General features: G+C 37.6%; 1 protein-coding gene across 1 annotated transcript; it reads left to right on the plus strand.

Moving 5' to 3' along the window:
- The first annotated feature begins 2,948 nt into the window (after positions 1-2,948).
- On the plus strand, positions 2,949-55,775 carry NSUN3 (NOP2/Sun RNA methyltransferase 3). The gene is made up of 6 exons (XM_081234997.1): positions 2,949-3,105; positions 3,917-4,026; positions 12,515-12,858; positions 20,959-21,113; positions 21,854-21,975; positions 53,860-55,775. The coding sequence occupies exons 1-6, from the start codon at positions 3,091-3,093 to the stop codon at positions 54,128-54,130; spliced, it is 1,017 nt and encodes a 338-aa protein (XP_081091123.1). The 5' UTR covers positions 2,949-3,090; the 3' UTR covers positions 54,131-55,775.
- The last annotated feature ends 16,314 nt before the right edge of the window (positions 55,776-72,089 follow it).

The following is a 72,089-nucleotide window of genomic DNA, read 5'->3' on the forward strand; positions in this document are numbered from 1 at the left end:
CACTGTTGTGGCCTCTCCCATTGCAGAGCACAGGCTCCGGATGCACAGGCTCAGCAGGCATGGCTCATGGGCCTAACTGCTCCGCGGCATGTGGGATCTTCCTGGACCGGGGCACGAACCCGTGTCCCCTGCATCGGCAGGCGGACTCTCAACCACTGCACCACCAGGGAAGCCCCTGTAGATTTTTTGATGATGGCCATTCTGACCGGTGTGAGGTGATACCTCATTGTAGCTTTGATTTGCATTTCTCTAATAATTAGTGATGTTGAGCAGCTTTTCATGTGCCTTTTGGCCATCTGTATGTCTTCTTTGGAGAATTGTCTATTTAGGTCTTCTGCCCATTTTTTGATTGGGTTGTTTATTTTTTTGATATTGAGCTATATGAGCTGCGTGTAAAGCAGTTCCATAAAACTCAGTGTGGAGCTTTGTTTATTCTTCAGTAGCTATTTGGTGTCAGGGGAAATCCATTAATATTCTCATGATACACTGATATTGATTTTAGATAGATTAGCAGGTGAAATGAGAAAGATCAAACTAAAGAAAAAAGGGAGAAAGAAACAGAAGTATCTCCCCTCTGTGGGAAGAAATTTCCAAGCAATGGAATCACAAACTCAAACAATTGATTGCATAAAAATTTAAAATATTTTCACATTTAAAAAAAATTTATTGATTTTATTTATTTATTTTTGGCTGCGTTGGGTCTTTGTTGCTGTGCGTGGGCTTTCTCTAGTTGCAGCGAGTGGCAGCTACTCTTCGTTGAGGTGCGTGGGCTTCTCATTACAGTGGCTTCTCATTGTGGAGCACAGGCTCTAGGTGCGCGTGCTTCAGCAATTGTGGCACTCAGGCTTCAGTAGTTGTGGCTTTCAGGCTCTAGAGTACAGGCTCAGTAGTTGTGGTGCATGGGCTTAGTTGCTCTGCAGCATGTGGGATCTTCCTGGACCAGGGCTCGAACCCATGTCCCCTGCATTGGCAGGCAGATTCTTAACCAGTGTGCCACCAGGGAAGCCCTATTTTCACATTTAAAATCAAATGTTTGTAAGAAAAGTTGGCAAAGTAGTTGAAAATGTGATATGGTTAACATCTCAAATATAAATATAAATATAAATAGCACTAAGACAGCTCTAGATAAGTGGATATGAGCAGGTAGTTTACAACAGAAATAAAATAATAAGATTTGAAAACCTACCCAGACTAAGGACATAATTAAAAGATTATCAGACATGCAAAGATTCATGAGCAAAAATGTCTATCAATAATAGGATAGCTAGTAAGTATGTTAACCTCCATACCTTCAAATACTATGCAACTTCTAGAAATTATGTACTGTATATGAAGAATTTTTAATAAAGAAAATGCTTATAAAAACAAAGAGGAGGGCTTCCCTGGTGGGGCAGCAGTTGAGAGTCCGCCAGCCGATGCAGGGGACACGGGTTCGTGCCCCAGTCCGGGAAGATCCCACATGGTGCGGAGCGGTTGGGCCTGTGAGCCATGGCCGCTGAGCCTGTGCGTCCGGAGCCTGTGCTCCGCAACGGGAGAGGCCACAACAGTGAGAGGCCCACGTACCGCAAAAACAAAAACAAAACAAAGAGGATACGTTATACATAGTCTTATCAAACTTGAAAATGCATAAAATTAGAGAAACACACCAAAATGTTAATAGTGATTATCTCTAGTGGCATTATGCATGATTTTCATTCTCATAGGCTTAAAAAATTTTTTTTCTTCAATGAGCATTAGTTTATTTAAAATTCAGAAAACAGAAATGTGCTAAAGAAGTCACAAAACAATATAATAGAACAAATATGACCGCTTTCCAAGCATAACATATCCCCTTTCCCTAATAGAAAAATAGTAAATATGATTTCTACTACCTCCTTTAAAGATTTTTATGTCTACATTGCAAATATACTACCACATTGATTCACTAAATGCAGCAATCTAATGAGTACAGAAAAAAATAAAGTAAATAAAATCTCTGAGGCTAAAAGGTAGACTAATGACTTTTCCTTAAACTTTCAACAACATAGTGCATTTAATCATCTCACTCCTTAGTACTATATTTTCTTTTGCACCAAATCTAAATTCATTTTTAGATTATTGGGTAACCTGTTTAAATAAATAAATATATTAAGCTTCAAATCACATTTGGGGTAATGAAATTTATCTTTTTACATGGTCCTAAGATTTGCACCTATATTATACACTATACTGATATTTGGAGCATCAAGGGTCTCAAAATGATGATGGTCATTAAATATTAGGGACTACTTTCCTGAGAACCAGTAACACTTCCCCTAGTAAAGGTGGGTGAGGAGGGTCATTTTTTAGGGTGTAGGGTGTAGGGTGTAAGGTCATTTTGGTCGTCAGGCATTTGGTATCAGAACTTGATGATAATCATGGAGATCAAGATAGTGAAAATAATACACAGTAGCAGCTAACATTTGGGCATTTACTATTCCCTAGTCTCTATGCTAGACGCTTTACTTGTGTATTTCAATCAATTTAATCCTTTAACCCTCCCCATTAAAAGAGAGATATTATCCCAATGGGCCATCTCTAGGAAATGCGTGACAATATCTTTTTCATCATATCCATTCTTTTATCTTGAGTCCTGAATATCTGGGATAACGGGCGTCTTCGGATTTGGTAGATTAACAGTAACTAGCTTCGCTTCTGAGAACATCTTAGAACAAAGATCATACAATGTACCTAATGGTGACAAACACTTCCATCCTTTTACTGAGCCTCAAGCACACAGCAGTGAGAGACTGTTAGCGTGAGGCACGACTTTCTGAGGACAGGCTGCCCAAGGCTCCGCCCACGGGCCCCAGCCACGCCCCCGGAGCAGGTAGGCACCGCCTCCTTCAGCCACCGGCAGAAGTAACTTTGCGCTTGCCTCTCGCGGGACCTAGGGTTTTTGGCGAGATTTCGATAACTCAGGCAAAGCAGAATCTCGCGAGAAGTTGAACCGGAAAAGTGAGGGATGGGAGAGAATTCCGGCGAAACTCGGAAGACGAGCTGAGTTTTTGGTTCCCTGCAAGCTTAAGATGCCCGGTGGTTTTGACTTCTTGTTTGACCTCTCCTGACGGAATGATGTTGACCCGGGTGAGGGCTGGGATCCAGCCGGGTGCCTGTGATTGAACCAGAAACTTTATCGACCGACGGCGTGGCGAGGGAGGGGGCTGGGATGTGGGAACTTTGTAATCTCTGGGTTTCTCTGTCTTCAGTCCAAAGCTCGAGAATAATGCCGAGAGTTTTGACGCTTGTTCGTGAGCGTTCTCTGTCGTTTTCTCCCAAGACTCACATCCGCTTCAAATAACCTGTCTGCAGTCCCGCCTGCAGACTTTAATATCCACTCCTTTCAGCTTTGAGCACAATGCAAGCTCTTGGAGGGCTGAGACTCTGTACTGTCCTGGAAGCTTAAAGGATATCTGTTACATAGGTAAACTTTTCTTGGTTTAGTAAATGAAATAGAACTGCAAGGACGTTTCCACAGGAAACTAGAGTGACTTTTCTTCTAAATACATTTCATTTTGGAATAATTTTACATTTCCAAAAAAAATTGCAAAGATAATAAAGACTTCCTGTGCCCATTTCACCCAGTTCCCCTAATGTTAACATCTAGAGTGGTTTATTTAAGTTAATTTTGTTCCTTTGACACACATTCCTGTGTTAACAGCGCAATTCTGCTTTACCCTTTGCTTTACATTTGAGCAATAATCATTTGGAGAAACCTTTTTTTCATAAGTAGATAGTCAATACAGTTTTGTTATGTGTGAGGTACAACTCCTGTTGTAAGAACTAGTAATTATCGGGAAAAAAAGTGTTGTTAAGAAAAAAGACTGTGCTGATAATGTTGAAGTTCAGTAAATTGGTAACATCAGAGTGTGTCAGCAACCTTTTCTTATCATCATAGCTGAAAGCAAAATCAGAGAGGAAGGTTGCAAAACAGATTTGCAAAGTTGTATTGGATCATTTTGAAAAGGAATATTCCAGAGAACTTGGAGATGCCTGGCATACAGTAAGGTTAGTATAATTCATCTCTTGATGCTTTATGATAGAACAAGAAATAAACCCATCTGGGGGAGGGGTGCTGTGAAGATAAAAGATAAAGGAATCTAAACCCGGTTTCCATTTCCTACTGAGGCTTCAGAAGGGAGAAGGAGGAGGAAATAGATGGGCTCATGGGAAAATGGAAAGGGTAGAAAGAAAACTTTGTAGTGATAATTTTGTTATAAGCAAAAGTTGTTATGCCCTTGCCTTAAGAAATTGCTTTGATCTTTGAAACAGGACTGCCCACCAGTTTGACAAAATTAATTATACTGTAACAAAAATCTGAAAGAAAAATTTTGAGTATATTTGACTAGTTCTGAAATTCAGGAGATAATGCAACAAGTCTTTAAAGCCAACACTGCTTTATCTTAGCTGAAGTCACTTTATTTGCTAATCATATTTCTTCCCCATATCTATAGCTGACTGTGTTTTGAACACACATGCCTGTGACCCCCCAACACACACACACACAAATTATTTAAATGTATTATAGAAAACAGAAATGAGAAATATTTAATGCCTAGATGTGAGAGAAGTTCGATTTGTATGTTTAGTGAGTTTTGTGTTTGGTCAGTATGTTGCTCTATGGTTTCTTTACATTGAGTGCCTGATACAGTATACCATACACTGTGAAATACAAAGAGCAAGACAATCCCCAGGACCAGTTTTCAGACAGTCTGTTCATGGAGGAGGAGGCGCATGATTAAAACTATACAAACTTCTAATTCCATAAATATACCAATAGAAATAGGCAGGAGTACCTAGTCTTATCTAACAAATCCTGATGGTGCCAGCAGAGACCTGAGGGAAAGCCAGGTCTTGGTGATTTAATGAAGTATGAAGTGGTTCTGAAATAATTTTAGACAAACTGTTTTAGAAACTTGTAAATACTGTAACGTGAAAATGTAGTTTATAGTTGTAGTTTTATTTCAAAACTAGATTTTTAAATGGGTGTCTTCTATCACAGAGAAGAAAGAGGAATGAATAGTGAAGTGTATAATTAATTCATGAGGTTTTCAGTATGCAGAGTTACTCAAATAGAATAGCCAAATAACCAAACACCTATGGCATTCTTATTATGTGCCAGGCAATATTGACTTTTTTTGACCCTTAGGACAAACCTCTGAAGTTTGTTTCCCACTTTTCACCTGAGGGAACTGCACAGACTTTTAAGTAATTTGCCCAAGTTCATTCAGCTAGTAAGTGGCAGAACTGGGATTTGTGCCCAGGCTCTCTGGTTCATGAACTCCCACGGCTAACCCCTATTCTATATGCCTCTCATACCTGTGATGTAATTAGGCATAAATGGATGATTTAAAAAATAAAAAAATTTCAAGAGCTGTATTGTCTTCAGACTTTATCTGGCTGCTCAGACCCTGTAATGAGTTATTTTTCTATTTACTGTGCTCAGACAGATTTATAAATTATTATTTGACCCTAACCAAAATGAGCAGTCCATTTAATAAGCCATGCCTTCTGCTTCATCTACCTTTTTGTTGAGTTTTCATGGTAATTTAAGTTTTGCATAAACATGCTCTAAATTTGCCATAGGCAGAATAAAGGCTTTCTCAGCTTAGAAAGTAGTCTGAGCATGGAGGATGGCATGGAGAAATAAGGACAGAAATACTTTTGTTTTTTAACTATTTATTTGCAAGACGTAGTCTTGTGCTTGCAGAGTCTATGTACTTCCAGGGAAAGGTGAGTGCATTTTTGTGCTATCTAGAAAGCTAATAATTTACTCAGTACTTCTAGTTTTCTGTAGTAGTGGGGTAGGGTTAGTGTTTATTTTAATTTTATCGTTTTGTAAAAACTCTTCTTGCCATCACACTCTTAGCAGTCCTTTGAAGTTGAGAGTTTACCCAGATTCAACTTTTGCCCTACTTGTTACCTACATGTTCTCCTTAAGGTGAGCCCATTTCATGGCATGACTCTAAACTTCCCTCAGTGTGCTCTCATCTCAAGTGATGCAGCCCTTGCCAAGCTTAAGTGTTTCCTGATAATTTACTTAGTTTCGTACCAGGCAAACTCAAAAGCAGATTATTATTTTCCCTTACCAAACCTATGTTGCCATTTGCTGCTTGCATATTCTATCTCGGTTGAAGGCATCACTATCCATTCAGTTTCCTTTTTCCTCCTCCACACTTTTACTACCTTTTAGCGAAGAAAGAACCTTATTCAGAGGTAGGTCTGACATTTGCCCTCAGCTCCTTGGAGGTGATCTCTAAGCCCTTGGAACGCTCTGCCTAAAAGTCTTTGTTTGCCTGAGGGCTTGGGCAACATGGGGGAGTGTAACAACGTGATGTGAGGTGCGGGCTCTGGGCCGCCGTATCAGCTAGGGCTCCTGCCTCCAACCTCCGGAGGGGCTGGAGACTGAAGGTCAGCTGAGTGGGTAGTCAGTCATGTTTGTGTGACTGAGCCCCAGTAAAATCTAGACACCAGGACTCCCTGGTTGGCAGTACTCCTGTGCATATTGTCACACATGGTTACAGGGAAAGGTTATCCTTGTCCATGATTCTACTGAAGAAGACAACTGGAAGCTTCATGCTTTGAACTGTCCTACACTCTGCATCCTGCATCTCTTACCTTGCGTGATTTTAACTGTAATAAGCTGTAACCATAACCATGAGTGTAACCGTGAGTTATAGCTTATAATATAGCTAATAAAATAGCTTTTAGCTAATAATTAACCTGAGAGTGGTCTTGGGGAACCTGAACTTAATAGTCGGTGTCAGAAGTAAGGGTGGTCTTGGGGTCTCCCTAACTCTGTACTACCACCACACACCACTGCCCTGCCCCCATCAAAATCTAACTGCCCACCAAGTGCTTTTGCTTTTACCTGAGAAGTTTCTTAATTTGGATCTCCTTTTTATCATCACTGTTACTATTTAGTTAGGCCTTCATTGTTTCTTACCTGACATATCGCAACAGCCCTTTTCCATAGTCTCTCCCCTTTAGTATTTGTTTGTTTGCTTAGTTTAGCATCCACTTTTATGACACTATATGCCAGACAGTGTTCTAATCACTTTACATTTGATAACATAATCCGGTACAACCCTTCGAGGTAGTTATTATTATTTCCATTTTGTAGATAGGAAAGCTGAGGCATGCAGAGGTTAAGTAACTTGCCCAGTGATACGCAGCTCACATTTGGAAAAGCCCTGGGAGTTTGCCTTACCCACTCTGTCATGCTGCTTCTCAACGCTGCCGTATTGCAACGTGTCACTCCTGGAATACTAGCTTCCTCTGCTCCCCCACTGTCTGCAGTATTACATTTGGACTAAATGTCTTATCATGACTAGACAGGCTCCATCATCTTTTCGGGCCAGGAATGACGCTCTCCTTTTTCCCTCTGTGCAGTGGTTAAAGTGGGGGTTCAGATCCCACTTGTGCATCTTGTAGCTTGTGACCTAGGAGAGTTCTTTAACATGTCTGTGCCTCACTACCCTTGTCTGTAAAGTGGGAAAAATAGTATCTATTTCATATAATTATTTGGAAAGAGAAAATGAATTTACATATAAAAACGAAGTGTTTAGAATATTGTTTGACGTACAGTAAGCCCTCAGTACATGTGAGAATGATTTTTATTACTATTACTGTTATTCTTCATCAAGCTGTCCCATATGCACTTGGCAAAATTAGTTCTGCCCTTTGTGTTTCCATTGCATTTTGATGATACAGCTGTTGTAATTCGTTCAAGGTTGTATTGTCATAATTTACTGACCTGTCTCTTCCCTGTCAAGGGAGGGCCTTGAAGAACCAGTATCTTAAGACTTGTGCAAGTGGTCTACATATGTATTCACAACTTAGGCAGTGTTTATATACCAGGCATTGTGCTAAGCATTGGGAATACAAAGATGTATTATATATAGTCTGCCCTCAAATATATATGAGGGGAGGATTAATTGGAAATCTTTATGAATTTTGGAAATTTTGTGTGCACTTTGTGGAAGGCAAAAAAAAAAAAAGCCATAGTTAAGTCTGGCCTGTCTGTAAATATATATATATATATATATATTTTAACATTCTCCTCATTAACCCAGAGGTCACATAGTTCACATGTAGCAGTAAAAAATATTGTATAACCAGATTGCATTACCACAATCTGTGAAGGGGGGGGTGGGGGTGGAGTGGGCTGGTTGAGGAAAACAAAAATGAACTAGTATCTAGATTTCTATTTTGACCCTTATTTGGCTTTACACACATTTTCAACCTAAATCTGTGCACACCCTGTGTAGTAGTAACTTTTAGCCCCTTTTAGAGTCAGAGGTTAGAAAAATTTCCAGGTGTCTCAGTTTATGGCCAGTCCAAGCCTGTGACTTGAAAGTCTGTGCCTTTTCCTCTACCAAGTGTGCTGCTGTGAAGGGTCTGGAGTCCCAGTCTTGGGAGTGTGTGGACACGTCTCCTGATATAAGGGACATAAAGGACTCCTTGTGTGCAGTCTTTTCAGCCTTTTGTTGTCTCCACCAAACACAAACCTCCACTCGGGACTTCCAATCTGAGGTACTGTGGCTAACAAATATGAACATAGATTGCCCTTCCATGAGAAACAAGGAGGAAACAATGTCAAGAAAGAGTAGGAGGCAATCAGCTCATTATTAGACTCTCTGAAGAATAGAAATTAAATGGCACGAAAACATACCTTGATGCACGCACTTCCATGAGCTGATTTAGTCTTGATTTCTAAACCAGACTTTCAAAATGATTGAATGAGCGCCCTCTAGTGGGTAATAATAGCAATAAAACAAAAGGGATTTCTGTATTTTAACCATGAACGTTTAGTGGGTTCTGTAATCTGTGCATTTACACAGAACTAAGCAGTTGTGCTTAGTGATGTGTAGGTAAGATAATATTTCATCCTCATCATTCGTTAGGAAGGTAGAATAGAGAATAGAATAGTAAGAGAAAAGAAAATCACAGAAAAGTTGAAAATCATGTTATCATATAACAAACATTGTCCAAATAATATATTATGCAATTTTCAAGGGATATGTGAGCACAGGCAAGTTATAGCAATCAACTTCCAGATCCTTGGCTTTCATGTATGCTTTTTCAGGAGATTACTCTGCTCCCCTGTTGCCTAAGGGGGTACTTATTCCCCTTTACCAACCTGCCCTTCTACATTGTCTTTGTCCCACTTTACAAGAAGAGTCACACTTTCACCATCCTGACATAGTTTTTTTCAAAATGGTATCAGTGGAAGTACTAGCAAAATATTTGCAGGTCACCGATCTTCTAGGTCCCCGTTCTGCTGACTGCTGGTGTGCTTCCACTTCTGGCCTTGGAGTTTATTAAGTGACGCAGCTTCAGACTCGTCCTCTTGAGAGGAGACCTGGAGTGTGGCGCCTGGCCAGTGTCTTCTTGAGTCTTCTAATATGTGCTTCCTCCACTGTCTGCTGGGCTACTTGCCCATCCATCAGAGCTTTTGAAGTGAGTAGCCACCAGCATCAGGGCATCATCCCACCAATGCAAGTGCTGGAGGGTGTGTGTGTGTGTTGGGAGAAGACGAGGTTACTGGCAGGTGGGTGCTGAGACCCACGTTGATACACAGCTTTGCTTTCTCAGGGCTGGGAAGTACCAGCCTGAGCAGCCTTAGCAGTCACTTCATTGAATTGATCTGTTGCAGATGGTTCCCAAGGGCTGCGTATGTCAGGCTTCAGGGAGAACGGGGCCACTGGCACTAGGTGAGGGTTGGAGTAGAAATTCTCTTCTCCTTCCTGTCATATACCACTTGTGCTACAGTACCAGGGCCTCACGCTCCTATTAGGCTTTAAAGCCAGCGGATTTTGAATCAGGGACTTCTCTTTAAACAGTGATGTGACCTTGGGTAAGTTGCCAAATCTCTGACAGCCTCAGTTAGCTTGACCTCTAAAATGAGCATAATAGCTGCCCCTCATGGTTGTTGTGATGGTGAAATGAGGTAAGCATGCAAAAAGCACATAGTAAGCATCTGATCAGTAAGTTTTATTATTATTAATATTATCAGGGTGAGATGGAATGGGTGGATTGGGTGGTAGATAGAGAGGCTTCTCTGGGGAGATAAAGCCTAAACTGCCCCATGAATAGCAAGTAGGAGAGTTAAGTCAGGCTGAAGGGAGTGAGAGAGGAAAGGTCATTCTAGGCAGAGGGAACAGTCTATGCTGAGACTGGTAAAGGCTAAAGAAAACTTGCTCCAGGAAATTCAGGCAGTTCAGTAGGCTGGCTGGGTGTAGGTTAAGAGGGATCAGAAAGTTTATTTGTACTGAGCAAGGGCTTATTTTATCTAGTTGTTGAAGAATGAGATAGAATAATTTCTGAAGATTCCTGCCTCACTCTGCCATAAGTACATGTTTTTAAATCGAATGAGGCTCTCCCCCCAGAGTCTTTCAATGACTTCTCATTTATAAGAATTTTAAATTTATACGGTAATATTTTAAAACTTTATCTTATACTTGACCCATATAATCTTCTGCCACATTAGACTACTTTTAATTCCCCAAATGCACTGTCCGTCATACCTTTGTGCCTGTACACGTGCTATGGCCGCTATGGCCTTTGCCCTGGAATTTGTATTTTCATTTCATCCTGTGGCTAATTCCTCCTTATCCTTCAAGATTTAACATATTGGATAATGTACAAGAATCAGTAGTGTTCCTAAACTAACAATCCTTTTATACAGTAAGGTTAAGTGAAATATGCAAGATTAATAATCTTTACTAAGGGATATGAAAGAAAATGTGAATAAATGGAGAAACATATTGTGGTGAAAGTTGGAAAGAGTGAATACAATAAAATGTTAATTCTCCCCAAATTTAGTGCATTTAATATAATCCTAGTCAAAGTTATTATCTATTTATCTATACAAATATTTTATAAAATATTTTTAACTGACCAGTTGATTCTCATGTTCATCTGAAACAATAAACATTCTAAGATAGCTTTGGAAATTGAGAAGAAAAAAAGAAAAAAGGATGGAGATTTGCCCTGCCAGATATTAACCAATTGAAAGTGTATAAAGCCAGTTGAAAGTGTCTAGCCCTTGTTAGCTAAGGGATGGACACATGATTTAAAGCCAAGACACTTTAGTCTGTATTAATAAAATTATGTTTCTGAGCATTATTTCCCTGTTAGTACATGACTCAAAACTCTGGATAGATATTCATCCAGTTTAGAGGGTAAGATTAGGATGGACTGACATAAGGTTTACAACCGTGGCCTTTATAGATTTCCTTTTAGGGTCCAGTGTAATGCATTGGTTCCCAAAGTGTGGTCCTGGGGATCAGCGCATCAGTATCACCCGAGAACTTGCTAGAAATGCAAATTCTCAGGCTCTACCTCAGACCTATAGAAAGCCCCGGGTGGGGCCCAGCAGTCTCTTACAGGCACTTGATGCACGCTAAAGTTTGTGAAGCATGTTTTTAAAGAGACTGTCATCCTCTGGTATAGCTGAAACACTGGGCTTCTGTGATGCACCATCATAGTAAGAGGCAGTGAAAAGAGAAAGCAATTTCACATGTTAGCCTCAACTGAAATTCACATGGCACACATCCAGAGTCGCAGGTGTTACATTTCAATCCAGCCATTCCTCACATAGGCCACATCAGGGTGAGTAGCAGCTGGAATTTACTTAATTGAGCGTGGTTAATGAGGCTCCCAAAGAACTCCCCTAGAAAGGTCAGCTCGTAAATAAATATTTCCTGCTGTATCATTTGTCAGTTGATGTGAGCTTGTGATTGTCAACAGATCTAACTGTTGGCCCAAGTAAAAAATTAGGAAGGTAAATCTGTTGGAGAGGTGGGGGCAGGGAAAGCCTGCACCATCAATCCATGAGTGATTTTTAAACCATCCTTGGTTTTGTATCATCTGAGCCACTGATTGCCTTATTAACTCTGTTACTGTAGTGTTCACTGTAGTTAGCTTTCCATACATTATCTTCATCGGAGCAAAACTTGAACACTCATTCCTTTAAACACCCTTTAATGATAGTACTTTTCCCTTTAATATTAATAGACTCAGGTTTTAAATTTTGTCTCTAAGAAAAATGCTTCCTTGCGCAAAGAGTGATAGACTAAAATCTATTTTGATGGATTTCGAGGTATGTTAAAGACAGGCCATGTTTTTTTGGCAAGATAATCTGCAGGGAGGGACTAGACTGAGGCAAGTGAGGCATTCCTCTCTGGTGCAGAGCCCCTAAAGCTTGGTAACCAAGGTAAATACTATTTTAATGACCAAAACTGATACAAAAGAAAAAAACCCACGATGAACAAAATATCAAAAGTTTTAAATATAGACAGGAACATAACAGTACTGTGTTGAGCAATATGGGAGCCTGAGGCAAAAGAAAAAGTCTGTAATACTACTCCTGGCTCTGAAAATCACAGGTAAGTAAAGCGTAGAACTAGGACCACATTCCCTCACTTAGTCATATAAGATTGTATTGCTGTGTATAATATTAATATCCCTCTGTTTTTCTTTTTCTCTCTAGGGATATACTAACATCTCCATCATGTTGGCAATATGCTGTGCTTCTTAACCGATTCAATTATCCTTTTGAACTGGAAAAGGATTTACATTTGAAGGGCTATCACTCACTCTTTCAAGGATCTTTACCCTACTATCCTAAGTCACTGAAATGTTACCTTAGCAGAACTCCACACAGAATGCTTTCAGAAAGACACCAAATTGGAAACCTAAAAAAATACTATCTTCTGAATGCTGCCTCTCTTCTCCCAGTACTGGCTCTGGAATTGAGGGATGGGGAAAAGGTTCTGGATCTGTGTGCTGGCCCTGGAGGCAAATCGATAGCTCTGCTACAGTGTGCTTATCCAGGTAATGTACTTTTCTTTTCATAACTGACAACTTTTAAATATCCACATGTTACAAAATACTTTTAAAGTATGCGGGGAGAAATGTAAGACTGAGTTTGTGGACTTTGAAAGCCTAAAATCCAGGATAGTGTGGAAAAGAATGGAAATATTAGCTGAAGAAATAGTGTAAATAACATTTTTTTTCCAGCTACTTAATTGGCGGATAATTGGGAACAAAACTACAACATTTTGTGAACACAAATCTATCAGATAATGTCATTAGCTGATAAGCTAATGATAAAGATTTTTAAAATTTATTGTTACCTTTACATTTGAGAGTCTTGTACTGATATCCTTGTCATACTTCTGTGCAACAAAAACATATACATTAAAACAATATACATTTAAAAACATATACCTTTAAAATCAATTGTTGTATCATTGGACCATAAGGTTCTAAGAGAGTTCTGTCCAATAGAAATATAACATGAAGTACATATATAATTGAACATTTTTGAGCAATCTCATTAAAAATAGAAACAAATGAAATTAATTTTTTTTTTTTTTTTTTTGCTGTACGCGGGCCTCTCACTGTCGTGGCCTCTCCCGTTGCGGAGCACAGGCTCTGGACGCACAGGCTCAGCGGCCATGGCTCGGGCCCAGCCTCTCTGCGGCATGTGGGATCATCCTGGACCGGGGCACGAACCCGTGTCCCCTGCATCGGCAGGCGGACTCTCAACCACTGCACCACCAGGGAAGCCCGTGAAATTAATTTTAATAATACATTGTAACCCAATAAGTCCACAATATTATTTGAACATGTAATCAAAATAAAAATTATTAATGAGATGCTTTGCATTCTCATTTTCTTACAAAGTCTTTGAAATTGGTGTGCATTTTATACTTACAGCACATTTCAGTTTGGACTAGCCACGTTTCAAGTGCTCCTAGCCCCATGTGGCAAGTAGATGTAGTATTGGACAGTATAATTCTAAAGATTTTAAAAGTTCTTCTGAAATGACTTATCATTACTATTATTAGTAGTACAAAAATGATGAAATGTATGTAATATACATTTATATATGTATATTTGTTAAAAGTAATGCATTCATTATTTTTTCTTAATGAGACGATGGGACGTTTAAACTATTACTTTAGGTTTCCCTGAGTGAAAATTACTTATGATTAGATAAGACAGGGCTCAGCATCAATTCTGTCTGGTTTTTGTTTGTTTGACGGTTTTGTTTTTATAAGTGCAAATGCTGTTCACATAGACAAAAAGATGGTGGGAATTGTGTTATAGTAATCTCACTAGTTCTTTAAACTCCTGAATTATAACCCTAAATCACAAAGATATCTTTCACCAAGCATTATTTTAATCATTTACTATGTGAACACTCTTTAGGTCTGTTTTTGATTTTGAAGAAGGCAAAGGATTAGAAACCATCTCAATTTAAAAAGGCTGTGTTGCCTAATTAGGAGACACATGCACTTTCTCAGCCAAAGCACCAGTGTGCTGAACTGCCTTTGTTTGGAGGGCTATGAAGGTTTCTATGCCCTGGAACAACTTGTAATAAGATACTGGATGGATGGGAAGCTTGCTCCTCATTTGTAAAGTTGGTGAAGGGTCATTATCCTAGGAGAAGCCCTGACCAGAGGTGCTCTCCTTTTTTAAGAAGTTGATGATCTGAAAATTAATTCTTTTGAAACTATCTAAGCCTACTTATCCCTTAAAAAGTTGTTATGTATCCCCAGGGCATGCATATGCTAGTTTGAGGACTGCTACTTTATATCTTCCTTTGATAGCATTCCTATTGAAATAGATTACAAACATTTTTATGAGAACTGTGAATCCAGTTGTACCAGGCATTGGTACAGATATATCAGTTAACTGTATATTTAGGTGAAACCATACTGTGTGTTTTCAAATTGTGGTTAAAACTCTATTATTGAAGCTTGCTGTATTATTTTGTAAGAAATCACAATGAAAGAGATTATTTTGTAAGGTTATTTTATTATTTTTACAATTTGAGCTGAAAGTGAAATTTTATGGAATCGTGTTACAAGGAGTATTTGTTATTACTTTCACTGTGTGTTCTTTGACAGTACTCTTATTTTGTTTGTTGCATCAATTTTGAATATAGAATTTTTAGTATTGTGAACGATGGAAGAGAAATGCCAAATTTGGGTACCATTTTGAAAAGAAGACATTTTGATCCTAGATTATCCTCATTAGTAGGCTATAAATGTTTTACATGTTTATGGTAAGGAAATTCCAGATTAGGAATCCAAGGGCAAACAGATATATTCTAGGAGTTTGAAGTGCAGAAGAATCGTCCTGTTCTTACATCAAGGGCAATGAATTACAGGCAGTGTTCCAAGTAAAGTAGCTTTTCATCTATGAAGGGCTAATGATAATGATTTACTAAGAAGTACAGATGTCTTCATGCTGATGCTCAAAGCCCAAATTAGGTTAGCTACAGTGCTTGAATTTGGAATGCAGAAGCCATCTAAAAAAAGCTTTTATAAGCAAAGCTTAAAATGATGGCTGCACTAAGTGTGCATTTATCCACTGAATTTCTTTAGATCAGTACTGGCCTTTATTCTGGGCCAGGAGGCTCACAGCTTTGAATGATTAAAAAGCTCGTATTTTAGGATGATTAAAAAATTAGTCTACTTCTCTTCTGGTCCAGCTGCTCCCACCTAACAGCACAGTGAGGGATTGTCCACTGTTTTTTGTTGTTCCGCTTTTGTCAGCGTAGCCTTCATAATGTCCTGGTGTTGATAGAAAAAGAGAAAACAGTTCTAAGTAGGAAAGCATTAACATATTAAGAATGACCCAGCTTGATGGAGTGGCTTCATCAACTTTCTTACTGAGGGCTGGCATGAAATTCTCTTTGCTGTCAGTAATACTCTTTTTACATCTAGTTGGCCTTTGGTGGTAGAGAAGATTAGAAAGACTCCTTTCTCTACTGAAATTGCTTTTGCCCTCCTTCCTGCTCCCTCATCTCCTAGAACTCCCTGCATTAGGTGCACCTTCTTTTTGGAAATCATACTAGCAATGACGATTTTGGAACATGTAGTAAAAAAATAAAACATAAAGCCACGACTCCAAAATGCTATTCCTGAAAAACCACAATGACTTGTTCAAGAATTTTTTAAATTCACCCCCTTTTCTACTTAGCTGAAAAAAAAAAAAAGATTTGGTTTATTTTTGACAATTTAAGCATGAAATTCTGTCTCAATGTAGTGAGTCTTAGTATATATATGAATCTTGGATTGTGATGCCTTACGTTATATATTTTTAAAAGTTTAACCGGGCTTCCCTGGTGGCGCAGTGGTTGAGAGTCCACCTGCCGATGCAGGGGACACGGGTTCGTGCCCCGGTCTGGGAAGATCCCACATGCCGCAGAGCGGCTGGGCCCGTGAGCCATGGCCTCTGAGCCTGTGCGTCTGGAGCCTGTACTCCGCAACGGGAGAGGCCACAACAGTGAGAGGCCCGCGTACCAAAAAAAAAAAAAAAAAAAATGTAAGCCCAAATAAATCCCAAATCCCAAATACACAATGTCAGTAGCATCTTATTTAAGAGGAAGTGTTATAAGATTCTTATATCTTTTAGGAAAAATGGTGGCGATTGCCTTAATTTAGATTTTTCTTCTACATATGCATGTTAAAATCTTTAGGGTTACCACTAAAAGAATAGAAGTAGAATGTAAAATATCTAAATCAGAAAAAGAGAGAAATGGAATGAAATTAAGATGTGATTCTTTCCTTTGAGGCTCCTAGTATTGTTAGACAGGGTGGAGACAAGGTATGACTTCGGGGGTTGTCATGGCCCTGGTTTACACATCATCACAGATATGTTTGGCTTCACCTTTCCTGCTACCCTTCACCTTAAGGCTTGAGCTGCTTGAATTGTTTCCACACTGGAGAAACCCTAGCAAAGGCTTAGGCCATCCTGCAGTTTTCTGCTGCTATTGCTACTGCCACAGATTGAGGATGCCTTTGGATGGGTGCCAACTGACAAGTAGAGGTCACCACACCTGAGTGCTTGCTGCACCTGGGCTAGGGACTCTGTGGCTTCCTTAGTACTTGCCCGGAGGGGCCAGATAACACAAACCTGAAGTGTGTGGGAGTTATCAACTCTTGGAATGGACTTTAACCAATGAGAGGCTGGATACAGGAGGAAGCCAGTAGATTATTTGTTCTTCGTCTCTGCTTCACTAAACGCCAGTTTCTGACAAGGGTCAGTAATTTCAGACTATGGACATATCCTGAGAGACTGACCGAAGCTGTAGCTAGCATTATTACAAACGCTCTTATATTTGTGCTCCCTCCTTGCATCATTTACTTCCTTTTTTCTCTCACTCTTGTGTCCCTGGGACTGTACCCCTTCTATAATGTAAACTTTTGTCTTAGACTGTTTTCTAGGATTTCAGGCTAAGACAAGAGCTTTCAGACAACTATTCATAAGCTGCATTAGTGAATCCTCCAAAAAACCACCCCCCCAAAAAAAAACAGTGTAAACTAATGTACTACCTGTACAAATGCAGCTTTAAGGTGATTTTCTACTCTTTTCCCCACTAACAAAATTGATGCCATCTCTTGAGCTCCTTCCATATAGAAATTTGGAGCCCTGGTAGTGGCAAAGGTAAGCAATGCACATGGACTCTGCTATGACATAAACTATGTTAAGTACTATAGGAGAGGTACATAGTATGTTTGAGAAATAGGCGAGTCAGTCAAGTTTGGTGGAGCACAGAATATTTTGGTGAAATAATTGAGGTAGTGGTTAAAATTGAACAATTCCCTTGAGGTCTCACTATTACAGGCATTTAATTAAAGCTAGGTGTTTGAACTTTATTTAGTGGATGATGGGAAGCCATTACAAGTTTTTAAAAGTGGAGTGACAACCAGAAAAACAATATGTGTGTGTGTGTGTGTGTGTGTGTGTGTGTATACACACACACACACGTATACACACATTTTTGAGCAAAGAGTTTACAGAAAGTTTTCCTACTCTGCATTAGAATTTCACCTTCAGTTCTCTCGATTTGTTTCCCTGGTAACCTGACAGAAATTGTCACTTTGTTTCTAGGCTTTTGATAAAAATGACTCTGACTGGTAAAATGAATGTGCACTGGGAGAAAGAGTAAATAAACCCTAAAGACCTGATGGGGATGCCATGCTTTGGGCCTGAGTGCAGTGACTCTTGTAAATGGGCATGTCCCTTGTGGGGACCCTGGAAGCTGTGCCTGTGGAGTTGTTAGAAGAGGTATAGGCTCCTGTGGGATGTGAGGCTTTTAAACCAGGACAGCTCCTGCACCTGCCCAACATGAGGCTCATCTTCTTGCACCTGAATTACCACCTGTGTGGACTGCCACAAGGCCTTCTAAGAAAAAGCAATGTCTCACCTGCCCTTTTGGCAAAAGGCGTAGTTTCTGTCCTGTGTAGGATGATGCCCAGTGTGGCCTGTGTGAATGTTTAGTTGAATTAGACCTGAAAATCTAATGGTTGAAAATACCACCTTAAATAAGATAAAAAAACCTAGAAATTATAAAAGTGATATGATTGACTATTAAAAAAATTGTGAAACTTATGTACTTAAAAAGACACTACAAATAAATTCAGAAGACAATTTAGGAAACATTTGCAAATCAGATGGCAGATAAAGGGTTAATATTCAAAATATGAAAATACATCTTACCTGTTAGTAAGAAAAATATAAATAGTGCAATGGGAAAAAAAAAGGTCAAATGATAAGAATAGGCAGTTGACAGAAAAGCAAAACCAAATGATGAATAGACAAATGAAAAGAATTGTGTTAGACAGCAAGGATTATACTACAGCATAACAAGCCATATCAGACTAATAATAAAACTTACTTCTGTGAGAGTTTGGTGGTGGGACAGGGTAGTATTTACTAAAGCTAAACATTCCCCTACCCAAACCTATCTATGCCTCTGGTAATATCCTGTTAATAATAAAAGCACATTATGAAAGTACACTTTTATAAAGATGCTTATTGAATGTTATTATTAGTGACAATAGTGTGAATGCCCAACAATTAGCAATGGTTGAATAAAGGAGGACACATTTTTTTCTATGTACTATTTAGCAGCCTTTAAAAATGACTTATAAGGCTTCCCTGGTGGCGCAGTGGTTGAGAGTCCGCCTGCCGATGCAGGGGACGTGGGTTCGTGCCCCGGTCCGGGAAGATCCCGCATGCTGCAGAACGGCTGGGCCCGTGAGCCATGGCCGCTGAGCCTGCGTGTCGGGAGCCTGTGCTCCGCAACGGGAGAGGCCACAACAGTGAGAGACCCGTGTACCGCAAAGAAAAAGAAAGAAAAAAGGAAAGATTTATATATCTACTGATTGACTTGGTGGTATTGCCTTTGAAATATTGGCATATATGGAGAGTAATAGGATAGAGAAGTGTGTAAATATAATCCTGGGTATGTAGACAATTATATAAGCATATGTATATGGGGTAGTTGGGCAGTTGGTGGAGGGGGTAGATGAAGAGTAATGTGAAAAAAAGACACTACAAAAATATATAATTCCATTATATAAGTTTTATATGTGCATATAGGCATAAAGAAATATGGTATGATTATTTATCAACATGTTAGATGGTGCTTATCTGAAGACAATGGGTTTTAGATAATTTTTTATGTTCTTTATATTTTTATGCATTTAAAAATATGCTTGTCTTTAAATATATATTCTATGAAATTTATGTCACTACATAATAAATATATATTTAAATAAAGGAAGAACAAAACAACTATTTTATTAGGGAGAGAACCTAAATGCCTTGTATTACTGAGAAGCAGCATGGCATGGTGCTTAAAAGTAAGTAGGGCTTTGGAACCAAGTGTCTTGGTTTCCTGCTCTGTGAACCTGGGCAAATTACTTAACCTCTCTTGGCCTCAGTTTCCTTATCAGTAAAACAGAAACCATAAGAAAATTATCTCATAGGTTTGTGAGGATTAAATGTGTTACTACATGTAAAGTCTTAGAACAGTGCTTATCCTTTAATAGGGACTCAAGAATTGTTAGTAATTAGTAATTATTATAAACATTTGTTGTTACTACTTTTGCAGTCCTATGCTAGATATGTTACTAAAATATCACAGTTACTTTTTTAATTCCAGTTTCATTGAGATGTAATTGACATACAGTACTGTATAAGTTTAGGGTGTAGCATTTAATCTTAACAGCCACTTTGTAAGGTAGAGGTGGTAAAATTTCTCCTGTGTCCTCTTAGGGCTCCTGGCTGTGACCAACATAAGACAGAGTAACAGGAGTCAAGCATACAGATTTTTTTTCTCTTGGCCTTGACTCTGTGTTTCTGGTGATAAGAAAGTTTCTTTCCTCTTGGTATAGGCAGGGTATCTTTCACATAGGAGTACACCTCCTGCTTTCAGGAAGAAAAAGAAAGGTCAAAATGCCGTTCGTGCATCAGCTGTTATTCAAGTGCCTTTAACTCAAAATAATCAGTATGTCAAAGCAGCATACTTTGAAGTGGTGTGTTCTGAACCCCTTCACTAGGGACAGTCCCCATTTTCCAGATAAGAAACTGAGACTCTTGAGGAGAGCTAAGTAAGTTCCCCAAAGTCTCACAGCTCATAATTTGAGCCCATGTCTTTCTTATTATAAAGCCAATTACATTTTACATGCTTTTTTCCACATACCACATTTCATTTATTTAAAATGAAGGTGTTCTGTCCTAGAAGGAACTTTATATATCATGTACTCTTACGAATATATCATTTACTCTTAAGAGCTTTAGGAGAGAACTGTGTCTGAGGTATTGGTTGTATAGCATATCTTTAGGAATCCATAATTCTCTAAAGGTTTTCATCTTCAAAATGAAATTTGAATGAGTAAATGGTGAGAGCTTCTGAGAGGCTCTGTAGGCATGACTATGGTAAATGTTTTATGAAGTGTTTGTGAGTGTATTTCTGTTTTTAAACATAAGAGAATCATAATGTTTACCTCTGAGCCCTTCTGTGTAATTATGATGAACCAATTTCTTTCTGAAATTTATTTGATCAAAAGTGGAAATTTAACAATTCCGTTGTGTTCGTTTTAAAACTTTTTAATCCTTTACCTTTAGGTTATCTTCATTGTAATGAATACGATAGTCTGAGATTGAGGTGGCTGAGGCAGACGTTAGAATCTTTCATCCCACAGCCTTTGGTAAATGTAATTAAAGTATCTGAATTGGATGGCAGAGAAATGGGAGATGCCCAGCCTGAAACGTTTGACAAGGTACTTTTATTACATTGTGACAGACTGATAGACTCCCAGTGATACCACTGTTATGTTGCTTTGTTGTTGTTGTTTTCCATCTGCTTCCAGACATAGCCTCATACAATTTCTCAGTACCCTGGGAAACTTTGATAAAGTGAACATGGAAGCAGTTTTCATTTGATGGTCAGCATGTTCAAAGGAAGTGGAAACATTGAGATTGGGGATTATAGAATGCTTTTTATTTCCAGGTACATCAAAGATACTCAGGAAGAGATCAGATATTATTTGGGTCAGTACTCAAACATGTTCACAGTATTGCTTTAATTGGGTAACATTTCATATCAGAGTATGACAGTTGAAGGCAAAGAAAGCATTTCAGTAAACTGAAGTTGAATTATTCTTAAAAATAAATGCTGAGAATTCAGAAGTATAGTAACATCTGTTTAAAATGAGTAACTTTTGTAAAAGTTTTTGCTGTCATCAAAATATGAAATATTGGTAGAGATTAGTAGACTGTTAGTCCTCTCATTCCCCCTCCCCCCTAAAAAACCCAAACACTGAAATTGCACGGGAAATTTTTCTATCAAGTATTAGTGAAGAAATGTCATAAAGAACTTACCAAGGTGTATTTTCGGTTTTAAAATAAATTTATTTATTTGCTACTTTTTGTCATGATATACTTAGCTTCTCTATATACTTTGTGTCTGAGGATATATTTTCAGTTCATATTTGCATTACGTGTCCTTTTTTTTCTGTAGGTGTTAGTTGATGCTCCGTGTTCAAATGATCGAAGTTGGTTGTTCTCTTCTGATTCTCAGAATGCAGCCTGTAGGATAAACCAAAGGAGGAATTTGCCTCTTCTACAGATAGAACTCTTAAGGTGAGGGCTATTAATATAAAAGCTTACTTCGGTTTCTAATATAATTTAAGTAGGCATGAGAAAACATGACACAGGGCAGCTCCCAAATGGAGGGTTTCCTGTGTAGGTGTCAATAACTAATCCTCCAAAGTCTGCACCCAGAAAATTCTCAACCTCTTCCCTTTCAGCTCTTGTATTATAATGTCACCTCTGCCCCCTCTATACCCCCAGCCCCTCAATGAAATCTAGTGTTGCTGTGCATTGTCTTTTAAAGGACACAAATGATTTTACTGTGGTTTAAAGCTGTTTGCTTATCAGGACCATCCTGAGCGTAGGATTCATCACCATATTCTTTCACCAGAATATGAGCAGCCCCCGTAAGAGTAGCTTTGGACCAGGACACATTTTTTTTTAGTAATGAACACATTGTTCTGGGTGAGTAGGAAGTTGTAGTTTGTTGTTAGCACTTATCTCTCCTCTAAGAATTTTCCAGAAGTGCATGACCACGAGAGATACTTGGTTTCTTCAGAACAGAGCCATTTTGGGACATCCTATCCTGGTTTCAAAAGAAATTTTTACTTACACCCTAGTCCCAAGTAATTCCTACTGTTTAATGTGGAACAAAAATCCTTTGAACTATTTAAAATATAGTTAAGTGATAACTTATCACTCATTACTTCTTACATGTGGAATGATCTTACGTGTGGAATGAGAATGAGTGACAGTTTATATGCACTGCTGACAACATGCTTTACTTCCAACTTCTGATTGACTCACCACAGTGAACATATGCCATTACCAAAGTATTACAACCAGTACTAATACATGGTCTTGTTTTTGTACCAGATTATGTCTCAGCTCATTCTGGTGATTCCAGGTAGCACCAACCAGCGGGTTCTTAAACATTTTTCATCTGGCAGTTAGACTATTTGTTTGTATTCTTCCAAGGTCAGCCTTTCATTTACTGTAACCCTGAGATAGTTTGAGGATCCTATGCCACTTTTCCCTTCTACCTCTTGGGGTGTCACACTGATCCAGCTCTAAGTCTTTTTTTCTTACCTACACTGTCTTGATCTGGCTCTTTAGTTAATTATTCCTGTTACTTTGGGCTTTGCCATTGTGATGCCTTACACCAACAGACACTAAATCTTATGGTGGCTTATTAGCATTGTGACCTCTAATTTTTTTTTAAGCTGTAAGCAACCAGGCTTCCTGTGGATATCATTTTTCTTCCCTTCATGAAAACTATATATATAGAGAGAAATATGTTAAAAAAAAAAGCTAACTGCTGTTATTGTGTGAACATGTTCTGAAACTGGTTCCTTTTTGTTCTTAATATTTCTTGAAGTCTTTTCCTTGTAAACCTACTTTGTTCTCTTCACTCTCCACAGTAAGCCAAATCTGATCTGAAATGTAAATCTGATCATGTCATTCTCCTGTTTGAAGTCTGCAGTGGTTCCCCGTTACTGTTAAGATTTCAGATTCCTTAGTATGATATTCACATCTTCTTTGAATATGGTTCCTTATTCTGAGGCCAGTGCATTTCCTGTTTCTTATGCTTAAGAGTTCTTCTTCTAACTCATTCTCCCCGTTCTCTTGGCTATCTCTGCTGGTTCTTTGGGAATCAGCTCTGAGATCTCCTTATTGAAGCCGTACCTAACTCCCTAGGACTGGGATTGGTATTCCCCTCATGTCCTTACCTTCATTTAAAAATATATTGTTTGTCAGTTCCTCTGATGGACATCTACCTAGTACTTGTCTCTTTCTTCAACAAGACTGTAAGCCCCATGGGAGAAGGGATTGTCTTATTGTTTTTATTCCCAATATGCAATTTGGTGTCTGGCATGTAGAAGGGGGTTCAGTAAATAATTGTTTAAAAACACTAAGTTACAAGGGCTGAATGTTTAGAATTTACACATGTAATTAAATTTATAGCAAAGTTAATCTGACAAAAATAATGACATAATCATTCTTGTACTGCGTGATAATTAGGCATAAATGTAAAGCAATTCACATAATTTATTTAGATTAGTATTGCATTTACATAACCAAAGCATGGTTTTAGTTTCAGTTTAGTTTTTTCCTCCATTTAATACATATCCCTTAACATCGTATAGCATTTTGATCATCATCACAAAAATCATGTATCTGAGTAAACCTCACATCCACACCGTCTTGTGCCCTAACAAGTGAGGCTCTTCTTTAGTGTCTAACCCTCTCTCCCATCATCTTACTCCCCAAAAGAAATGGCTTTAGCATCACATCACTTTAGTAGCATATTAACAGGGTGAAAAATTGACATCTCAATCACAATGGGTGTAGGTTTTCATGTAATTATATGTGATTGGGAAAGACCTTCACACCAGCCTCCTCCCATTCTTTTCCTTGAGCAGCTACTCTGCATTCCCTGCCTCTGATGCCTGGTCTGTGTGAGAGGTTTAGGAGTCACTTGAGGCAGCTGAAACTCTGAGCCCCTTGGCTGTGTGATTATGATGATAAAGGGGAAAAAGCGTGATACACAAGCTATAGTCACAGATGGTGGTTCTAATTCCCTAACGTCTACAAATTTGGGGGTTAAAAAGATAAAGGAGGGCTTCCCTGGTGGCGCAGTGGTTGAGAGTCCGCCTGCCGATGCAGGGGACACGGGTTCGCGCCCCGATCCCGGAAGATCCCACGTGCCGCGGAGCGGCTGGGCCCGCGAGCCATGGCCGCGGAGCCTGTGTGTCCGGAGCCTGTGCTCCGCAACGGGAGAGGCCACAGCAGTGAGAGGCCCGCGTACAGCAAAAAAAAAAAAAAAAAGATAAAGGAAAAAGCGATAATGCCAGCCACAATCTCTTTTATCTCCTGCCCCTGACTCCAAAAAATGAAAAAAACAAAAAAAGACAATAGAGACTATAGTAATTTTCTCATCAGGTATAGCACTTTTACTATATCACATACAAAGAAATTTCCCTTATTTTCTTCCAAATCTTCCTCATATAGTTATTGCCTTGTCATCCTTTAATAAAAGGCAGTCCTTTTATTCCACAATAAGAAATAGGTTTTAAATGCAAGCATATGCAAGAGAATAAATACACTGATGTGTATGAGTTTTAGTCAAAAGTATAAAGGATTGATAGCAGATCCTTATTTGCATTTGCAAAGAACAATTAGAAAGCAAGCAAGCAAATATTGCCTAGCTTGATATTATAGACAGAAGATGGCACTCAGAAGGGAGAAGAGAAGTAAGAAGGATAGTTGAGTGGCAAATAAGGAAAGCTTTTTGTTTGTACTATTTTGTCGAAGACTCAATTTGTATGTTTCTGCATGTCTGCTGACAGATATGGTGCTCAAAGATATAAAATAGCTTCCATGGTTATTATCCATTCACTTTACCAGAAGTCACTCATATTTACATTAAATAGGCAACCTGCATAGTATTCAGAATTTTAGCTTCTGAAAAACCAATATTCTATTACCAAATATTCTACAGCCAAACATTAATCTTATACATGTTTTTATGAATGTGATACATAAGTGAAAATCAACACTTTAATAGAAGTTTCTCGATGTTAAACTTTTTAAAAGGAGTAATGTAGATATGTAATAGTTTTTTAGAAATTCTTTAAAAAAGGTAATGCATGTATATAATTATATATAACTGTGAAAATAGTAATCTGATTTTATTTTGGCATGAAAAGCCTATTGGAAGGCACACGATGACAGGAAATCCCAAACCATATGAGTTTATTGTACACTTATTGGGGACTCTTCAGTTTATCCATACAGAGATGGAAAAATTAGAATCTTCTATTAAATTTATACAACATGAACATATAAGTTATATACAACTCTCACATGCTTCACAAGATGAAAAAGTGGGACAAGGATATAAGGAATAATTAAGTGTAAGCCAGTTCTATTAATGAAGTGCCATTTGAAAGTACACCTTTATTATCTTTTCTCAAAATAATTTCTGAGACCAGTCATTTCTGTTACATACTATGTATGTGCACACTACATAATCAGATTCTCTTGCCTCATTTTTATTTAAATATATTAGGAAAAACAAAGTGGGATAATATGCTAAAAATGATATATACATAGTCTTTTTAGAAAGTGGCTAAGTTTGTGCAAGAGAAGTTTACATGATTTTTAGGTGAGAAAGCATGAACTGAAGAGTATGATTTATAACAAAAATATAAGTATTTTATTGCAGTAGTGTATCATGTCACCCATTTTCAAATCAATCACATTTAAAATACTGACCCTCTCTGGTTTTCTTTTCTCACTACTTGACAAGTAAAATCCAATTTGTGAACTCATTGAAAAAGGCAGCTTAGATTATTTGATAATGTTTTGAAAATTTGTAAAAATCATCCAGATAAGAGTCCTTAAAAAGTGTTACTCTTACAAGAGTTATGTTTTAAAAGAAACATTAAAAAATCAACAACATCTCTTCTGTCATGCTTTTGAGCTGAGGTATGGGATACTTTGTGCCTTTGGAGCATGGTCTTCATCATTCATCAACACAGTGACCAAAAAGTTTATATGTACGTATTGGAAAAGTAATCTTTGGACATAATGTTCTATCAGAATGGAAGATTTCCACCACTCTTTCAGCAATGTATATATTTTCTTTTTAAAGTTTAACTATTTCAGTTAACTTTGCATACTATCCCTCATATGCTTAGTCATATGTTTGGAATCCAGAAAACAAAAGCTAACCACTATTAATACTACTACTACTATTGCTACTACTACTAATTCTCTTTCACCTTCCCCTCTTCCTCCACCTTTTCTCCTCCTCCTCCTCTTCCTTCTTTTTTCTTTAAGTTAGGTGGCAGGAGTCAGATGTGCTGAGATTAAAAAGCTGTAATTTGTTTGGGCAAAGTACATGTTTCTTTTTATAAGAGTTGATAGATCAAAATATTCCACATTAAATGAAGTTGTAAAGGGTTGAGAAGACATCCATAGCTATAGTTTATAGCCATTATACTTTAAATCATAGAAATATGTTTCAAGGGTAGATTGACAGTGTAAAATACAGTGTTGAAAATAAGCTTTTATCAACATTTGTTAAATATCTACTTTGTGTCAGGAACTTTGTTAGGCACTGAAGATACTAAAGTATATATGAAGTGATTCTTATTCTCAAGGTCCTCAGGGCAATTATCATAAAATACGGTAAGAATTTGGTAATAGAAGGAATAGTTAGGGTGCAGAGGATGCAAAAGGAGGGACACCTAACTTTGCTCAGGTTAAAGATGGGGTGTGGGAATAAGAAGATATATTTTACAAAATAAGCAATAGATAAATATTTAAACTGAAGATATTTTTCTAATAATTTTTCCTAATCATGAAAGTAATCTAGTCTCATGAAGCATTTGGAATATATAAAGAAATATAAAGAAGAAAATAAGCCATCCGTTGAAAGAAGCTATTATTATTTGGACTTATTTCCTTTGAATATAGTATTTACAATAATGGAAATCATAGTGATAAATAATTTGATATATTTTTCCATTTAATTTATTAGGAACATTTTAATTATTAAATAGTCTCTGAAAACATACTTTTTAAATGGCTACATCATATTAAGTCACTTATTCATTCATTCATTTATTCAGGTAATTAAGAGTATCAAAGACTGCTCTTTCTAATGATGGCATCTCACTAATGCAAGAAATAGTTACAAAAACATATCCTAATGGGGATTAAAACATCAGCTTTTTTAATGATCCAGGCAAGAGCTTGATAACTCTTTGGGGAAGGAGTTAGCAGCTGGCCTGTGATCCATTTCTCTTTTGATTTCCAGGGAGACATTCCCACAGAAAGAAAGAAGGCAGGTGACCCAGTTAAACATGTTGACAACTGACCTCCTATTGGTAAATAGATTAATGAATTTTGCTAAGAGGAGAACACTTACTCGTGGCATACTTTCAGCAGAGTGTCCCTGGTTAGGATCGCCTGTGGTAAACACAGCCTAGAATCTGTAGATTTATGAGACATGTCTTCCTGGAGAATGGAGAATGTCTTCCAATATACCTCAGCTCCCTAAGGTATATTAGAGATGTGATATAACCTAAATGTTCCCCATTGTGTGAGGTGACCTGTCAACTTTGCTTATAGAAATCATCTGTTATTCTGAGCTAGAAAACATTCTGAGTTAGAAGCAACACTTCGGAAGCCACATTGGATGTTCCTGCTTCTTTTGTGCCAGTTGATTGCTTATATACTTGAAATTATTTTAGTAAAGCTAGATAGTAGGTAAGATCTCTGGTTCATGAGAATCTGATTTGACAGTCCAGTCCTTTGTGTAGGCTCATCCCTAAACCCCAGCCAGCCGTCTCTGATGAAACTAAATTGAGGAACATGATTTGGACCTGAGTACCAAGTGCAAGGCTCTTATTCCAGTCCCACATCTAAGTCTTGGAACTCAATCAACTCATCCAGCCAACTGTTAGAAAGTAATAGCTCTTCCCCTTTTAGACTCTGCATGGAAACATGATTAAGAGGATGAAGGGAAAGTATTAAGAATTTCTTAATGTGGGAAAATCCTGTATAAATAGAATAAAAATTCTTGGCTATAATCTTAAAAAAAAAAAAAAAGAAGAAGAAGAAGGGATAGGATCCAATGTGACAGAGCTCAGGCAGGTCCAAGAGAACAAAAGAGGTTGTGATGCTCACGAATAGTGAGTTTTTTCCATTTTGGCTCTATCCACTAGTAAAAATAATAATAATAAATGCCATTCATTGACTGCATTAGCTACTTCTTCTCTCCTTGTTTGAAGAGGCTCAAGTACATAGGCAGAGAGACTCTTGAATTGTTCACTCCAGCAAACTGCCTACCCGCTACCTTGTGGGTAGGGTAGGAGGAATCTCCTCCTTTATAGAAACTTGAAGCAAGGATGGTGATTGTTTTCCTTTAACCATTTATTCTTTCTGTAAGTATTTATTGAGTACCACCAGGCGCCAGTGGTAAACAGGGCAAATTCAAACCTTGTTTGACTTGGCTACAGTTATTGTTGTGAGTACTTAACTGTCCATCATTTCTGATTCAGTAGTCTCATGTCTTCTTTCAACATCCATGAAACTGGTGGGCTAACTAAAAAGCTTGCAAGCAAGATGAAATATCAGCCCCTTCACAGTTTCTGACATTATAGTACAAATACCTTCTCCCATATTGTGGCTTGCCCTTTTACTCTTTTTGGTGGTTTTTGTTTGTTTGTGTTTGTTTTTCACAAAGATAGGTTATTACTTTTTATGTAAGTTATTATACCTATATTTTTCTTTATGATTAATGCTGTCTTTGTGTCTTGTTTAAGAAGTCTGTCCTTTTTCTAGTACTCTGAGTGTGACCTCTGTCATAAATCAAATGTCCACATTAGCATGGGTCTGACTTCATTCTACTTAATTGCTTTATTGATCCTTGAGCCAGTGCTACATTAACTTAAATACCATAGTATTGGTTTGGGCAAAGAGTTCGTTCGGTTTTTTCTTAAGAAGGCTCTAGTGCTTAGTTGTCTTTAAGTTCATTCGAAACAATTTTTTTAGATTGTATTGTGACAGTTGTCATATCACAGTGCATTTAAAAATAACTTATAAAAATTGGTTAATTTTTTGTGTAGCCATTTTAATATTGAAGAAGAAAAACAACATTTTCAGCATATTATACTTTATTATTTCAAGAAAGGTAAAAACACAACTGAAATGCAAAAAAAAAGATTTGTGCAATGTATGGAGAAGGTGCTGTGACTGATCAAATGTATCAAAAGTGGTTTGTGAAGTTTCGTGCTGGAGATTTCTTGTTGGATGATGCTCCATGGTCTGGTAGACCAGTTGAAGTAGATAGTGATCAAATCGAGACATAATTGAGAACAATCACCATTATACCATGTGGGAGACAACCAACATACTCAAAATATCCAAATCAAGCATTGAAAAATCATTTATACCAGCTTGGTTATGTTAATCGCTTTGAGGTTTGGGTTCCATGTAAGTTAAGCGAAAAGAACCTTGACCGTATTTTCTCATGTGATTCTCTACTACTGAAACATAATGAAAACATTCCGTTTTTAAAACAAATTGTGATGGGCGATGAAAAGTGGATACTGTACAATGATGTGGAATGGAAGAGATTGTGGGGCTAGCAAAATGAACCACCACCAGCCACACCAAAGGCCAGTCTTCATCCAAAGAAGGTGATGTTGTGTATATGGTGGAATTGGAAGGGAGTCCTCTATTATGAGCTCCTTCCGGAAAGTGAGATGATTAATTCCAACAAGTGCTGCTCCCAATTAGGCCAACTGATAGCAGCACTTGATGAAAAGCATCTGGAATTAGTCAACAGAAAATGCATAATCTTCCATCAGCATAACGCAAGACTGCACGTTTCTTTGATGACCAGACAAAAACTGTTACAGCTTGACTGGGAAGTTCTGACTCGTCTGCCATATTCACCAGACATTGCACCTTTGGATCTCCATTTATTTAGGTCTTTACAAAATTCTCTTAATGGAAAAAATTTCAATTCCCTGGAAGACTGTAAAAGGTACCTGGAACAGTTCTTTGCCCAAAAAGATAAAAAGTTTGGGAAGGTGGAATTATGAAGTTGCCTGAAAAATGGCAGAAGGTAGTGGAACAAAATGGTGAATATGTTGTTCAATAAAGTTCTTGGTGAAAATGAAAGATGTGTCTTTTATTTTTACTTGAAAACCGAAGGAACTTTTTGGCCAACCCAATATTAGCATCATAATAAATAGGTACAAATCTTCCCTTGTTTTTTTTGTTTCATTCTGTTTTGTTAAGAGTATCTTGCCTATTTTTGACCCCTTTGCATTTCTATATATATTTTATTTATTTATTTACATATATCTATTTTTTTTTAGATTCTTTTCCCATATAGGCCATTACAGAGTATTGAGTAGACTTCCCTGTGCTATACAGCAGGTTCTTGTTAGTTATCTATTTTATATATAGTAGTGTGTATATGTCAATCCCAATCTCCCAATTTATCCCTCCCCACCTTATCCCCTAATAACCATAAATTTGTTTTCTACATCCGTGGCAGCTCTATTTCTGTTTTGTAAATAAATTCATTTGTACCCTTTTTTTTTTAGATTCCACATATGAGCGATATCATATATTTGTCTTTCTGTGTCTGACTTACTTTGTTCAGTATGACAACCTCTAGGTCCATACATGTTGCTGAAAATGGCATTATTTCATTGTTTTTTATGATTGAGTAATATTCCATTGTATATATGTATGACATCTTCTTTATCCATTCCTCTGATGATGGACATTTACATTGCTTCCATGTACTGGCTATTGTAAATGGTGCTGCAATGAACATTGGGGTGCGTGTATCTTTTCGAATTATGGTTTTCTCTGAGTATATGCCCAGGAGTGGGATTGCTGGGTCATATGGTAGTTCTATTTTTAGTTTTTTAAGGAACCTCCATACTATTCTCCATAGTGTCTGTGCCAATTTACATTCCCACCAACAGTGTAGGAGGGTTCCCTTTTCTTCACACCCTCTCCAGCATTTATTGTTTGTAGATTTTTTGATGATATGGCCATTCTGACTGGTGTGAGGTGATGCCTCATTATAGTTTTGATTTGCATTTCTCTAATAATTAGTGATGTTGAGCATGTTTTCATGTGCTTTTGGCCATTTGTATGTCTTCTTTGGAAAAATGTCTATTTAGATCTTCTGCCCATTTTTTGATTGGGTTATTTGTTTTTTTGACATTGAGGTGCATGAGCTGTTTGTATATTTTGGAGATTAATCCTTTTTTTGGTTGCTTCAGTTGCAAATATTTTCTCCATTCTGAGGGTTGTCTTTTTGTTTTATGGTTTCATTTGCCGTGCAAAATCTTTTAAGTTTAATTAGATCCTATTTGTTTATTTTTATTTTCATTACTCTAGGAGGTGGATCAAAAAAGATCTTGCTGTGATTTATGTCAAAGAGTGTTCTGCCTATGTTTTCCTCTAAGAGTTTTATAGTGTCTGGCCTTACATTTAGGTCTTTAATCCATTTTGAGTTTATTTTTGTGTATTGTGTTAGGGGGTGTTCTAATTTCATTCTTTTACATGTAGCTGTCCAGTTTTCCCAGCACGACTTATTGAAGAGACTGTCTTTTCTCCATTGTATATTCTTGCCTTCTTTGTCATAGATTAGGTGACCATAGGTGTGTGGGTTTATCTCTGGGCTTTCTATCCTGTTCCATTGATCTATATTTCTGTTTTTGTGCCAGTACCATACTGTTTTGATTACTGTAGCTTTGTAATATAGTCTGAGAAGTCAGGGAGCCTGATTCATCCAGCTCCATTCTTCTTTCTCAAGATTGCTTTGGCTGTTCGGGGTCTTTTTTGTTTCCATACAGATTCCATATATATTTTAGAATCAGCTTGTCAGGTTTCCTGAAAAACTTGTTGAAATTTTGATTGGAATTACATTAAGCCTATCAATTTGGAGAGTTTAGACATTTTCCATGATTTCATGATATTGGTAAATTTATTAAGTCTAAAAATTTGTCTATAGATTCTTATGGATTTTCAACAAAACTTTCATAATTATGTAATATATAGAAATAGATATATGTAATTTTTCAAGAATCTGTATGGTAATATTTTGCTTAGGATTTTTCCATTTGTGTTCGTAAGTAAGACTGGCCTATCATTTTTCATTCTTGAAATATTATTAGAGTTTAGAATCAAGGTTATACTAGCCTCATAAAATGAATTGAGAAGTGGGTTCTCCTTTATATACTCTGGAATAGTTTATGTAACATTGCAATTATTATTTTTTTTCCTTATATGTATGATAGAACTGCAGTTGAAGCCATGTAGTCCTGGAGTTTTCTTTGTGGGATGAATTTTGACCATTGATATGGTTTCTTTAATGGTTACAAGACTCTTAAGTTTTCTCTTTCCATGAGTTTGGAGGGATTTTGTTTGTTTATTTGTGTTTTTAGTAATTTTCCCCTTTCATCAAAGTCTACAAACTTGTTGCCATAGAGTTGTGCATAGTATCTCCTTGTTATCTTTTTAATATTTGTAGGATTTATAATGTCTTCTTTTTATTTTTGTTAATCAATCTTTCCTGAGGTTTGTCAACTTTTTCTCAAGATACAGTATTCAAAACATTGTTCATATTTTTTATTGTAAGTTTGTTTTCTATTTCTAAACATATGGGGATTTTCTGGTTATCTTTCTTATTATGTTCTTATTTTTATTATGATCAGGAAACATATGCTGTATCAACCTTCTGAAATTTATTTTGACTTGCTTTATAGCCACATATTAGGTCAGTGTTTGTACATATTTTATGTTGCTTTGAGAAAAATGTGAATTTTATATTTCTTTATTAGTACAGTGTTCTATAAACGTTCATTCAGGTCATTTGTTATTCAAATCCTCTATGATATTACTTATAAAAACCTGGTTCTTCAGTTAATTATTGAATGAGGTGTGTATGATTTGGATTTGTACTTTTTTCCTTGTAGTTCTGTCGAGTTTCATTTTATATATTTAAGGCCATGTTATTAGTAGCATGCAAATTTTGTTTTGTTAGTGGTTTTCCTACTAACTTTAGAACTCTGAGGGGCCACCCTATTTTGGCTATTAAAAAGTGGGGCTTGGGCTTCCCTGGTGGCACAGTGGTTGAGAGTCCGCCTGCCGATGCAGGGGACACGGGTTCGTGCCCTGGTCCGGGAAGATCCCACATGCCGCAGAGTGGCTGGGCCCGTGAGCCATGGCCGCTGAGCTTGCGCGTCCGGAGCCTGTGCTCCACAACAGGAGAGGTCACAACAGTGAGAGACCCGTGAACCGCAAAAGAAAAAGTGGGGCTCTATTCTCCCTACTTAGTCTTGAGCTAGACAGTACTGCTTCTATTTGTTTTAATTGTCTGTGCTTTTGAATAATGTTTAAGTTGAATAGCTTATTCTTTAACTTAACATAACTGTTAAGTATATAGTGGGGAGCTGCGTGGGGAGCTGCTAAAGTATTTTTAGTAAAGGAGTGACATGATTACATTTATATTAGGATTTCTTAATTCCGTATAGAGGTTGGATACAAGGGTGCAAACAGAGAAGGGAAAGCTAATTAGGAAGTTGTTGAAATTTTCAAGGTGAGTAATGATTATCAGTGGATAAATGTTAGGACACTAAGGTGTTCAAAATAAAGTGATACTTAAGCATTTCATTAACTTATCACAGTTTATTCAGTTTGTAAAATATCATTGTTAACAAGAATTTAAATTATTTTTTCTTGATAACTTGAAAAGCCTCTAATGGATGTCAAACAAAATGAAACTGAGCAGATAAGTTTAATAGTAAGTATATAATAAGTATTTGAAAAATGGGAGCACATAAATTTTTCTATTTTAAAAATGTTGAACTTTTTTTTCAAGATTTCTAAATAGTGACTGGGAAGTATGCCAGAGGGTGACCTGGCTATTTTTAACTCAGGAGGAAGTGCTTCATTGTCATTTGAGTATTCCTAATTGTCACTTGGTGATCTATGTTATTTTCGCCTCCCCTGAATCTTCTTTCTGCTGGGAACAATAATTTTTACCATCCAAAGGATTTGACCTAAGGCTAAAAAGCAAGATTAAACCAGCCTATCCATCAGGAGTCCCTGTGACTCTTTTTTCTCCCGTCAGAAGGGTTTTCCTGTCACTTGGCCTCATTCTGACAGTTGCTACAGGTATCTGAACTTGCCACACTATTGACCTAAATGGAGTCACTAAAATGCCTTTAGTAAACTTTATGGGCTTTTAATTCTTTTATAACCTGGCCACTGCAGGAGTCAAATGATATCATTCTTTAGTAGGAGATAGCTATTATTTTCCTGCAAAGAATCATTTAGAGGACAGTGGTTTTCAAACTCTAGTCTGTAAGTATATAGGGGTTCTGTAGCATTGTTTTTGGAGCCATCCTGCGGGAAGAGGGAGCCATGACCAGGAGAGCCTCTTAGTTCACCACAGCAAATCCAAGTAGAGCCATGATATTTCCATCTGGTTAAACCTGTAGGATTTTATTTGAAGAAGTTTCTTGTTACTAAAAAAAATTATTAAAATAAAATAAAAGTCTGAAAAACTCTTTTAAACCAGTGATAAACAATCTCTATTCATTCATAAACACATCTGCCGTGGGCCAAAATCAAGTCAATTCTGCTGGTTTTGTTGAAAGCTTTTTAATTCTTTTTCTTTGTATGAGTGAAGAGACTATATCTGATAGTAGATCAAAGACCCTATCTTAAAGTTTGGCAGACCTAAAGGCATCTATTGTCACTCTTCTCTAATTTAAGTAATTCCTCACGTTCAGTCTTAGCAGAGAGCTTTTAATTCCTAACCCACCCTCCCATAGCATCTAAATGAGGTAATTAACTGTTGGGAAGATGTGCTAAACTTGTACATCTTGTACAAGTAGAAACTGATATATGTTAAAACTTGTCATTTATAATCCATTTCAGGAGTGTCTAGTGTCATTACTCTACTCTACCAGTATTACATAAAAAATATCTCTTCTTCAAGGTAAAAACTTGCTGCCAGTAGGGAGAAGATAATTATCAGCATAGTTTTGTTTCATAGCCTGACAAAGGACTAGCTACTGGATATGGTGTTTCTGAAAATAGCAAGCTTGGTCATGTTTCTTTATCTTGAATTTACAGAACTTCTTTGATAATAAACAGTTTGATATCTAGAAATTTGATTACTTACTGTGAGCATAGTGAAGATTACCCTCAAGGGTTGCAAAATTATACTTTTAAAACTGATGATAGCACTGGGTAACTATTCACCTAGAAATATCTGTGTTTTAGATGCTTAAAGTACCTGAAACTTAATTTTGCATCTGCATTTATTTGATAAATTGTACATGAACTTCAACTTTTCACCTTAATGTTTTCTTTGGTTGTAGAACATAATAGTGGTAGGGTTTTTTTTTATTTGATTTCTTGCCTAGGCTGCTGTTTGCCAGCAGAAGTAGTAAACTGATACAAACAGTGATATGATGAGAAACAGGCAGTGGGAAAATGAAAGAAATGGGAATTGCTGAAAAGGAACAAAAATAGAAAATTGGGGCCTCCCTGGTGGCGCAGTGGTTGAGAGTCCGCCTGCCGATGCAGGGGATACGGGTTCGTGCCCTGGTCCGGGAGGATCCCATATGCCGCGGAGCGGCTGGGCCCGTGAGCCATGGCCGCTGAGCCTGCGCATCCGGAGCCTGTGCTCCGCAACGGGAGAGGCCACAACAGTGAGAGGCCCGCATACCGCAAAAAAAAAAAAAAAAAAAAAAAAAAAAAAAAATAGAAAATTGGAAAGGAATGCTAGAAGCCAGCAATGAAACATGGGAGAAAATATATGAAATGGTAAGAAAAAGTAAATGAAACAGAACTCCCCAAAATGGTTAAAGGAAGAAAAGATATGAAATGTTGTGGAATTAAACTTTTAGGGTTGGGGGCAGACAAAAAGGAAACAACTTAGAGAAAAAAGCTTTATGGAGCTCATAACAGTTGGTTAAAGTTATAGTTTTACCATTTGTTAAATTTTGTAGTAATCAAAATATTTCTATTGGTACATCAAATTAGGCTAATATATATATATATATATATATATATATATATATATATTAACATCTTTATTGGAGTATAATTGCTTTACAATGGTGTGTTAGTTTCTGCTTTATAACAAAGTGAATCAGTTGTACATACACATATGTTCCCATATCTCTTCCCTCTTGCATCTCCCTTTCCTTCCTTTTAAATCAGACTTCCTGTCCTCCCCCCCCCCCACCCGCCGCCTCCTTTGTTAATTTCCCTTATGTTACTAGAAAGGCAGTGTCAGGGATAATACTTGTTTTTAAATATGTCTTAACTGCATTTTTGGTACCACATATCTCAATTTTAAAATAGTGACCATGGTTTCTATAGAGTCAAGTTAACTTACTAAAAGTTACCAAACTTTTCCACTCAATGAGAAATGAGAGCACAATTGCTAAGCAGTAACCTTCATTAACAGATTACTTTCTGTAGGAGTTTATTGTTGGCAAGAGGAAAAATCTTTTTTTTCTCATTTTTATAAATTACTTATTGGCAAAAGCTTTATTATTATTCTTTTTCCTAAATGAAGCCTCTGGCCTCTATTATTTCTATCTGTTCTATATTGTAAGAGTCGTAGGTTGCTTGAGCTGTTCCCTACTCAGAAATTTTTGAGTGTTAGTTGCAATTCAGTATATTCCTTTGTTTTACACTGAAAAGTTCTCTTGTTGACCCACCTCTTGATTAAGGTAACATTTATTCATTCACTTATTTTAAAAAATATATTTTGAGAAGATACTTTCCAGTTGTGCTATATATAAAAAATACAAAATGAATATAGCATAAACCCTGTTTTCAAGGAGCTGGAAATTTACTGCTTGGGAAAAACAGAAGAGGGAGGAATTCCATGGGGAATCAGTGAAGGTTTCAGAGACTAAGTGAGCTTTGAAGTGGGCCTGGAAAGATGAATAAAAGTTCTCCTGGTCAAAAGGAAACTGAAAAATAATTTATGTAAACATTAGAACTTACTAAGCATCTAGAGAGATGGGACAGAGAATCATCAGGGATCCAGGCCCTGTCTGTCTTCTACCTTATGGTCCAGAGTGACAATTCCAACTCCTACTGTTTAATCTGCATCGCAAGTAGTAAGAAAGAGCAAAAGAGCACACCTCACATTACTTCGACTCACTGGTTATGGGTCAGACTTAGACATATGACTACCTTTAGTGAAAGGCAGTTTAGGAAATTAGCCTTAGCTGTACCCAGTTAAAAATTCCATTACTATAGAAGGAAGTGAGAACAGATATTGAACAATTAGAAGTGTCTGTCACAAGCTGGAAATCCCTTGATCAGATAACACTGGAGTATGCAAAGAAAATTAATAAGAAAATCCTTTAGCAAGAGAACCAATTTGAAAGATTTCACAGTAATCAAGAAGTAGATGACAAAGGCCTTAACTGAGTGAATGGGAGAGGAATACAGATATGTGCTCAGATTTGCAAGATATTTTCAGTGGAGAATTAATAGGATTTGGTGGTTGATTGGCTCTGGAGTGGGAAGAAAAGGAAGGTGTCAAGGAAAACTGTAGAACTCTACTGCACGGATTTGAATCCTGGTTTGGACACTTACTGAGTGGCCTCATACAAGTTGCTTAACCCTCTTGCCTTAGTTACCTCATCTGCAAAGTGAGAATAATAACTTAATTGAAAGATTGAATGAGACAACATATGTAAAACATCTAACTTTAGGAAAAAAGATAAACCAAGGATAAAATTATAGGGAAGACTGATATTTAAGGGATAGGAAGAAGAGGAAAGGTAGATAAGGAGGCTAAAGGGGGCCTCAGAGAAGTAGGAGATGAACAAAGAAAGAGGAGTGTCCAGGAAGACAAAGTGAGAGAAAGTTTCTCGAAGTTGAGGATGAATGACAGAATCAAATAGTATGGTGAGATGAATGCAAACATAAACCTCTTAACTTAGGCTAGCTTTGTACTCATTTTATCAGTAAGCTTCTGAGGAAAACAGATATTTTAATATATCATTTAGAGTTGTGGAAACAAACTTTGGTGAAAGGAATTTACCAGATTATTTGGAATTTGGAATAGCTACAAATTATTCCAAATTATTTGAAATTTTAATGAAGGAGTAACTGCCTTTGAGTTTCTAACCATTGAGTCTAATTTCTTAAAATTCTTTAAAACTATGATTTTGATGTCAGTCTGAGATGAAGAGTTTCAAATTATGTCTCAGCATGAGGTATTTGCTTTCATTTACCTCATCATAAATTCAGTGCAATAGCACTTTAATAGGTAAAGGTTGCATGCTCTATAAAATGAGCAGGTAGCCAAGATTCTAAAGTCATAGCTTCAGACCTACTAATTCTTAGTTCCTTTTTATTAAAAGTGCCTAAAGGTCTATAGTTATTCTTTACCTTCAATGAGTGTTTGGGGCAGTTGGGATGATAAAATGTATGCATGTAGCATCCTCTTTCTTATTGCCCCAGATTCCATACTTATTCTAGCAATAGTAATAATTTGCTTCAGGGTATACAGCAGTGGTAAAGCTTGCAGTCCTTTTCCTGGTATTAGATTAAGGTGCATTAATTAGCTGTGTAACTTCAGGCAAGTCACTGAGTCTTTGTGACTCTCTATTTGATAAATTGGGTCAGACTATTTACCTTGTATACCTCATAAGGTTTTATTAAGACTCCATCTGTGAAATGCTCTTTAAGTTAAGCACCAAATAAACATAAGGTAGCGTTATTAATTAGGCTGATGACTTGTTCCTCACTTGGTTAACATAGGAATCAGCATCTCATTTGATTTTTGGACCAAATCCACATTCCCATGAATTCAGGAATATTCTATCCTAAAGAAAGAGTAAGAATTTCCTCATGGAGAAATATGTGTGTGCAATGTCCTCTGGAAGCATTTCACCTTTTTCAGTTTTGGATTTAGTTTTTGTCATTCAGGCAGTAAGATACAAAGACCACAAGTAGTTTTCATATATTTTTCACATTATTAATTAGATAACTTTTTTATGTAAGTTGCAAGTAACCTTATAAAGTAGCCTTTTAGAGAATTTCTGAAACATTACTTGAATATTAAATGGCTACAAGGGACCAATTGCAGGATTGATGCTCCTATGCTCGTTTTAAGTTTTAAAAATTACTATATTCTTACTTGGTTTTAAAAAATGTTTAATGCTAGAGTTTCTAAGATGAAGGGTACAAACTTGCTAATATTATGTCAGTGAAGGGATTTTTAAGTCTATTTCACTTGATTACTTCCCCATATTTACATCTGAAAGAATGGTTGATGTTGCCTTGATGCTTTAATGGTGACACAGAAGGGTCATGAAGAAAGATGAGGAATAAGTAGATTAATCACAGTAGTGTTTACCTGTAATCTGAATTTTTCAAGAATACAGACATCTGTGATTGTTTTACTTCTGCACCAGAAGTTGTGGTAGAGGCTGTGCCTGTAACTTCAAACATGTCACCGGAAGACATAAAAAGACGATGCTTGTCCCTTAATGGTAAGTCGTAAGGAATTCATGTAAGGGGAGAAAATCACTTTTCTTGCTTTGGTCAAAAGATGGCAGTATTGCTGTGCTGATTGTTTTCTTCCTCAGTTTGGGCTCAGTTTTTTTTAATGCAGAAAACACTTAAATTTAGTGATCTAATTAACAATGACCCTTCCAACAGAATGCCAAATTTCTAATCGAAGACCAGAAGAATAGACCAGAAAATGGAATTTATCTCTTTAAAATGTATTAGGGTTGCTTTAGTAGCTATTTGTAAAAATAGCATTCTCTAAGACTCAGATTTGCCGGAGGAAAAGAGGACACCCTGCATCATGTTTTCAATTTTGGTTAGGTTTGAAATACCCTCCCTTTGGAACTTTGATGACTGTCAGGGTTCCAAGATGTTTTTGAGGGTTTTTTTTGTTTGTTTTTAGTTTTTAAAGGTCATTGAACTTCTTTTTTCATTAAGGCAATACTTATTTTTCTTCAAGGTGTTAAAATCAGGTAATTGTTTTTCTTTTTTTTCCTTGGTCATTATACTTTATTTGTTGGTAGCTGGAAGACTGTGTGAACTAGTCTGGAAATGTAAAGGTGGTTTCCCTTTTTTTGCTGGGAAAACAACATGTTCTCACCTTGTTTCTAAGCCAGTATTATAAATGGCTCTTGGGGCTTGATTCTCTGTTTTTCTCTAAGATCTTTAAAGGATAGAGAAATTCAATGAAAAGCACTGAAAAAAATGACAAAATGAACTTCTGAAAAAAGTTTCATTATTGATTGTATAAAGTGTTCTTTAAAAAATACAGACATACAAAACACTTTTGGGAGGGGGTAATGGGGAAGAACCCTTAGTGTATTGAAAGAATGCAAAACAGTCCAGCTGTTTTTCTTACTTTATATTAGAATAAGAAAATACTGATGGATTCTGCTCAGAATTCTGCTTTTTTTTAAGGTGATATAGTATGTATTTGTTATATCACATCACCCACTTCCCTCAGTAGGATCTGGGGCAGCACCCTGTAATCAAACTTTAATATGTTTTCAGCAAAACGTTCGAGTAGTTTTACCACGTGGGCTCAGTCTTGACCATAAATAGCCTTACATCAATTTGGGTCAAATGTTGAGGCCAGATGAATCTGACACAAACTTAAGAAAAAAGCTGTAGTTTGCAGAGCTTTTTGGATTTCACGATGGCGTGTAAAAGATAGTACATCTAAAGCGCCATTCAGGTCTACTCTGTGAACCGCCAAAAATCAATTAAGGTTTTCTATTTGTAAATGGGGAAAATTTAATTTAACGTTATATTCTGTTTAATGTTTTCTTTTTTAGAATATGTTTTGTTTTGAGCTGCTTCATTAACTAGGTGGTTTAAGTGCAAAATGCATTTCAGCCTATTCCATAATACTGAAAGACAAAGATGTGGAAAAATTTGTACAGCTAGTATCTGCTGTAAAGCAACAGGGTATCTGGTGTACATTCTGTGGCAAGAAGGCCATCATTCTTTTCCTGTTAGGGGTGCTGTGGTAAAAGCATTTCCCACTCTTATTTTATCCTATACTGTTAATCAAGATCAGCTTTACTTCCTGCAGTGCTATTGTGAGATAGAATCTTATTTCATACTTCAAGTAGGGTTAAGCCTGATGAGCTCTTAGGTGGGAGGCTTCTGAGGCGAATATATGTGTTTCAGGGAAATGTTAGGGGGATTGTATTATGTGGCAACTCTGCTTCCTTTAGAAGTACTTCCCCAGCTCTGCATTATAGCTGGACATTGTGTGTTGAATAATATATAAAACCCAAGATAATGTCTACTAGTTCCCATTTCAGTTTAAAGTATTAGGTTAGCCTTCCACCTAATCTGATAAAAACAATACTTTTCTTCATCTACTGTAGTTAGTCATAACATTTTTTTCTGCCTTCTACTGATGAGTATGATTAGAAATCGCTGCTGACCATCTCTCTACCATCAGTTATAATTCAGTAGTAAAGGATGCCCATCTTAATTCAACTTGTAATTTCATGCAATATAGTTAGTGTTATAACACAAGTGAAAAATATCCCATTATTCAGGATCTTGTTAAGCTGTGAAACATGTAATCCTTGAGAAGCCAAGGTACACAGCTCATTTGAAAAAGGTTAGCAGAGGATACCATTATGCCAGAATGGATGTTGCTTAGTTAGTTGTTTAGTTTTACCTCCTCTTATTAAAAAAAAAAAAAAAAACACTACATGGCACAGAAATTTACACAAGCATAGAGCAACCTTTTGCCTTCTACCAGATCCAAGATCCAGCACTTTTTATTTTCCTTCTCTAATCCTGACTTATGTTTTTATATGGTCATTAATTACCACAACTTTGCCAGTTTATTAGTATTATTCAAGTCTAACTTTTAAATGTTCTTCCCCCTCCAGAATTTAAAATTTCTTACTTGGCTTGTTAAGACCTACTAAACAGTATATTTCTTCTGTTCTAATTGTCATAATTTCTCTCCTGAAGTAACACAACCTTTCTCACACCCTACTGTCTACTGTCCTTTAAAAAAGGACAATTTTTAAAAAGCCTTTTAAAAATCCTTCTTTTCATGACTTGGATGAAACCTATCCAAATTAATTAATTAATATAATAATTACTTGGTTCTTATGGGCTATTTCAAAATATATATAACTGGTTATGGAAGCAAATGATTTATCCTAGACACTATGGAATAAAATAATTCTCAGTATAGAAAAGTCTTGGCTATATGAACTCTGGGAGTGAGTTTTTTTTTTCCGTATTACCTGTTTTCTTTGATCTTTGAATACAAAATTATGGTATTTTTGAAATCTGTAACTACTACAAGCAAAAGGGCAAAAATGGTATTTAAACAGCAATCATTAGCAGCAAAACAGCAACAACCATTTGACAGGAATCTCTTAACATTTTGCCCTAGGACGTTGAGATTAATCAACATCATTAATCATTAAAGAAATGCAAATCAGAACTACAATGGGATATCATCTCACACCAGTCAGAATGGCCATCACCAAAAAATCTAGAAACAACAAATGCTGGAGAGGGTGTGGAGAAAAGGGAACACTCTTGCACTGCTGGTGGGAATGTGAATTGGTACAGCCATTATGGAGAACAGTATGGAGGTTCCTTAAAAAACTACAAATAGAACTACCATATGACCCAGCAATCCCACTACTAGGCATATACCCTGAGAAAACCATAATTCAAAAAGAGACATGTACCAAACTGTTCATTGCAGCTCTATTCACAATAGCCCGGAGCTGGAAACAACCTAAGTGTCCATCATCGGATGAATGGATAAAGAAGATGTGGCACATATATACAATAGAATATTACTCAGCCATAAAAAGAAACGAAATTGAGCTATTTGTAATGAGGTGGATAGACCTAGAGTCTGTCATACAGAGTGAAGTAAGTCAGAAAGAGAAAGACAAATACCGTATGCTAACACATATATATGGAATTTAAGAAAAAAAAAATGTCATGAAGAACCTAGGGGTAAAACAGGAATAAAGACACAGACCTACTTGAGAATGGACTTGAGGATATGGGGAGGGGGAAGGGTAAGCTGTGACAAAGCGAGAGAGAGGCATGGACATATATACACTACCAAACGTAAGCTAGATAGATAGTGGGAAGCAGCCGCATAGCACAGGGAGATCAGCTCAGTGCTTTGTGACCACCTAGAGGGGTGGGATAGGGAGGGTGGGAGGGAGGGAGATGCAAGAGGGAAGGGATATGGGAACAGATGTATATGTATAACTGATTCACTTTGTTATAAAGCAGAAACTAATAAAAAAAAATTAATGTGGCCAGGTAAGTTATACCAACCTAATTTTAGAAAGATAAATTATGAGTATTGGGATGAAAACAGAGCAGAAGAATCAGCCAACGTTGGGAACATTATAGAAATTAATTTAAATTTGCATCCAGCCAGGAACATACTGTTTGTAAATGATGAGGCTTCTATGTACTTTTGTACAACTGTAATGAGAAAGAATCATACTTACTTGATTAGGCATTGGTTTTGCTAACTGTGGAACTAGGATCAAAATAAATCCTTTTAATGGGAATTTAAAGATATCCCCATTCAAATTGTATATATCCCTTGCACAATAATCTAACTTTTTTTTAAAGAAAAAAAATTATTCTCATTGCTATAGTCAGTAGAAAATGATCCAAAATGAGTGTAGTTGTAACTTGCACAGTTTTAGCAAAATCTACCGATGCCTCAGTATGTCACTGTAAAAAACAGTGAAAAGCCGTCACCAGGTGTTTGTTAGTTTCCTATTGCTGCTATTAATAACAAATTACCATAAATTTAGTGGCTTAAAATAACACAGATTTATTATCTTACACTTCTGGAGGTCATAGGTTCAAAATCAAGGTGTTTGCAGAGCTGCGATTTCTTCTGGAGGCTCTAGGGGAGTGCTGTAGACTGAAAATTCATATGTTGAAATCCTAATCCCAAAGATGAGTGTGTTAGGCCTTTGGGAGGTGATTAGGTTATGAGGGTGGAGCACTCATGATGGGATTAGTGCCCTTAGAGCCCTCAGAATGCTCCCAAGCTCCTTCTGCCATGGGAGGACACAGTGGCCATCTATGAACCAGGAGGCAGGTATCCTCAGCAGAGGCTGAACCCGCTGGTGCCTTAATCTTGGACTTCCCAGCTTCCTGAACTATGAGAAATAAATGTTTATCGTTTAAGCCACCTAGTCTATGGCATTTTTGTTATAGCAACCCAAACAGACTAAGACAGGGAGAATGATTTCCTTACCTTTTCCAGCTTCTAGACGCAGCCCACATTCCTTGGCTTGTGGCCTTTGGCTAGCATTCCTGTCACTCCAACCTTAGCTTGTCATCACCTTTCTTTCTCTGACTCTCCTGCTTCCCTTTTCTATTTATAAGAATCTTTGTAATTACATTGGGCCCACTCAGATAATCCAGTGTAATCTTCCCATTTTAAGACCCTTAATTTCATCACATCTGCAGATACCCTTTTGCCATGCAATATGCCATGTTTAAAGGTTCTGGGGATTAGGATATGGACATCTTTGTGGCCCATCAGTCTTCCTCCCATAGGCTGTTATCCCATTAACAGTTCACATCTCTGGTGTCTAGATCTGAGCCTTTTTAAAAAGTTTCTGTGGAGCATATTTAGGAGACAGTGACAAGTAAGAAGACAGGTTTAAAAACTTTTTTTAGAAATTAACAGTAAACACTGAAGGTTAAGTAGGCTTACAGTGGTAAGCTACTGTAAATTGGTAGTCACCTCCCAGTTTTTTTTTATATCAGTAAGTGGATATATGAGAAGACCAGAAATACTGGATACCATACAATTTTAGTTATCTGGACCTCAGGGAATGAGTTTTCTAGAGAGTTAATCCCTTAATAGTCAAATTAAAAGAACAAAAAACAACTGACCTCTATGGGAAATTTTCTAATATTTATACCACTGTCATAGCTACCCTTTAATTTGTATTATTGTAGAAATACATGACATGGGTAAAATATTAAAAATATAAATGAGTTTTTAGTTAAAAGTAATTTACCCCTACCACTCCCCCATCTTCCCCTAGCTTTACTCCTCAGAGCAACCACTTACAATTATTTATACTTTATTTATTCTTCAGGTCACTCCTAAACCTCTAAATAATATGTTTATCCTTTATTACTTCATTTATCAACTTTAGACATTGACTACAGGCACACCTTGTTTTATTGTGTTTCTCAGATACTATGTTTTTACAAATTGAAGGTTTGTGACAACCATGCGTCCAACAAGTCTGTTGGCACCATTTTTCCAACAGCCTTTGTTCACTTTGTGTCTCTGTGTCACTTTTAGGTAATTCTAACAATATTTCAAACTTTTCATTATTATTGTACTTATTATGGTGATCTGTGATCAGTGATCTTTGATGTTACTATTGCAAAAATATTACAACTTGCTGAAGGCTCAGATGATGGTTAGCATTTCTCAGCAATAAAGTGTTTTTTAATTAAGGTATGTACATTTTTTTAGACATAATGTTATTGCACACTTAATAGACTACAGTATAGTGTAAACATAACTTTTTTATGCACTGGGAAACCAAAAAATTTGTGACTCGCTTTATTGCGATTCACTTTATTTGCTTTATTGTGATCTGGAACCAAACCTGCCATATCTCCGAGGTGTGCCTGCCCTGACTTTTTGCTTGGACTTATCTCACTTATACCTCCCTTACCTCTTCACAGCACTCTACAACCTGTGTTCTCACCCTGTTACAGTTTCTCCCTCAGTCAGCTTGGAAACTTAGTACTTCACACTTAGATCTACATTTCTTGTTCTGTTAGTGGTAGAAAGTCTCTCTAAACACACTTCGAGCTTTATTCTTTTTTTCTTTTTTGAAACAGAGCAATAGCTCTTGGTTTCTCTTTTTGTAGTATAACAATATTTACATCCCCGCCCCATCTTACATTTCTCCCCTCTACTTCCCAGTGTCTTATACCTGCACCTTTATGTTTATGTTGTCAAGGTTGACAGTATTCTTTCTGAGATTTTATAATCTGTTCTGAAACATTACTAAGATAAGTTTATGGAATGATTCTGAACATTGAGGACCAATAATCAACATATGTTGTTTTATTGTTCACTGCAGAATGGACTAATACATTGAATTAAATTTCCTTCTCTGTTGGTTCAGTGTTGTGATCAGAATGATGCTGAGAGGAAAATTTTCTTATAATCAGATTAGATGGAACAGACTGTCTCTCTCTCTCTCTTTTCTTCTCCCCCCTACACACCCACCCCAGGCGCATGTATCAAATCTTCAAGGTTTTCTCAGTTTTCAGTCATTTTATCTCTTCTCTCCCTTCTCACTTCTCCCTGGAGTCTCCCTCTTCTTCTAATCTGGAGTAGTTACCCTCTAAGGGCTCCCATGCAATTATCATTCTGGGGCTTCACTCCCTTCATTTGTTCTCCTATGTGGCGTTCACTGTTTTCCTTGTCACAGTACTATTCTTTATTGATTTACCTCCTCATTCTGCTAGAGATAAAATTTCTGAGTCATCAGATATCTGAAAGTTTCTGTCTCCCTCCTATATATTTATTTGACAGTGTGGCAGTAAATAGCATCCACTTTTTTTTTTTTTTTTTTTGCGGTACACGGGCCTCTCACTGTTGTGGCCTCTCCCGTTGCGGAGCACAGGCTCCGGACGTGCAGGCTCAGCGGCCATGGCTCATGGGCCTAGCCGCTCGGCGGCATGTGGGATCTTCCCAGACCGGGGCACGAACCCGTGTCCCCTGCATCGGCAGGCGGACTCTCAACCACTGCGCCACCAGGGAAGCCCATAGCATCCACTTTAAATTGCCTTTTTCCCAGGATTTGGAGTACCCTACTCCACAGATGCCAGTCTGATTCCTGGACCCTTAGAGGCAACCAGTTCTTCTCTCTGGAGGCATTTAGCATTTTTCCTTTGTTCTCAAAGTTCTAAAATTTAACAATAATGCATCTAAATGTGGATGCTTTTCATTCACTATAAGGTTGGAGTTTTGACAGTGTTGTGTCAGACCCTCTGCACCCTCTCCTCTTAACTCCCTGATCTCATCTTATCCTACCACCACTTTCTTCCCTGTGCTACAGCCACACTGGCCTCCTCCTTCCTCAAACATGTCTGAGGGTCTTTGCACTGGCTACTCCTTTTGTGCAGAATGCTCTTTCCTCAAATATCTACATGGCCCACTTCCTTACCTTCTCTTCTCAGGTCTTTGTTCAGATGTCACTTCTTGAAGTGTCGTCCTATTCTAATTATCCTACTTAAAACTGCAATCCCTGTTACCATCCAGGCACTCCTAATCCTCTTACCTTGATTTAATTTTCTTTATAGAACCTATCACTAAATTAAAAAATAAGCAATCTGTGATATTGTGAATATATATTTCATCTTTGTTCCTGGTTCCAGGCCAGAGCTCCTAAAACCCTTGTAATTTCCGAAGTGATAAGAGTGATAGGAACGTCTTTTGTTATAATATCTGGCTGTGGTGAAAGGAGCAACTTTTATTATTCATAACAAGCCCTTTCAACCATACCTGAGTTTATGTTAATAAGGTGACTTTGGGGCAGCCCCTAAGGATGGGGGACTGGTTGCCAGGGAAACTGACTGTATAATTAGAGTGTTGGAACTTTCAGCTCCACCCCTCCCCCTCTTTAGGGATGGGAGAGGGGCTGGAGATGGAGTTCAATCACCAGTGGCCAATGATTTAATCAATTACACCTATTTAATGAAGCCTCTAAAAAAATGTCACTGAAGAGATCTGCATGGCTTTCAGGGTGGAGAGGAGGTGTTGGGAGGGTGGTGTGCCTGGAGAGGGCATACTTTGCCCTGTGCATCTCTTCCATCTGGCTGTTACTGCCTTGTATCTTGTAATAATAAATCAGTAACATAGTAAGTAAGAGAGCCATTCTAGAAAATTATTTAACCCAAGGAGGGGTTTGTGGGAACCCCATTTTATAACCAGTGTGTCAGAAGTGCCGAAGACTTGGACTTGCAGTTGGCATTCGAAGGACAGTCTTGTGGGACCAGGTGGTTAGTGTCAGAATTGAAATAAATTGTAGGACATGCAGTCAGTGTTTGCAGAAAATTGGAGGATTGCTTGGTGGGGGAAAACACACGTGCAAACATACACACATGCATACGTATATATGTGTGTGTATGTGTATATATTATGTGTGTGTATGTGTTTATATATGTATGTGCATACGTATAGTTTGCTAGGACTACCATAACACAGTACCACAGACTGAATGGCTTAAACAACAGATATTTCTCACAGTGCTGAAAGCTAGAAGTCTGAGATCAAGGTGTCTGCAGGGTTGATTTCTTCTGAGGCCTCTCTGCTTGGATAGCTGTCTTTGCCCTGTGTCTTCACTTGATCTTCCCTCTGTAATTGTGTCCAAATTTCCTCTTCTTATAAGGACATCAGACATACTGGATTAGGGCCCACCCTAATGACCTCATTTTAATAACTTAATTACCTCTTTAAAGATGTTATCTCCAAATACAGTCACATTCTGAGGTATTGGGGGTTAGGGCTTCAACATATGAATTTTGAGGGGAACACAGTTCAGTCCATGACAGACTTACTTATTTTTGTAGTCTTTCTCCCCCAGCTAGAATGTAAGCTTCATGAAACTGAGGGTTTTTTTTTTATCGTTATTGTTCTATTTCAGTGTATACCCAACATCTAGAACAATGCTTGTAATAGATGCTGAATAAATAATAATGGATATTCTAGCCTTTTGATGAGCTATTTTAATCTGAAAATTTCTTTTCATCTCTAGAAAATTCTTATTTCACTAATTCAAGTCCCCCTCCCCCAGTTCTCTGTACTATCTTTCCAGTACTCCTGTTAACTGAAATTTGGACCTGCTTGATTAATCTTCCCTGTGTCATTTTCAGTCAATCTATTGTTCTGCTTTTTTGGAAGATTTTTCAACCTTAACTTCCAAACACTTCTATAAAATATTATTTTGATAAACATGTATTTCATTTCGAAGAGCCCTCTTCTTGGTCCTGTTTCATGACATTCTCTTATTGTTTTGTAGGTCCTGTATTTTTGCTGATCTTTCTGCATTTATAAGGTCTTGTTATGTCTCTTTTGTTCCCTGAATTTTGTTTCTTCGTAGGCCATTTTTTGTTTGTTTCTTTTACTTTTGATCTCACATATTGCGTAAGCATTTCTCACCCTTAATAATCCTTCACTGTACATTTTTATTTAATAATGGGACAGTAAAGTACTAGGAGGTTTATTTTAGGGATGATAATTTTTGCCTGGTGATGTCATTTTATGATTTGCTGAATGTAGAGGTCTTTGGTTGGGGGGGGTGCCTTAGGTCTCCCTAAATAGTTTATTCAACTTTCTTAGATTAAAAAACTTCCAACTTTGGGCTTCCCTGGTGGCGCAGTAGTTGAGAGTCCGCCTGCCGATGCAGGGTACACGGGTTTGTGCCCCGGTCCGGGAAGATCCCACATGCTGCGGAGCTGCTGGGCCCGTGAGCCATGGCCGCTGAGCCTGCGCGTCCGGAGCCTGTGCTCCGCAACGGGAGAAGCCACAACAGTGAGAGGCCCGCGTATCGCCAAAAAAAAAAAAAAAAAAAAACTTCCAACTTTTAGGGAAGAGGTAAAATTGTCATTATATCAGATAACATGATACTATATATAGAAAATCCTAAAGATTCTGCACAGAAACTCCTAGAACTGATAAACGAAATCAGTAAGGTAGCAGGATACAAGTTTAACATACATAAATCAGTTGCATTTCTTTTTTTTTTTTTTTTTTCGGTATGCGGGCCTCTCACTGTTGTGGCCTCTCCCGTTGCGGAGCACAGGCTCTGGACGCACAGGCTCAGCAGCCATGGCTCATGGGCCCAGCCGCTCCACGGCATGTGGGATCTTCCCGGACCGGGGCATGAACCTGTGTCCCCTGCATCGGCAGGCGGACTCTCAACCACTGTGCCACCAGGGAAGCCCCGCATTTCTTTATAATAACAATGAAATATCAGAAAGGGAATGTAAAAAAACAATACCTTTTAATATCACAACCCCCCGCCAAAAAATACTTAGGAATAAACCTGACCAAGGAGGTAAAACACTTATATAATTAGAACTATAAAACTATAAAGGAAATTGAAGATGATTCAAAGAAATGGGAAGATATTCCATGCTCTTGGATTGTAAGAATTAATATTGTTAAATTGGCCATACTACCCATAACAATCTACAGTTTAAATCCAATCCCTATCAAATTACCCATGACATTTTTCACAGAACTAGAACAAGTAATCCAAAAACTTATATGGAACCATAGAAGACCCAGAATTGCCAAAGCTATCCTGAGGAACAAAAACAAAGCAGGAGGCATAACCCTCCAAGACTTCAGACAATACTATAAAGCAATAGTAATCAAAACAGCATGGTACTGGCACAAAAACAGACATGTGGATCAAGGGAACAGAATAGAGAGCCCAGAAATAAACCCACATACCTATGGTCAATTAATCTTCGACAAAGTAGGCAAGAATATACAACTGGAAGAAAGTCTCTTCAGCAAATGGTGTTGGGAAAGTTGGACAGCTGCATGTAAATCAATGAAGTTATAACACTCCCTCACACCTAAACAAAAATAAACTCAAAATGGCTTAAAGACTTAAACGTAAGAATGATACCATGAAACTCCTAGAAGAGAACATAGGCAAAATGTTCTTTGACATAAATCGTACCAATGTTTTCTTAGGTCAGTCTCCAAAGGCAATAGAAATAAAAGCAAAAATAAACAAATGGGATCTAATCAAACTTACAAGCTTTTGCAAAGCAAAGGAAACCATAAACAAAACTAAAAGACAACCTACAGAATGGGAGAAAATATTTGCAAACAATGCGACTGACAAGGGCTTAATGTCCAAAGTATACAAACAGTTCATAGAACTCAACAAAAAAAACCCAAACAACCCAATCAAAAAATGGGCAGAAGACCTAAATAGACTTTTCTCCAAAGAAGACATACAGATGGCCAACAGGAACATGATAAGTTGCTCAACATCACTAATTATTAGAGAAATGCAAATCAAAACTGCAACAAGGTAGCACCTCACATCAGTCAGAATGGCCATCATTAAAAAGTCTACAAATAAGAAAGTTGGAGAGGGTGTGGAGAAAAGGGAACCCTCCTACACTGTTGGTGGGAATGTAAGTTGGTACAACCATTATGGAAAACAGTATGGAGGTTCTTCAAAAAGCTATTAAGTAGAGTTGCCATACGATCCAGCAATCCCACTCCTGGGCATATATCCAGAGAAAACTATAATTCAAAAAGATATGTGCACCCCTATGTTCATAGCAGCACTATTGACAGTAGCCAAGACATGGAAACAACCTAAATGTCCATCGACAGATGAATGGATAAAGAAGATATGGTACATATATATAATGGAATACTACTCAGCCATAAAAAGGAATGAAATAATCCATTTTCAGCAACATGGATGGACCTGGAGATTATCATACTAAGTGAAGTAAGTCAGAAAGAGACAAATACCGTATGATATCACTTATATGTGGAACCTAAAATATAACACAAATGAACTTATCTATGAAACAGAAACAGACTCACAGACATAGAGAATGGACTTGTGGTTGCCAGGGGGGAGGTGAGGTGAGGGAGGGATGGATTGGGAATTTGGGAGTAGCAGATGCAAACTATTATGCATAGAATGGATAAACAAGGTCCTACTGTATAGCACAGGAACAATATTTAATATCCTGTGATAAACCATAATGGTAAAGAATATGGAAAAGACTGTATAACTGAATTGCTTTGCTCTACAGCAGAAATTAACACAACATTGTAAATCAGCTATACTTCAGTTAAAAAAAAAACTTCCAACTTTTTACTTGGCTGCCTGACTTGCCATATATGGGAGTCTGAAATCTGTGGTTTCTCATCTATGCTTCGAATTAATATCTTTGTTTTCACTTTTTACTCCTGTCACATTTCGTCTGGCTTTTCCAGGTCCCGAACCCCTCTGTAGTTCTGCAGGTCAAATTATGCCCTCTGTGGCTATAGTGCTGTCTCTACTCTCTTCATTCACTATTACTTGTCTGTCTGCATATCATCTTTCAGTAATGTGTTGAAATTCACTGTTAGTTAATGGTTCTCTCTATCCTTTTTACTTTATTGTTTTGAGTTAGTACATTTTTTATTACACATTATATTTAAGGATGTCTACAGAAAAAGGAGAAAAAAATCGTCATCAGTTTGCTTATCTTGAGTTAGAATTTTTCAATACTTTAATAATCGAACATAGAAGACAGAATTTGAACTTGCCTTGATGATGTGGATCTTCATTATAAACCTTAGTTATTGGGAGGTGCTCTAGTTGTTTAAATATAGGTTGAGATGGGGCTGACTGTACTTTTAAATCCAGTAGAGGTTCTGGAACATGATTTCTTTAAAAAAAAAAAAAAGTTCTTGATCAGTAATTGCTCTGGGGTTATCACCACAGCAGCAGGACTAAAACTTTTCTAGTTTTCTCTCTCAGTAGATGACCTTGCTTCCCCCTCCACACTTATTATCAAGGCTGTCTATCGTAAACTTTCATTTACCTTAGAACGTCTCGGTTCCCTGTTTATGCTCCCTTGTTGTTTCAGATGAAGAGCTGGAATCCCATCTTTTCTGAAGCTAACTCCTCCATTTGCAGCCTGAAGTCCTGGGACTGTTCTCCTGGATCTGCATCTACAAATATGTTCAAGTCTTCCCCTTGGGGGAAAAAAGTCTTCCCATCTTTTCCCTAAAGCTATACTTTTATCTGGAGAAGCCTTCTAAATTTTTTCTAAGTTCTGCTCTCTTTACATATAGGCATTCTCTGTCTTTAGTCCACTTTTTTTTTTTCCTTGTTCTTTTCCTGGGAAATCCTGTTTATTCTCATGACTTCATCTATCACTGAGCCCTAACCCCTTTCCTGAAGTTCAGATGCTCCTTCCCACCTACCCATTAGTACCACTCAATATATTCAAAGACAGACCCATTATTCCATGCTCTGCCTCCATCCTCCTGTCCTTAGAAGAACAAAACAATGAACCAGTCAAACATACTCTCTGTCTTTCCCATGTTGATTGGTCTTATTATCATTTTCCCAGTCATCCAAGGATACATTAGAAAGAAATAGTTGCAAGGCTAGAAAACACCCAAAGTTATTACAGTCAGAGTCAGAATAGGGTTAATTTCAAGTCTGTAAGCTTACTTGCCCTCAGCCCCCATAGTTCCTTTTTAATGTAGTAACCAATCTTTTGCATTTTCCTGATTACATGCAGGTCTGCAATTAAGGCCTTACGTCCTGGAGGGCTGCTTGTGTACTCTACATGCACACTTTCCAAGGCAGAAAATCAAGATGTGATCAGTGAAGTTTTAAACTCCTACAGTAACATCATGCCTGTGGACATTAAGGAAATGGCAAGGACTTGCTCCCAAGACTTCACATTTGCTCCCACTGGCCAGGAATGTGGGCTATTGGTGATTCCAGATAAGGGCAAAGCCTGGGGCCCAATGTATGTAGCCAAATTGAAAAAATCATGGACTCCTTGAAATTGGTGATGTGCATTTTGTGAACCATTACATCGATAGCATATCAATGTATTATTATATTTATTTAACATGTAGGCTCCCTACGTGTTAACATTTAAATAAAATGGAGTCACTTTCCCTGGGTCTGTTGGAATCCTATTTAGTTAATACTTTAGCATCTCAGAACTTCTCAGGTATATTTTTTTCCTAGAAACACATCTACAGTAATGATTTAAGATGGTGCAGATGGTGTTTGTTCCCTATAATAAATCTGTCTTTTACTTGGCATTTTGTAGTTAAATTAATCAGAATATATGGTTTTGTGCATAAAATGTTTAGAAATACCTTCTATCTGTAATGTTGGTGCTTTGAACCTCTAAAAATGCACATCTTCTGGCCCTCTTATCATTTTTTTCCTTATCAAATGTATAGATTCTTCGAGGTTTTTTTCCCCTCTTTTCTATAAGAACTGATTGCTATTCTGAGACTTAACTTCTTAAGCAGCACTATTTCTAGTTCTAGGAAAATAGATTTCTTATTTGCCAAGTTGTTTTTTGTTAAGAACTATCTTCTGTTTACTGCAAAGGTCAGTGACTCTATTGACACCAGCTTTATTTCTCCACTTTTTTTTTGTATTCACAAATACAAATTGAAAGGGTAAATTATGTTGAAAGGCCATTAGAACAGCAGATTCACATGCACATGTTTGACTTTCTACATTCAGCTAGTAGAATAATGGAGTCTATCCAGCAGGCTATAAAGCAAGTACTTGAAACAAAACCAGAATGATTAATAACCACAATAACTGAACTATATTTGGAGAGTTTTGCTACATAATTGCAGTCATAATGAACACTACAGAATCTGATTATCTAACAGTTGCAATCTGGAGGGGCATTTTATTTCATTGCGTTATGAAATGTTATCTGAGACTATGATGTCACATACTAATGCACAAAAGGGAGATGCCTAATGAGAGTGGATTATACTATTACCAAAACCCAATACCATTTACTAAGTGGCTCTCCTTGTTTATACATATCCTGGGAATATTGTGTACATTTCTGTATATGTACTTAGGGTTTTAGCCTCAGGTTTTGATCATGTGTTTTCTCTAGAAATTGCTTTACTCAGAGGCCAAACATATTTTTCCAACTATTAAGAAAAATTATGTAGCATATTTCAAAAGATTCTACTTATAAATTAGTTTAAAAAAAAACCAAAACTCTGACTATAGAAATACAAAATTCTGCTGAAGCTGAATCCTTTTGAATTATTACATTCTATACATTTAAACTAGAGACTCTTGGCTCATTTACTATTTATTTATTTTTTTTTTTGCAAGCATATAAAACTGGGCTCCTTTAACTGGGAAGTCCTAGGAAGAATGTTATTTCTATACCTTCATTGCATTAACCGTTTTGTTTCCTTTATATCTAACCAATATATTTGAAGAAAAGCTGGATCTCTTGGACTCAATCAAATATACCGAGTTAATACAGAAGATTAATAATAACGGAAAGGACTTTTATTATGTGTGTGTGTTTTTTTAGTGTGTGCTTATTGGTTTGTTTTTTCAGTTTGAAATCCTGTCTTCAGATGCTATAGGTTTAAAAAGTACATTTATTCTGTGTAGATTAATCACAAAGTAAATTTTCACAGTGCACTTTGTTGAATGTCATTATTTTCCCAGCATAATGCCATGAAGCCTAATCTGAATACTCAATGTGCTGTTGGATTAGACCTTTCTATGATTACTGAAAAATGCAAATATAGATATACATATAGCTCATTTTATTATTATCAATAACTATAATGAAACATCTGACATTCATTGAGTGTTAAATATTTGATTAAGTTCTTTATATATATGTGTTATCTTTTCTGAACTTTAAAACAGCTCCAGGACTGAGTATCATGACCACATTTTGTGACTGAGAAAACCCAAGTTTAGTGCTGCTCCTAGCTTGCCAAGCTACTCTGGTAAGTAAAGAATGGAACCAAGATTAAAACTGGTTCCAAAGGCCAGGTCCTTCTCACTACTCTATGCTGTCTCACAAGATACAGGTTATAGGAACCTTCAAGATTATCAACTGGCTTTACCCTTATTCTCCATTGCTCAGCTTTCCCCTTGTATGCAATTCTCTATTCTCAGGGCATGAAAGGGTTAATTAATACTTGGGGAAAAAATCCAATTTTGAAATATTTCAGGCTGTGTTTTAAAGAAGTACCTCTTGTGATTGCGATACCCAGAAATCTCCCATAGAGGTATTCTCTGCCTTCCTTTTCTTTGCAGATGCTGAACTGAAGAATAGGAATTTGGAGCAGCCTTGCAATGTCAATTGAAAAGCAAGGCGTAATTGATACTACTTTCTGTGGCATTGAGTTACTTTCAAAATAGCTTTATAGAATTTAGGTTGCTTACCAACACATTAACTTCTTTCTGCCATCAGCACACTGAACAGCCCTTAGTTTCAGAAATAGACTATGAATAAAAGTAATGCATTTAAATGGTTTGTACTGAATTTTTAAAGCATCAAACATTATCTGTGGCTTAGAATCAAGGCAGCCTACAGTTCTTTATCCTATTGCATATCCATATGGCTTTATACTGAAGATGGCATGTTACCCCCCTTAACAGTATTATGAAAAATATTCTTTTATACAAGGATAAAAGGATATTAGGCATAAAATAATAGACACCAGAACACTTGCTACATGACTAAAGTAATCACAAATCTAATAGGCCCTTATCCAAGAAGACTTTATATGTGGCGATAAGTATCAGATGATCTGCATAGGCTAATGCAACTCATCTGGAGTACAAAGAGAAAACGAACCAATAGCAACAATTTTATTAGATGCCAAGAAGTCCTTTGATGCAATTGAATGGGACTACTTGTATTATATGTTAGGTAAATTTTGCTTTGGGGATGAATATAACAACACAATTTTATGTTCAGCCCATTTATATAGTTCAGATCAATGGTTTACAATCTTCTTCGCCTTGCCTTATTGCTGCATTGGGGAGGGAAGTAAGTATGATGCCCATTACTGATGTTACTCTTCAGGCTGACATTGGAGCTATAATATCACCCAGATCCCCTGGGTAACTGAAGGATATTCAGATGAAGCTTCACAAGTTAACTAAATGTCTGCTGATTATCTACTGCTTGTGCTGAAAGCCCTAACAGCATCTGTCCTGAAAACATTAAAAGTAATGTCAGAATTCGGAATGGCTTCAGGCTGCAAAGTCAATGGGAGAGAATCAGAAATACTATCTTGACAGTCATTTCTATTAATATTACCTATTATATGACATTTAAAATAAAATGAAAATTTAAAAAGAATTGATTTGGGATTCTCATTAGGGAGTAATTAAACTATAGAATGAAAGAACAAACTTAAAAAATTGACTTGTTAATTCAGTGCTAAGATTTTTAAAAAATAGGTTTCACTAGATCTAAGGAGGCAGAAAGCCTGCTAGAACATATACCTCTTTAAAATTCAATTAGCTCAATCAAATATTAACTCCATACACTTCTGTAACTTTTCACAAATGAAGAAAGTAATTTCTTTGGTCATGTGAGGCCCTATAGTCATGTTGAAACTGGGTGAAACATATGCTACCTTAGGAAGAGTACTGTTTGCCTCATTGGAAGCTGTTTGACGGCATACGTCATGACTCAGTTAAGCTTGCTATGGCTTATCAAAAGGAATTTTCTGCTGCATATTGCTGTGGAAGAGCCCATTACATACAAATAACTATATAACCTAGCAGAATCAACAGTCTAAAAATGTATAGCCTATTGAAAAATAAGAAACAGGACAGTAGCACCCAGTTTCTTCCTGGTTCTTAAAAACAAGTGAGAGTAAAACTGCAGATATTAATAAGAATGAGAAGAGTTAGGAGGAATTAGCAATGGTGACAGGAGAAAAGAGGGACTGGGCCTATTTTAGCTTATACTTACTAAGTAATAGAGAGGTTTGCTCATTTAGTCATCCAAACAAGGTGTTAATGACCTTTGAAAAATGGTAGACCTTACCCCCATTCTGGTATTAACAGTAATCTCTGGGGTGAGGGACAGAGGAATGAGAGGACCAGAGAACTTGTGCTGACTCGTGAATTGATGTTAGTAATGCAGGATTACTGTGGGTTTGTAGCTCATAGCTGTCAACTCTTAAGAAAAGGGAAGGCTGGTGGCACCTAGCTCTGATGACACTGGAAATTGTTTTGTGTGATATTTTTAGCCATGAAAAGCCAATATAACTAGCTTCATTGATAGCCATCCCTCTTGATCATAAAAAATCTTAAGTGTAAGTCCTAGATTATAACAAATGTATTTAATAAACACAACAGACATACACAAACTACCCATGTTCTTCAAAATGATTACCTTTGTCATATATCCTCGTACAGATAGTCTTTGTTAAATCTTGCACTGAAGCTATAGCTATGCCCATAGATGCATTATTTTCAGCTGTTTAGTTAACCCGACTGTATAGAGTTAACTCAGCAGGTTCCTTTTTCACCCCATAGTATTGAGTTGGCTGAAGCAACTTGATATAGTTTCAACGGAGGTGATTTTTGAACCAGGGGAATGGTTCAGGAGTGGTTTAGGTGGGATCTGGCACGTCACTCTGGGCTTGGGTCTAGATTTAGTCAGTCAAGCATGTTTCAAAAGCAAAGGACACTGTGATAGGCCTAAAGGGTTTCGGATATACTCCTAGGAAGCACATTACAACTCCCAACAAAGTTTACACATTCATCTATCTGGTCACACCCACTACATTCAATGAGGACTTTAGCATCTAGCTCATATCTTCTCCATTGGACCTCCTGCCACAGGCTGAATTCAACACCTCTGTGGGAAATCCATCAAATATCCCACCTTCCTGATGCCTTTACTACCTCTCCCCCAATGGCTTTTGTCTCTATATGTCTTCAATTCACACTCCTGGAAATTTCCTAGAATTTGGCATTATCTAAAGCCACACTCTCCAGTGGACCTTCCTATATGATGGAGATGTCTTATCCACCCTGTCCAATATGGACAATATGGTGGCCATGCATAGCTATTGAGCACTTGAAATGTGGTTAGTGTGACTGAGGAACATAATTTTTAGTTTTAATGAATGTAAATGTAAATAGTCACTGTGGCTAGTAGCTACCTTAGTGGACAACACAGATCTAAAAATTTTCTATTTAGGAAAATTTAATCTCAGTACCTCCTGTTCTTCCAGCTTTCTTACTCTCTCATTCTTATTAAAACTTCAGTCCAGTTTCCTTGACACTCTAGTTTCTAAACCCTTTCTGTCCTTTCTCTTCTGGTCTCCTTTCCTTACCCATCCTGGATCCTATGGTTGAAAACTTAAAACTTTGTTCTCACAGTGGTTTAATCTCCTCATGCTTTTGCATTCTACTACATCTGATATTTAAACCTGCAACTCTAGATAAATTCAGTAGTCCATGCGTCTACTAATGTATGGAGATGGCTGATCATTGTTTGGAAAAGAAATTATATAGGAGTGCAGATTGATGTTATAAATTCACACACCTGTGCAGATTGATTTCACTACAAATTCACGCTCACTTGCCTCTCCTAAGACTTTTACATTGCCTAATAACTTTGACTACTCCTTGGCCAGCTTCCTTTTCCATTCTCATTAGTGACTTTTCCCAACTTCCACTATTCTCTACAACTCTTCTGTATAAACTCTCTGCTTTTTTCTCTCAGGAGATGCTCCTGCCTCTTAGTTCCTTGAGAAAAATTGTGGCCATCAGAGTGAATGTCCTCAATCTTGCCTAGTGCATACTTCCCCTCATTTTATTTAGACACACCACCATTCATCCGGCCTCCCAAGTTAGAAACTTGGGAGTTATGTTCAACTTTTCTCTTTCCTCTCCCTCACTCTCACCTCTAGATAATAACCAAGTTTTACCATTTTTTATTGTTCTCTCTTAGTATCATCGGCATTGCCTTAGTTAGGTCACCTGAGCTATTGAATTTCTTCACAGTTCATCTTCCTACCTGCTGCCTCACACCTCACTACCCATATCCTCTATGGCTACTGAAGCGCTCTTCCTACAACAAAACCTCATTATGTCATTACCGTTTAAAATTTTTCAATGACTCCCCATTCCCTTCAGGATGAAATTCAAGCCCTTTTAGTATTTTGTACTAGGTCCTCTTGCTTTGAGATCTGTCAAACAGATACACACACACACAATTACATCCTCTTTAACTTCATAAAAATATGAATAATCCTACTGAGGAAGCCTGTTATCACAGTGTATAAAGTGTCCCAGCTTATTGGTTGGGATACCCTTTAAGTAACCTGCTGCATTTCCCACTCTAATTAGCTAGAGTTCTACTAGAAGACCTGATGTTATTTTTTACAAAATGATCTAGACATTTTAAAATATAGTATTTTTGTTCTTATAGTACTATTTGAAAACTATATAGGTATATTTTGGGCTGCAATACTTAGTTGTTTTTTGTTTTTTGTTTTTTTACAGTGAATGGAAAGAATAGTCAAACCATTTTCAAAATCTTGTGCATTGGACTGAAAGATGTAAATTAAATAGAGAATCCATGGTATTATGGGCATGCTTAGGCATGCATACAGTGTGGGAAAATTTCAAATGAAATAGGCTCAGTAATGAGGTTGGAATGCCAATGGATAAATCCATAATTGTCTTCTGGAGGATACTTCAAACCTATAAGAAATATCCAAGGGCAGACCAGCAGATGAGAATGTCTTAAAATAGAAAAAAAAATTGTACTTCAGCACATCAAGGACAGTCAAAAAATAGATTATTAAAGAAGCACTTGCAGAACGATAGAAAAATCTTATTCTCTATAAACTTATCAATTACTCCAGAATTTTATTGAAAAGTGAAAGTTAATGTTGTTTGGAACTACTTCTGCCTTTAACTTAATCTGTGACAGTAAATAGGTCTCAAACTTTCTAAGCCTTGGTTGCCTAATTTTTAAAGTAAAATAGATTATCTCTAAGGGAAGTGAATATGTTTTGAGCCATTACTATATCACAGACATTGTTCTAAGTATTTGTATAATGATTATTTTATTTAATCCAATATCTTCTTTTTAAAAAAATTTCTCTGACCTATAACTGAGATTGAAGTAAAGGGCTAATACTGGGTATAAAAGTGAAGGGAGAAAATAGAAAGACAGTAGTGAAGAACCAAAATAAGTCTAAGAGGAGCTGATAAATAAAAGAGGAAGATCTGAATAGGCAGTGGAACTGACCAGGGAGAAGCAGGCAGTAGAGTCCAGGTGAAGAGTACAACTGCCCATGTTAGTTCACATTCTTTGCAATTATATTCTTTTTGCTAACATGTCTGTTAAGCTGATGTGCTGGAGAGTCTGATTGTTTCTGTTGCTTTTTTGCAGAAAACCAGTCTTTATTTCCAAGCATGATATTTTTCACTCTTATGTATCTCAAACTTTGGTAATATAAGTACCCCTTTAAGGAGCAAAACATTCTCTGGGGCCCCACTGTTTATTTAGCTATAAACAAACAGAACTGTGTGTAAAATTCTGTGTACTTATAGTTTCACACAATTTTAAAATCCACAAAACCCTATAAAAATTTTAAAAGTTGAAAAATAAAGTTGAAATAAGTAGTATTCATTTAACGTTTCAGATGATGCTGTTCTGTTGAAACTACATTGCCACTTGAAATCTGGCCATGGTACCTATTATTACAGTATAGGCCTTTGGAGTTCAATGGCTTGGCTATCACGCATCCCATAATTTCTCCATTTTTCCACCAATTTTCTCTATTTGAACTTCAGAAATACCTTAATTTTTGTGGTGTTCTATGATGCCATTTTGTCTCCCAACTTTCCATGAATACAGAATTTGGTTAGTAAGAACATTTTGGGGGTTTTTAGGTTATTTTTTTCACAAATATTTAAAATAGTATTGCTTAGTTTTCACTTAAGGATAACGGAAACACCTTAAGTACTAGAGTATTATTGTGATCATCCAGATGATGCCAGGTATGCCTATATGTGTTTTTTAAAATTCAGAATAGCTTCAGATGAAATACAAAATCACCCAAATTCTCATAGGTGCTCAGTTAACTGAGAATCATGAGCTTTGGTCTGAGAAACACTTCTCTAGTCTTTATTAACATACTTGAGTGGGAAAATGTGGAGCTTCCAATGACAAATATGGCTCAGAGAGTTTGCCAGGAGAAGGAGAAGCACATGGAAATCATAATTTAAATAAAAGGATAGAACGTCTTTGGTACACAGCCCTTCCCTACAAATATTTCTTTGCAGACAAGGGACTTTTTTTTTTTTTTTTTGATTACGGAAAGGGTGGTCATGTAATTTATCATCCAACCAGGACATTTCTGAGAGTGGAAGGGTAAGCTATTAATAATTACACGAGGACAACTGATGTAACTAGGACTATCACGGACATACCAGTCACATGGTCACCCTAACTGTGCATGGGGCAGGGTGAGGGTGGGCACTCATGCATTTGAATAGATCAGATAGATCTCATGCTTCATGAAAAATACTTCTTGGACCTTCGGTACCCTTTCCTTCAGTCCCCACTCTCTGCAGAACTGACATGCTCCTCCATCTGAGCACAAATAAAAACCTCTTTAGTTACAAAATAACTTGGTCCACTTTCTTGCCTGAAATCTAAAGCATGAGGATCTCCTTTTAATCAACAACTCAGGGTACACTCCAAACACTCTCTAGTGACTTCAATATGATATTATTTTTTATGGAGCTTTGACAAGATCCCAGCTGAGATAACTAACAGTCAAGATGAAGAGTCTAAGCTAAGGCAGTGGCTTTCAAATTTTGTAAAAAAATGTGAATCTCATTTATAAGATGACACACATATATAAATCTGTAGACATACAAAATTTTTTATTACACAGTATTTATCTTTAAACTTGATGTGTGCCACCCCCCCACACATATAATTTTTTAAAAAATTGGTTGTGATTTAGTTGATTTCATGACCCACTAATGGTTTGTGATCTACAGTTTGAAAACAATGCTAACCAGCCATTCCCTTCTTTGTCAAGTAAATGGGTACATAGCTGTACTATGTAAATTCATTTTCACATGCCTTCACAGAACTTCAATTTACTATTTTGTTCTTGGTTTAAGTAAGAGTTAATTTTAGAACATTTAAATAAATCTCATATAAGACGTTGTGTATTGTGTCATTCAAAGTCCTCCCCATGTAAGGCCCTAATTATGAATTTCTCTTGGATTTTAGTGAATATTTTTAGATTAGGAAGCCTATGTAAATCGAGTTATTTCCCATTTTGCCTTGGGTATGGAGAAACATATTTAAATTCTATGTTCAATTGCAGCAAATAGCTCTGTTTATCTCCCTTCACCTACCTCATTCTCCACATGGCTTTTATTCTCCCTTTATCCTCCTTTATAAATAAAATGGTCTTGTTGTAGAAGATGTACTGGTTAAGAGTATATATACCAGAGTCAAACTACAGAGTTTGTGATGTTAGGCAAATTACTTAACCTCCTTGTGTCTTAGTTTCCTCATCAGTAAAATAATAATAACAATAATAATATCTGTAGTTATAGGTTTTTGTGTGAGCTAAATAAAATAATACTTTTAAGTACTTAGAGCATTGCTTAACCTATACTAAGAGACAATAAGTGAAATTTTAGAAGCAAATACACAATTAATTAGTTAAGGATTCCCTTATTTCTCAATCTTAGGGAACCAGGAAACTCCCATAAATATAGTCTCATCTGAAGTGAGTATATAAATGTGTTTCTGCATCTTATTCCATAAGATTACTCCTTTGTGATATTATGTATGAGCTTGTTTTCTCACTAGTATGCAAGAAACTTGAGGGTCAGGGGCTGTCTTATCAATCTTTGAATTCCCCCAGCATTTCGTTCAATGCTTTTCTACAGTAGGTGTTTCATAAATGTTTAATGAAATAAATTAAACAGGACTTTTCAATGTCAATAAAGTAAGAAAGTTCTCAGTAGAAAGGGGTATAAATCCAGAGTTTGATGAAAGCACAGAGAGTTTGATATTCAGAACATTAGATGAGACAGTGAGGCCAAAGTAGAATGACCAACTTTCCTATCAGTGGTGGTTAAGAACATGGGCTTTGTTAGTAAATCTTGATATAAAATCCTGTTTCAGTCACTTCCTACATAACTTGGGCAAGTTACGTAACCTCTTTAAACTTCAGATCCCTCAGCTCTACAATAGGATAATTGAAAGATCGTGAATTTAAAGTACTTAGCAAGTGTCTGATATATAAAAAGCAGATGCATCAGGTTTTCTTTTGCTGTATCACGAATTACCACAGATTTAACAGCTTAAAAGAGTACAATTTATTATCTCACAGTTTTCATGAATCAAGAGTCCAGCACATTTTAATTGGGCCCTCTGTTTATGGTTTCAAAGGCTAAAATTAAGGTGTAAGCCAGGTATGCCTTCATCTAGAGATTTGACTAGGGACAGGTGTGTTTCCAAGCTCCCAGGTTGTTGACGATAAATATAATTTCATATTTCTCAATCTTAGGGAACCAGGAAACTCCCATAAATATTGTCTTATCTGAAGTGAGTGTATAAATGTGTTTCTGTATCTTATTCCATGAGATTACTCCTCAGCAACGAGAAGGCCCTGGCATGTCCTTTCTCACGGCTCCCTCTGTAGACCCTCTCACTCCGTTAATCTATTCATTTCTTCCTTTAGGAAAGTCTCCATTCCCTTTAACTGTTCACTTTATCAGGTCAGGCCCACCTAGGGTCATCTCCCTTTTGATGAACTCAAAGTGAACTGATCAATAATAATCAATAATAGTCCAATCATGAGGGTGATATTCCATTATATTCAGAGGCCTGGTTTACACTTCCGAGGAGGGCGTCATACAAGGGTTTGGGTCACTGGGTGGGATTCTTAGGGGCCATCTTAGAAATTCTGCCTAACACAAGAGGTAATTTCAGATCCCCTCTGAACAAGCATTTAAGTTTTGGGAAACAAGTGACTAAAGAGAGAGAATCACATTTCATTCCACATTCAGTGAGTGTGTGCACAGTAGTGAGTATAACATGAGAGACTTGTGGCTGATGTTCCCTCACTGTGTGCCTTTGTAATTGTGAGCATCTTCCCACTCTGAGTATGATTCTACTACTTGTGTATACATATTAATCATATAACATGACCCTTAACTCTTTTATCAGGTGCTAAATTGAAGAAACAGTCATTTTTTTCTGAGATTAGAGGAAAATCTGGCTGTGTTAAATTTGTTGACAGCCAGTGTTGTCCAATACCGTCGGCCCTCCATATCTGTGGGTTCCACATATAGGGATTCAACAAACCACGGATCGAAAATATTCCCCCCAAAAAATTTCAGACAGTTCCAAAAATCAAAACTTGAATTTGCTACACTGACAACTATTTACATAGCACTTACATTGTATTAGGTATTATAAGTAATCTAGAGATGATTCAAAGTATACGGGAACATGTGTGTACGTTATATGCAAATACTACACCACTTTCTTAAATTTTAATTTATTGATTTATTAATTTATTTTTGGCTGTGTTGGGTCTTCATTGCTGCGTGAGGGCTTTCTCTAGTTGTGGTGAGCAGGGACTACTCTGTTTTTTTTGAGGTACGCGGGCCTCTCACTGTTGTGGCCTCTCCCGTTGCGGAGCACAGGCTCCAGACGCGCAGGCTCAGCGGCCATGGCTCACGGGCCCAGCCGCTCCGCGGCATGTGGGATCTTCCCGGACCAGGACACGACCCCGCGTCCCCTGCTTCGGCAGGCGGACTCTCAACCACTGCGCCACCAGGGAAGCCCAGGGACTACTCTTCGTTGCGGTGCACAGTTTTCTCATTGCGGTGGCTTCTCTTGTTGCGGATCACGGGCTCTAGGTGCGTGGGCTTCAGTAGTTTTGTGGTGGTACACAGGCTTAGTTTCTCCAACTACACCATTTTTTAATAAGGGATTTGAGCATCCATGGATTTTGGTATCTGTGGTAGTGGGAAGGGTCCTGGAATCAATCCCTCACAGATACTGAGGGCACAGATACTGAGGGACAAATATATAGCACTTTCCTAAGAGATTTTCTAAGATAATTTCGATTATGTGCTGTACTGGTCTTCTTGTTAATATCATCTTGGACACCTTGAGATAACCAATGAGAGAAAAGTGATTGAAAGGGTATAGAATTAGGAAGATATTGGTTCTCTTTCTTATCCCTCCTGTACCAAGTGATTTAAACAGAAAATTTGTTATAAATTTCACTTGTATGTGTTATATTCAATGTGAATGGAGTACAAAGAAATATGAAATTATATTAATAAATTTTCAATCTAGTTGCAAAGGTAAGACAAAAATATGAAGAGTTCAGTCACAGTAGAAGGCAGTGTATAATTATATGCAAAATAAATAGTGAGTGTTAAATGATGGAGGCATGATTATAAGCTGGGGATGTCAAGGATGGCTAAGGGAAGTAGGGGACCACAACTAAACATACAGAGGTGGGCAGGATGTCACCAGATGGAGAGAATGGAAGAGGACATTCTAGGAGCGGGGCATAGCATGAACAGAAAGGCAGATGCACACACAAACAAATGTATTCATGGAATGGAAGTCTGGCTGGATTCCAGAGTTCAACAGAGTGTATTGGAAGAGGTAAAGTTGAAAATATACGTATTATTTGAAACCTGAAATATGAATCCAAGGAGTTTGGACTTAAGAGGCAATGGCAATCCATTAAACATTTTTCAGAAGAGGAATGCTGCACAGAGTAAGTATTGAATAAGTATGGGTAGAAAAAAATGAATGAATACATAAAATATATATTAAGGAGAGTAATAGTTTGAAGAAGGTTAAATTGGAGGAAAAATTATATTGGTCTAGTCTGTAAAATACTAAGGATCTGAGACATGGCCTATCCAGTCATAGGACTGGGGTTAGATTATATCATAACAATGGGACTTCAAAGGGAGGGATAGATAGAATGGAAGAATTAATAGGATTTCAAGACTAATTAGATATGGGGGAAGAAAGAGAGAGGGGAATTTAAAATGACTCTAGATTTCCAGCCTGGATATTTTAAAAATGATGATAACACTTTACAGTTTTCCTATATGTAAAATGAGGCAAATAAAAGTATATACCTCAAGTACTCTTATTTCTATTATTATTGTTAGGTGCATAAATGCCTAACAGTGCTTGAATGATTGTTGGTTTTCAATAAATAGTTGGTATTTAAATATTGTTATTACTATTCTTTAATTCACAACCCCCATATTCAAAAAGCTCTGAAAAAAACCATATTTTTCATAATTTGTTCAGTAACCTGACCTGAAGCCTTTTAGTATCAAACCCTACCTGAACTGACTGAGAAATTATTTGTATCTTTATTTACTATGTAAATAACCATATATTTTGCTCCCTAAATATTCATATATTTATGGTGAGAAAAGATACTTGGTTCAACCTTATGATGTAGCTTTGCCTGTTTCCCTGAATCAACTCCTCAGCATATCTGTGAATATGACAGTAGCCTTCATATTGTTATCTAGCTCAATCAAAGGAACAAATGTGGCTACTGACTGAGGTACTCCTGAGAGCATTAAAAAATATATGGTATATGTAACATATTACTCTTCTAATAACTGAAAATATCTAATTTCAAATACATCCAGCTCAAGGATTTGGGGTATAGGATAGTGAATCTGTACTACTGTTGATAGAAACAGAAAAACAGAAAGCTACTTTGAGGGGACAAAGAATTGATTTTAGGTATGTTGGGTTTAAGGTGGTTTTTTCTCATCTAAGTGAAACTGTTTTCCAGGAAATTGGAGACATCTGATTGGAATTTCAGCCAAATAAGTGAGAGCCATATATAAGTGAAATTTTAAGCCATAAGAAGGATGAGATATCCTAGAAAGACTTTGGGGAGGATGGGAAACAACAGTGAAGTGATTATTGACACTTGGGATATGCACACAATGCACATGATGAAAAGCCCCAGCCAAGCTATCACAATGCAGATGCTCAGTCAGGGTTGAAGGCTTCAGTAGGAATAGTTTGAGATGGAAGAGAAGCAGGATAGTTCCAGAGTTGCCAAGGAAAGGACTAATTTTAAGAAAGAGCAATTGATCACCAGAGTCATGGGCTACAGAGAGGTCAGAGAAAAGAACAGAACAACAAACATTGGATTTGGTGATTTGGTAAGTTCAAAGATGATGACTGTGTAAACAGCTGCCAGCAGAGAGGAGAGAACAGAAACCTCGAGGATTTAAGGGTGGAATGGCAGTGGCCTCTCTGGATTTTATTACTTCTTGATTATACTCATTCCTAGTTGATCTAGGTACACGTGATCCAAATAATTATAGAACTTCATAGCTAAATCTGATCATATATTCTATCCCTCCTGCTTTGCAGTTAAGGATGCCGATACGCTGAAAGTGGTTAGATTCTGATAATGGTGTGTTAGTGGCAGAGTTAAGACTAGAACATGAGTATTGAGACTTCCAGTTTAGTTCTGTTTCTGCTGTGCCTTAGGTGTCCAAGCATGATCAAGCAGCACCTAAGGGTGCTGTTCAATGACACCTTTAGATATTCCTGTAACCCCTTAGTACAGAAGCAAGATACTCCTCCACCAACCAGCTCAAGTATAAAAAAGCAATATCTCCTACATATGTGTTCATATATATATGGTGGCTTTTATTGTAAAGCATTTTTCTTTACACTAATTTGCCTCACACAATTGGTATTTTATGAGAAATTGAAGATCTTACACATTCATATAACTTCCAGTGAACCCAATGAACTGTTTCTTTGTATCAGTATCCATTACAGAAGATCAGTCACTCTGTGCTTAAACTTTCAGTAGTTTCATTTTTCTTAGGCTTAATGTCTATAACTTGCAGAATTCCAGCGCTCAAGAGGAACACTACAGGATAGTAAGCTCCTCAGAGGCACGGACTTTATCTTACTTATCTTTTATTTCTGACACACTAGAACAATGTCTGGAACAGAGTTTTGTTACTGACACTCCCTAGTCGGTCCCCACAAGGGTCCTTCTGCACCATGTTACTTGGTCTCCAATAGGAGACGGTGCTGGGTTCAGAAGCAAAGGAACGCTGTATTCTCTGATGAGAGAATGGAGAGGCGTGAGTTCCCGCTCTAGAGCTGGCGCAGCACACGCTCTCCTGACAGGCCGTGGGCGGGGCTGCTTTATAGGGATCTTGGGGGCGGGGGCGGGGCACGGAGTTCTCGCCTGGCGGGCACAGCTGTGCTGCTTCGGCTGCAGATCACAGTGTCAGGTGCAGCGTCTGCGCACGGGCCGCCGCCGCCGCCATCTTGAATTGAGCATAGTGGTAGTCCTACTGCGCACGGCCTGAGCTGAGGTGTTGACGCGGCCCTTTCGCCGGAGGAACGCTGGTCTGAAGGGCCGGGCGTGAGGCCTCTGCAGCGGCATTCTATGAGCAAGCGAAACAAGATGAAGCACAAAGGAAAAAAAAGGTTAGTTTTATTTCATTACCCAGATTCTATTTTTATTTCCCGGAAACTGTCAGTGGGCTTTGGCCCGTGACAGCATGTATTCGGTAAATGCTTGTTGAATGAACGAATGAACAGGTGAGTAAATGAATAAAGGAATGAATAGATGAAATGTTCACCGGGAACACAGGTGAGAAAAGATATTTGTATTTGGCTTAACCTCCTGACCTAGCTTGTGCCGGTTTTTCTGACTCAACTCCGATAGAAATAGCCCTCAACATATTTCTAAATCCAGTGGTAGCCCTCGGTCTAAGGAATAAATTTGAATTCTCCCTCAGAACTATCCTTAACAGATGTCACTCCTTTGGTTGTCAGTAACCGCGAATAAAGATCTGGGACTTGGGAAGGAGGTCATGGGGGTGTTGGTGGAATGCATTGATCGTGGCCTCTAATATTCTGTTATAAAGTTCTTTGCTACTCTGTTATATATTTCTTTGTCTCCTTTTGAGCTTTTTCATTTCTTCTGAAATGCAGTCTACAGGGCAGAAGGATATACCAGAAAGTCCAGTCTTACTTGGAAAGTCTCTGTCGAAAATGGCTTACCAATACTGACCACTTTTCCAAATGTAGTGCACAAATATATCTTATTTCAAGAAATGTGTGAAGTACTAATCATATATTTCACACTGTGCTAGAAGAATTTTTCTTCTTTCCTGAGGGTGACATGCTCTCAACTCATAGCATCTGATGTCACATATTTCTAGCACAGCGAGGTTAAAATACCTCAGAGGCCTAATGACTCCCCAGTGTCTCACCAAAAGCCCGATGTTGCTAAGCAAAGCCCCATGCTTTGCTCGGGGAACCATGCATTATGCTGGCAGGTCGCCTCATTGGTGGGTTACCTTGGAAGAAAAGCCACGGCAACAGTGGAGCACTCTTTTTCTCCTTAAAACCCTTTATTTGCTCCCCACCCCACCTCCTAACTAAGTACACCTGTGCTTCTAAAACAGCAATCACACAGTACCTAGCTATTTTGTCAGGATTTCTAGGTAAATTAGCTTAAACAGCTACACTGGTGGAAATCTACCTCCCTGGCTTCTCTGCCAGCCAACCTGAGAACATTCTGACTTAATTCCTATCTTTAACAAGACCCAGGACACAGTCTTTTGCATCTCCATGTGCGAAGTATTTACATGTTCAGGAATCAGCTTGGCAAACCAGAGCTAAGAGTGTGGGGAATAAACATCGTCTCTGTTTTTCCCCTCACTGCCTTCCCCCACCTTCAAAACTGAGAATTTAATTCTTGAATATGGTAAGAGCTGAAGTTGGCAAAGGGAGGATGATAGCAGGGCTGCGACATCTGTCAAAAGCCTGTGCTGATCAGTGAGGCCTCTCTGCACCCTCGGACTCTCATGTGCTTGACAGGTGCTTCCCTTCTTCCCCTTTCCACCCCCTGGACTGGCTTCCTTGGGCCTGACAGGGGCAGAGGCAGACATTCCTCAGCTCACGTATCCTGATTTGAAAGGCACGGTGGGTAGAAATTAAAGTTAAAATGAGTTCTTTTTAAAGCAAAAATGTCACCATTCTCTTTCAAAGATGAAAACCTGAGTAATGACTCTCAAGAGGAAAGATTGGTGTCAAATTATGAGGCTGTGCTTTAGTGGGCTTGTGATTTATGTGTAGGAATATATAATTTTTTGACAAAAAGCAAGATGAGGTTGAAATTGTTTATTTGGCAAACTAATGTCGACTTCTTTTACTTTTAAACCATTGGCATACTTTTTTTTTTTTTTTGTCTGCGTTGGGTCTTTATTGCTGTGTGTGGGCTTTCTCTAGTTGCCGCGAGCGGGGGCTACTCTTCGTTGTGGTGCGTGGGCTTCCCGTTGTGGTGGCTTCTCTTGTTGTGGAGCACAGGCTCTAGGTGCGTGGACTTCAGTAGTTGTGGTGCGTGGGCTCGGTAGTTGTGGCGTGCTGGTTCTAGAGCGCAGGCTCAGTAGTTGTGGCGCACGGGCTTAGTTGCTCTGCGGCATGTGGGATCTTCCTGTACCAGGGCTTCAACCCATGTCCCCTGCATTGGCAGGTGGATTTATAGCCACTTTGCCACCAGGGAAGTTCCCATTGGCATACATTTTGTATGTCATGTATTTAATACCATGCAGCAAGGACATGGGTGTTCATGTTCAAAACTAGGGCAGGTGCTCATCCACTGGAGCATTGCAGAAGGTCTCCAAGGACTCCCTGGGATGAGAGCTGGCCTTTTATGTTGTTATGGACATTCTGGGCCATCCATTTTGTTCCTAGGGACATGATTTCTTTAGCTGTCATCTCTGTCTCTCCCTTTTGTCTATTAATGCTGCAGAGAGTGGTCTTTACCTCTGACAAGTGGAAAAATTGATATAAGGATCACCAAACTTTAGAAATTACTTGGAAATACATATTCAGGTTCTCCCTATCTCTTTCCCCAT

This window comes from Mesoplodon bidens, assembly GCF_964165515.1.
Source record: "Mesoplodon bidens genome assembly, chromosome: 5".
NCBI classification, from domain to species: Eukaryota; Metazoa; Chordata; class Mammalia; order Artiodactyla; family Ziphiidae; genus Mesoplodon; species Mesoplodon bidens.

Coding starts and splice junctions, on each gene's coding strand:
- NSUN3 (XM_081234997.1), top strand. Junction 4,027..12,514: donor GATGCCTGGCATACAGTAAG/GTTAGTATAATT, acceptor TTTTCTCTCTAG/GGATATACTAACATCTCCAT. Junction 21,976..53,859: donor CTACAGATAGAACTCTTAAG/GTGAGGGCTATT, acceptor GATTACATGCAG/GTCTGCAATTAAGGCCTTAC.